Source organism: Malania oleifera, chromosome 6, assembly GCF_029873635.1.
Source record: "Malania oleifera isolate guangnan ecotype guangnan chromosome 6, ASM2987363v1, whole genome shotgun sequence".
Classification (NCBI taxonomy): domain Eukaryota; kingdom Viridiplantae; phylum Streptophyta; class Magnoliopsida; order Santalales; family Ximeniaceae; genus Malania; species Malania oleifera.
Window position 1 is genome coordinate 97,176,086 of NC_080422.1, and position 72,089 is coordinate 97,248,174.

Genomic DNA, 72,089 nt, shown 5'->3' on the forward strand with positions numbered 1-72,089 from the left:
AGAAGAGGAAAGGACCCTAGGAGAGAGAAAAGGGAATATTTTCGTTGATTTTTTTGCGATTAAGCAAAGTTTAGAGCTATTTATACTGCGGCCTTCATCGACGAGCCACGTCATCTCGTCGACGAATCTAATAGAAAATTTATCGACGAGCTCTACCCTTCATCGACGAAATTCAGAATAGCCTAAAACATTCTCTCGGTATCTTCTCGTCAACGAAGCATGCCTTCTTCGATGAGACCCTCTTGTACCCTCGTCGACGAATCCACTGTGTTCGTCGACGAGGCCATTAGAAAATTCCTTAGATTTTTATATCCAAAATGCAATGTCGTCGACGAAGTCTGCTGCCTCCTTCTATTCCTGTTTCCATTTCCCTCTCTCTTTATTATTTAAATATCATTATTCTTCGGGTCGTTATAGTATATCATCCACATAAAGTAATAATGCCACGAATGAAGTTCCTTCCCTTTAGGTAAACAATGAATAATCTGCTTTTGACTGTGAGAAGCCAATATCCAATAGGACAGATTTGAATTTAGAATTCCATTTTCTATATGCTTGTTTCAAGCCATAAAGGGATCTTTGCAATTTACATACCCTTATGTCCCCCTTAGGAAGATAACCAAGAGGTGCTGTCATGAATGCTTCTTCATCTAAGTCTCCATATAAAAAGGCATTATTGATATCTAAGTGAAAAAGATGCCAATTATGTATAGCAGCCAGTGATAGAACACATCGAACAGTTACCATTTTTGCAACAAGTGAGAAAGTTTTAAAAAAATCTAGGCCTTCTTTTTTAGTATACCCTTTGGCTACAAGCCTTGCTTTAGGTCTCTCAATAGAACCATCTGAATTGTATTTTATTTTATACACCCACTTACAACCTATAGGCTTTTTATCGGGAGGAAGTGATGTTAAGACCCAAGTATTGTTTGATTATAATGCAGATAATTCCACAGACATGACATCTCTCCAATGAGAATGCCTGATAGCTTGATGATAAAAACTTGGTTCTATTTCGGAGGAAATTGCAACAGAAAAGGTTTTATGTGATTTAGACAATTTTGAGTATGACAAAACATTAGAAATGCTATATTTGTTACCTGAGTTAATTGCAGGAGCTATAGGAGATGATTAAGAAGCGGAAGCACCTAAGTTGCAGTGATAATTTTGCAGATATTTAGGTGCTTTGTGCAGTCTGGTTGATCTTATAAGAGAAGGAAAATGATTTTGATCACTCAGAGATGGAATATTTGTGGTCTGTGTGTTGATAGGATTTGCTGATCGATGTGGTGTATTAACAAATGAGGAAGATATAGGATTTTCAATGGAATCAGGAATTGATTTTGGAAGAACAATATTATCTTATTTTGAATGAAAAATCTAAGAAGTAATATCCAGATTTGAATTAGTAGTTGATGAGTCATTTTGTAAAAGAAATGGGAATATTGATTCATGAAAAACTACATCTCTAGAAACAAACAAAAAATTTAAGTTCCAAGTCATACAACTTATATCCTTTTATGCCAAAAGGATAGCCTATAAAAATACTTTTTCTAGCCCTTGGTGAAAATTTGTTTATGTTGTGAGTAATGGTTGATGCATAGCATAAACAACCAAAAACTCTCAAATGACTATATGATGGAACTAAATTATAAAGAACTTCATGTGAAGATTTTTGTTTAGAACTAAAGTTGGAATTCTGTTTATAAGATAACATGCAGTTAGTATACATTGGGCGCCCCCCCCCCCCCCCCCCCAAAAAAAACTAAAGGAATATTTGATTGAAATCTTAAAGCTCTTGCTACATTTAACAAATGTTGATGTTTTCTCTTAACTATAGAATTCTGTTGAGGTGTTTCTATGCATGACATTTGATGTATAATTCCTTTTGAAGCAAAAAAAATCTGTCATTTTAAATTCTAGACCATTGTCACTCATGCATTTTATTTTTCTTCCAAATTGTGTTTCAATTAAATTGTAAAAAGTAATCAATATGTTTCTAACTTCATATTTGTTTTTCATCAAATAAACCCATGTAAATTTTGAATGATCATCAACTATAGTAAGAAAAAATATGGATCCATTATGGGTTGAAACCGAGAATGGTCCCCATATATGTATGAACTTGGAAAGGAAGTCTCTTTTGTTTTGCCAATGGACAAACAGTACAACGATCAGAAATTTTATCTATAAAATTGATATCGTATACATTTTTGGAAAGAAAGAACAATCTAGACATGGAAGGATGTCCTAATCTGCTATGCCAAACTTTAGAGTTTGTTACAGAATTGATAAGACTCGATTTAGGTTGAATCTCATCATTACTAGCACCTGATTTCTACAATATGTATAAACCAGCTTTTCTTCTAGCTATCCCAATCATCTTCCATGGGGTATGCTCCTGAATGAAACAATAATCAGATGAAAAAATGAATGAGCATTTCTTTGTTGAATTAAGTTTACTTGCAGAAAGTAAATTGTATAAGAAAGATGGTACACAAAGTACATCTTTAAGAATTAAAGTTTCTGATATTCGAACTACACCAATATGGGTAATAGGTATGTTATCACCATTTGGTAATGTTATGGAGATGTTTAGAATCTTTGGAATGGAAGTAAACATATCAATGGAATGAATAATATGATATGTGGCTCCGATGTCTACAATCCAAGTATTATGGGATATTAAAGTGTAAATTGATGCACTTAAGGAAATACTTGGATTAGATGATATACCTTGAGTGGAATGATCAGCAAATTTAGAAACAATATTTACTGCTTTATGATTGGTATTATCATCAGGTTGTGAGTGAATTAAACATAACAATTTTTTATAATCTTCTTGAGAGAAGGCAATTGTTTAAAGTTCTCAAAGGGATTATTCAAAAGTTGACATGAAACTTGATTTGCAGATGCCCGAAACTTTCCTTTCTGTCGACCATAATTTTGCTTGAATCTAGGAGGATAACCATGAATCCTATAGCATTTATTTACCGTATGATTATTCATGCCACAATGAGTGCAATAAATTTTTCTCTTCTTGTTTGCTGTTTTCTAGAATTGAATTTCTTCATATCTAAGTTTGTATCTTGCCTTTTGCTCATGAATGCAACAGTATCAACCATATTGTTCTTACTAATTTCCCTTTGTTTTTCTTTTTGCATCATCAAATAAAAAACTTTATTTATGTCTAGCAATGGATCTAGCATTAGAATTTGTCCTCTTATATGAGAAAAACAATCATTTAAACCCATCAAAAACTGTATTACATGTTGTCAATCTTGATAACTCAGAAAAACCTTTATTGCACTGCAATTGCACTTTTGTAAAGCTCCACATGAACATGTAGGAATCTGATTATAATCCGACAATTCATCCCACAAAGACTTGAATCTTGTATAGTAATCTCGCATAGACAAATCTGCTTGAACCAAATCTGATAAATCTTTTTGCAATTGATAGATTCTTGAACCATTACCTTGAGTAAATCAATTCTTTAAATCCAGCCACATATCTCTCATTGTTTTTGCACATATTATGTTGCACCCAATCTCCTTTGAAACAGAGTTGATCAACCAAGAAGACACCATATTGTTGCATCTTTCCCAGAATTCATACGATTCATCTGTGAAGCTCGGTTGAGAAATCGATCCATCCACGAAACCAATTTTGTTCTTTTCTTTGAACGCCATAATCATGGACCTGCTCCATGTATAATAATTGTCCCCAGTGAGGATATTTGACACCAAAACTGTTCCTGGCGAATCACCATTTTGAAGGTGATAGCAGCTTGGAATATTATCCATGCTGGATGTAGAAACGGAAGCATGAAACAGAGTATCAAGAATTTGCTCTGATACCATGAAACAGAAAGCAGACTAAAGAAAAGAATTAAAACTGCATTCTTCAATATTACAATTACAAATGAATGCTCTATATTTATACAGAGTTGAATGTAACTAACACTAACTAACTCTATTATAAACCAATGAAAAATATCCACATATTTAATATATATTATATCAATCTATAATACACACCATTGATTTCTCGAGGGCATGCAAAAACATAACCCCTAAGTTTAGAGGGAGATTTATTATGAAATCTTTATTTCAATTCAAAACACATGCATGCAATTAATAAAACAAGTATTTATTCAAAACATCTAAATGACAAAGCATGCAAAAGGAATATGCACATAAATCAAGGAGTCTAATGGAATCTATATCGTGCCAGCTTGAGGGATTCTACTAGACTCCTCGCCCCTCAGGTGATAACCGAGGATTATCTAAACCCAATTCATCATGCTCCTCCTAATGGGGGTGTGCACACACATAGAATCATGTAGACGCACACATAGAAACAAAGACGAAACACACATACATGTGGAAAACAAGGCAAATCACATTAGGGAAATCACTAAAAGTGATCAAAATTGAGCAAAAAAGGGTTTAATTTTTTCTTCCAAATTTTTTTTTCTATTTTTTTTATTTTTTAAACAATTTTTCAATATTTTAAAGAATTTTATCCTTTTTATTTTATTTTTGGACTTCATTTTTTTTTTTTTTTTGGTCCTTCAAGTAAAAAATGGCTCTCATCATTTTTTGATTATTGTTCTTGTAAAGACCCAGAAAATATAATAATAATAATAATAATAATAATAATAATAATAATAATAATAATAATAATAATAATAATAATAAAACCAACAACAACAATAACAACAACAACAACAACAAAAATAATAATAATAATAATAAAGAAAAGAGGAAAATTAGTTTGGTATAGATCAAACCGTCGACGGTTTGGTGGAGTTCAGGAAAAACTGTTGACAATTTCGAGTTACTAAGGCTTGGTAAAGGTAAAATTGCAAAAAACGGCTTGGTTAAAAACCAAATCGTCGATGGTTTTAGGAAAACCGTCGACGATTTTGTCTAGAACAATGGCTTATAAATTGGGCAGCAACTCATTTGTTTAGAAATTTATACACTCTCTCTCCTCTCTCCTCTCTCCTAGGGCTACGAAAATACTCCCTCTCTCTCTCTCTCTCCTCAATTTCTCTCAAATCTTCAGTCAAATCGACGATCAGACACCACCACGGGGTCCTAACTTCGATATTTGTCATTTTAATCAAAGCAGATTCATGGTTTGGGGATCGTAGACACCACTCTAAGGATAAGGTAAGGGGAATAAATTATGTCCGCTGATTTAGAAGATTCAACGGGTTAAAATATAGTATATGATTACTGGAATACTATTTGTGGTTATCTGAATAATTCAGGGTATGCAAATTATGGTTTATTTATTTTATATATATATATATATATATATATATGTATTTGAGAAAAACCTAGTATTATGAGTTTGAGAAAACCCTAGAAAAGGTTATATCTTATTTTTTAGCAAAATCTATATTTTTCCTAGGCAATTATTATATTATGAATTATCACTCAAATTGTGTGGCATGAGTGAAGAAAGACTATGAGTATTGAGTAAGGAAATATAGATTTTTTAACGACCTGATTTTTCATGCAATTTTTTTTTATATATAGATCATAAAATTATACTACTCTGATACCCTGAATAAAATCTATAATGTCATCCCGATCCAAGTGGGGATCGAAAAACCTAGACATCCATAAAATTTCCTATGCTGCAGTAAACAAAAAGGCATACATCCACATTTACAATACCAAAGTTTCAGTATTCCCAAAATATACATACAACATGAACATTCCTAAAAATATTCCATCTAATCACCTAGGGATCATTCAAAAATGCATCTTTTCCAAAAATACTCACCCTACAAACAAGGCAGTACTGTAGTTTCCCTACCTCCGAGCCTGATTAGCTCGTCTATCTGGTTCACCTGAAAAGTGGTAAATTACTGGGATGAGACAACTCTTAGTAAGACGAAATATGTTATTACCAGTGTGTGGCAGATGAGTTTGTATAACTGTAATATCTTATTTAAAAGTACTATATGTTGTAAACAACTGAGTCTGAGAAAACACATATAAATAATACACTATATTAACTCACACCTATGTTGTCTAACATTAATTATTTCTGAATATTCTATTCAAACATACTTTTAATATCTATAGCTGTCACGCCCCGAACCCGAAAATGGGACCCAAGGGTGAAAATGTTATCTAAGTTGTCCCTGTATCATACAAATCATCCAAGATACAGTACAATGAATGAGAGTCTGACCCCGTGGGGTTACCAGGCACCTTATACACATCCAAAGATACACAGCAGAAATAAGGTCTTTCTATACAAGCATGGTACCATACCAGAGTCTATACAAGAGCAAAAACAAGACTCTATCATACAACATACAACCGGGTGCCCAACATATCTCAAAACGAAAACCCACAAAACACAAATCCTAGCACTTACCCCAAGTGCTACCCGCAGTACATCGGCCACTACGCTCCCGACACAAGGACACTAGTTCCGGTTACTCGAAAGACTTGAAAAAAATATGTACGTACAGCAGGGGTGAGACACCTCTTAGTAAGGAAGAATGTAGGTTATATCAGTGTATGGCATTTAAGTGTTATCATGACGCAACACATATACACTTAAATGCAGTTCCAATACAAATTTCACAATAGCGCATACATGCACACACACATGACCAAGCAATCCCGGTGTCATCATACCCTTCGGCCCGAAGCTGGCCTATGACATATGGCGTTGGCCAGTAGCCAACCCGTGAAACATGGCGCCACCAGCACATGGCTGGTCCCAAACTCCCATGGCATAGTACCAGCACTAACTGGTGGATCCACATCCTTCGATAGTCAGCCGGTAAGGCTCACACCCTTGGATATAGAGTTGACCACTCTTGCCAAACATGGCCAGCGATTTCATACGCTCTCGGATATAGAGTCGAACACTTCGAGTACCTGGAACAAATTCAGAACCTCGTTTCTACTCTCATTTCAACCAAACACAACATAAACATGTATGCTCATATAACCAAACAAAGCACACCTATTTGGTAATCTAAAATCATGGTTTTCCAAACATATACTATTTAAACAAGTCAGGAACGGCCATCCCTATGACACAATATAAATTAACATATACATTCGATTTTCAATAAAACCAGGAATGCAGCCCGTCGCCCCCTTTTTCCCAAAACTGTAATCATGAAAAACCCATAGTGTTCCCCCGTTAGATCCCCCTAAATGAGTAGCCAAAACACACACAGGATCGTGAACCACAGTTCTACCAAGTTTGATTTCAAAAATAACCGACATAATTAGATTCTCCTTACCTTTCCCCCAAATGGAAAATCTCAAACTCTAAGGCCCCTAAATAGCGAATCAAGTTCCAAAACCTACAACCAACATTACAGAAAATACTCACGACTCCGTTCTCTACAAAACTATTAGAACAGAAATGAAAACTGAGCCTTACCTCGATTTTATGTCGAAACCCAAAATCTCTGAAACGAGTTTTCGATCTGCAGAACTTGTAGAGAATCCTTCACTGATCCTCGTGGTAACTTCAGATTGTCGAATCAGACAATAAACGGCGAAGAAATCTAGAGAGAGAGAGAGAGAGAGTAGGATGAGTTTTAGAGAGAGAGAAAAGATATTTGAGATTTCTTAGTGATTAAGCAAAGGAAACTGATATTTATAGCCCTTGACTCAGCCGCCTTCGTTGACAAAATGGTGTCCTCATCTACGAGGTCATATAGACAACTCGTCGAAGAGACGGGGACCTCGTCGACGAGCCTGAGATTCCCGATTTCCCAAAATCTCACGGCTTCTCCTCGTCTACGACCCTCTGAACTTCATCGACGAGAAATACAAGGCCTTCGTCGATGAGATCCGGCTTCGTCGACAAAGCATGCTCCAATTTTACCCCTCTCTTAATTATTTAAACCCATATATCACGGTTCGGGTTCTTACAACCTCCCCTCCTTACAAAAATTTCGTCCTCGAAATTCTCAATCTCTCATTCATGAACTCATACATATAATCAAACACTCACACATACACTCAATTCTAGAGAAAAACTGGTAACTACTACAGCGCAGCCCCATCATAACACATACATACATACCCTCACTTATGACGGAGGTATACCGTGGTTATAACATAAACTGTCTCACGAGTTCACAATACACACTCCCAATGACTAACCACCTATCCCAACCCAAAGCAGGATGGCGTACTCGTACTCAAAACAACTATAGATACTTCTGGCGTATTTCCATTTCTAGTTCCCAAGAAGCTTCTTCAACCTCGTGGTTTCGCCACAATACCTTCACTAACGGTATCTCTTTAGTACGAAGCTTCTGAACTTTACGATCCAGAACCTAAACAGGTATCTCCTCATACGCTAAAGTATCCCCAATTTCCAAATCATCATAACTGATAACATGTGATGGATCCAACACGTACCTCCTCAACATGGATACGTTAAACACATCGATACGTGAAAAACATCGTGGACCCTCAAGAGTGCTGGGGGTAGTACAATCATGTAGGCTACCAAACCCACTCACTCAAGAACTTCGAATGGTCCAATATACCTCGGGCTCAACTTGCCCTTCCTCTCAAATCTCATCACCCCTTTCATCGGAGCAATTCTTAGAAATACCTTACCCCCCACCTCGAACTCTAACTCACGGCGGTGAACATCTGCATAACTTTTCTACCAACTCTGAGCTGATTTAATCTTTTCCCAGATCAAACCCACCTTCTCAAACGTCTGCTGCACAAGTTCAAGTCCTAACACCTAACGTTCACCAACCTCACTCCAATACAGAGGAGAACGACACCTCCGACCATACAAAGCCTCAAACAGTGCTATCCCGATACTAGCTGGAAGCTATTATTATAAGCGAACTTCACTAGTGGCATAAACTGTATCCAGCTACCACCAAAGTCTAACACACAAGCTCGCAACATATCTTCCAAGATCTATATCATCATCTTCGACTGTCCATCAGTCTGGGGGTGGAACGCTATACTAAAAGTAAGCTTCGTCCCTAGTACCTCCTGCAAACTCGTCCAGAATCGAGAAGTAAACCTTGGGTTTTGATCTGTTACAATGGACACCGATACCTCGTGCATTCTCACAATCTCATGCACGTACATATCTGCTAACCTACTCAAATGATAGCTAACCTTCATCGGTGTGAAATGAGTAGATTTTGTCAATCTGTTGACGATCACCTAAATAGCATTCTTCTCGTGAAGTGCTGGCAGCAATCCAGTCACAAAATCCATGGAAATATGCTCTCATTTCCACACCGGAATAGGCAAAGGCTGCAACAGCCCTACCGACCTCTAATGTTCAGCTTTCACCTGCTGACACGTCAAACACTGCTCCACGAACTGAGCAATCTGCCTCTTCATACCAAACCACCAAAAGGTATCGCGCAAGTCTTTATACATCTTTGTACTACCAGGATGTACTGTATATAATGAACGATGCGCTTCCTCTAGAATTGTCTTTCTGATCTCATCGTCATTCGGAACACATAGTCTGGTCCCAAACCTCAACACACCCCCCTTAGAGATGTTGAAATCCATAGCCAATCCCTGCTATACCTTTTCCATAACCTCCACCAACTCTACATCACTAGCCTGCGCGGCTTTTATATGTTTAAATAAAGTCGGCTAGACCACCAGACTGGCAAAGAAATCCTGATGATGTCCATGCACCAACTCTATACCTGAGCTCTCTAGATCTTGTCTAATATAATGCTGAGCTACAACTACAAATACGGCTGTAGGTTCCGACTTCCGACTCAATGCATCAGCCACCATATTAGTTTTCCCCGGGTGATAACTGATGGTGCAATCGTAGTCCTTGATCAACTCGAACCACCACCTATGGCTCATATTTAACTCCTTCTGTATAAAGAAATACCTGAGGCTTTTATGATCAATAAAGATCTCGTATTGTACACCATACAAGTAGTGTCTCCAGATCTTCAGTGCGTATACTACAATAGCTAATTCCAGATCATGCGTAGGGTAATTCTTCTCATATTCCTTCAATTTTCGAGAAGCATATGCTACTACTTTGCCCTACTGCATGAGCACACATCCTAGACCCTTTAGAGATGCGTCGTTATAAATCACAAACCCACCATTCCCGAATGAATGGTCAAAATTGGAGCAGTAACCAGCTGGTGCTTCAACTCCTGAAAGCACTGCTCGCAATCACTGGTTCATTCAAACTTCACCCCCTTCCTGGTTAATCGAGTTAGAGGCCTAGACATTTTATAAAAACCTTCCATGAACCAACAATAATAACCCGTCAGTCCTAGAAAACTTTGAACCTCCTACACATTCGTCGGCCTCACCCAGTCAACCACAGTTGCAATCTTGCTAGGATCAACTGATATACCATCACCAGTTACCACATGGCCTAAGAATGCCACCTGATTCAACCAGAATTTACACTTTTTCAGTTTAGCATACAACTTCTTCTCCCATAGAATCTTTAATATTAACCTCATATGACCCTCATGCTCTTCCGAACTCCTCGAGTATACTAGAATATTGTCAATGAATACCACTACGAATCGGTCCAGGTACTTATGGAAAACCCTATTCATCAAATTCATAAATACTTTCGGAGCATTCGTCAACCCAAAAGGCATGACTAAGAACTTGTAGTGGGCATATTTGGTTCGAAAAGTCGTCTTTGCAACATCCCCAAATGTGATCCTCACCTGATGATACCCTGACTGCAGGTTAATTTTTGAAAAGACCCGCATCCCCTACAACTGGTCAAAGAGATCATCTATACGAGGTAATGGATAGCGATTCTTCACAATCACTTTATTGATCTCACGGTAATCAATGAACATCTGCATCAACCCGTCCTTCTTAATCACAAACAGTACTGGCGCTCCTCAGGGCGAAACACTAAGTCGAATGAAACCCATGTCTAGTAATTCTTGCAACTACTCCTTTAACTCTCAAAGTTCTACTGGAGCCATCCCATACGGAGCTTTAGAGATCGGTGCCTTACTTGGCAGCAACTCTATTGTGAACTCCACCTCTCGATCCGGAGGTAAACCGGGTAAATCATCTGGAAACACATCCGGGAACTCGCTAACTACTCTAATATCCTTGAGCCTCAATTTATCCCGTGGCGGTTCTTCACACAAGCTAGGTACCCCTGACGTCCGTCCAAGAGTAACCTCCTCGCCTGTAACGCCGATAGAACTTGTGGCGTCAAATGTGGCGTCAAACACACACACAATCCCATGAATTCATACTCCTGCTCCCTAGAAGGTCTGAAAACTATTACCTTCCTACGACAGTCGATCACAGCATAACTGGAGAACAACCAATCCATCCCCAGAATGATATTGAACCCCGACATATCATACACCATAAAATTCATCTGTAGTAGCCTTCCCTAAATTACCACTGGGCAATCTTCCAACATCCACCTACAGAATGATATACTCCCAAATGGTGTAGTAACAGATAACACCTCGCTTATGGCTTGGATCTCAACCCCACACAGTTTACAAAAATTCACAGATACAAAAGAATGGGTTGCACCCGAATCAAACAAAACAGAAACCTTATTTGAAAGCAATAATAAGGTACCTGTCACTGCATTCCCTACATGTTCAGCATTCGTTTGAGTAAGAGAGTATACTCTGGCCAGAGTTGTATTAGCCTGAATGGTTCCCCGAGGTATCTGATTGCTCCCTCGGTTCATATTGGATGCAGGCACGTCTCGCTTTGGTGCATTGAAAATCGCAAAACATGTGACCTAACTGACCACAGTTGTAGCAGTTGCCCCCAAATGACCAGCACTCACCCTCGTGCCATCTGTGGCATCTAGTACAATGACCACTAGTCTGGCTCCTCTGAGAACCTCGGCGCTCGGTATTTTGACGGTAACTGGAGCCTTTGTTTCTCTTCTTCTACGATCCCTGACGAGATCCTGACTGAGAACTAGAAAGTACTTTCCTCTTCCTCGATTCCTGATCCACCTCATCCTCTCAGATACCAGTCTCAATCACCGTGGCTTTATCCACCAACATCGAGAACTCGCAAATCTGAAGCATACCCACTAGTCTGCGAATATCCTTCCTCAAGCCCTTCTCAAATCTCCGAGTCTTCTCATACTCACTCGAGATCAAACAAGGCGCAAATCAAGATAGCTCTATATATTGAGCCGCATACCCCTGCACCGTCATAATTCCTTGAGTCAAAGCAGAAAACTCATCCTCCTTCACATCACGTACAGAATTCGGGAAGTATCTATCAAAGAACACCTCCTTAAAACGGCTCCACATCATCTCCACTGAACCGGCTCTCTGCTTCTCCAACAAATTCACTGCAGTCCACCATTGAACCACCTCCCCAGATAACTAGAAGGTAGCATAAAGGACTTGCTGCCTATCCGTGCAGTGCAGGACCTCTAAGATCCTCTCGGTTTTATCCACTCAGTCTTCTGCTATCGTTGGATTATGTCACCCAGAGAACATTGGAGGATGCATGCGTGTGAACCTCTCAATGGTGCACCCCGCAGCAATAAGTTGAAGCACTTCGGTTGACTGAACAGATAACCTCAGGCTCCTACATGTACCTCACGCACCTGAGCTCTAAACCTCAGGTGACCGGACAGCTACTGCTTGTTGAATTTTTGCCCAGAAAATTCTTTAGGCGCCTTGTTAGCTTTAACATGATCCCAAGAGGGGGGGTGAATTGGTATTTTTAAAATCTATACCCTAGGTATTCCTCCTAACAGTAGTATGTTCACAATCCTATGGTCAATCTAGTGCAAGTAATATCAGAAATTAAATAAAGTAGTGTAATCAATTTCACAAGCACCAGAAAGCAGTAAAGAGAAGGGTGACACACAGATATGTTATCGAGGTTCGGCCAACTGCCTACGTCCTCGCCTTGGCTAACCAGCACAAGGATTATCATAATAATTTGCTCACTTAAATGGGTGGAGCAGCACCTATACAAACCAAGTCAAATTAACACAGGTCTGACCTCAACCTTTACACCAATCCTTACCAGGCTGGATTACCGCCCCCTCAGGCCATGCCTGGAATCTCTCAGATGTACAAACACAAGGTACAGTATAAGGGTGCTTTCACGTAAAGCAAATTTGTACCACAAATGCGCATAATCACAAACACCACAGATGATTTAAAATGTAAGCTCAGTGTGATCTAGATAGTTTAACTCTCAAAGGTCTTTTCTATTAGTGTAGTACGTACGTGAGAGTGTCAACAAGAAATCTTTGTATTTCAAGATGTTCTCAATCAAGGTGCTCAAACAAAAATATAATGCAAGATTCAAATATCCCAAATAGCAGAATATGTCAATCACGTTAATAGTGTATGTGCTTGGTTTGCAAGATATATGTAATCTTTGTATTTCAGCAAATGATATATTCTTGAATGAATATTGCCACAAAGATTAATATAACACACACAAATATCTTTTCACAAATATATCAATATGAATGCCACAAGATATTTGAGTACGTTTGAAAATATTTTTGCAAGCCAAAAACAAATACAAACTTCCTAAGTTATTACAATGAGAGTGCAACACTCGAAAGTTTAACAAGTCTTCTTAGGATAGGCTTATCAGAAAAGCCTCCCAAGAATACTTAGGTTATGCTCTCGTTAGAAAAATTGATTCAAAACACTTCAAACAATAAGAGCAAAACCTTTTTGAATATACACTCAAAGCTTTTACAAATGATTTTCAACTTGAGAAGGAAAGCTGAAGTGTTTGTAAGGAAAGTATAAGAAATAGGAATCAAAAGAGAGTACTTTTGCTTGAGAGAGAAATTTTTAGTCCTTTTTGCTAATCAATTCTTAATTCTCCCAAATGAAGGAGTATATATAGACATACCATAATTTTTGACCATTGGAGACCTATTAGGGATTGTTAGAAAAGTTTAATGATGTTTAAAACATTTTAACCCTGTTTAGAAATTTTAAATGCGGTAAAAAATTAGGTGCAACCTTAGAGGTCCGGTCGACCAAGACTCATATGGTTCGGTTGACTAGGGAAATTTTGAACTGAGAGGTCGGTCGACCGAAAGGCCTTTTCCAAAGGTGATTTTCCATTTCTCCGAGGTTCGGTCGACCAGGCCATTTTGAACTAGCTGGTTCGGTCGACCAGACCATTGGGAATTTTCCCGAGGACCCTCGGTCGACCAGGTAGTTGGTGTACAAACCTGGCTCGATCGACCAGATGGTCAAAATGTTGACTAGAGAGGGTTTCGATCGACCGGGGCTTTTTGAACTATTCTAGCTCGATCGACCAGGTGGTCAAAAAGTTGACCCAGAGAGGTTTCGGTCGACCGGGGCTTTTAAAACTACCTGGTTCGATCAGCCAGGGACTTGGTCAACTGTTGACCCAGGCCCGGTTCGGTCGACCAGGGCAGAATGAACTGCCTGGTTCGGTCGATCGAAAGTGCACCAAGTGTGCATTTTGGTCCCGTTTTGATACATACAAACCCTATTCAGGTGCCTAACAAATATATGTGTAAATGTGTGTGTCTAAGGTCACTTTTAGTTTGCATCTGGTTTGAGCTTACAAAATAAATCATACATGTGATGTGTGTGAGCTTATTACAAACCAAATGTCCTAATTACTATTACAGGCCACATAGATATGAAATGCATTACAAAAGGAGATTTGGTCTTCAACTTCACTTTCTCTTCGTGCCGTCAATGTATCTGCTAATGTAGACCTGCACAAGAACTAGATATTCATCAAATACAAGAGTATTTGTCATTATCAAAATCGGGCATGACCTATAAGGTCAACATGCTTGTACTTATTCTTCAGGCGCCTGAAGTCCGGAGTCCTCATATTTTAAACTCGCAAAACCCTATTTCTTCTAAACTCTAAGCTCTTGAACCAAGACCTATCACTCACCTGAAGTTCCAAACACCAAACCACCTTCAATTCCCAGTGCTAAAACCTTAGATTTCAAGCTCCTAAGTTTGATCATACATACTCTAGGGTTTGAAAGAAACCATCTGCTGCTCAAAGAAACCTCACAATGCCTCGAACTAAGCAAATGGCAAATCATGGCTCATCTTCTGGTAGAGATGATCCTAATATCGATCAATGGCTGGTTTCCTCTCATGCAAAGCATGTTTATCGAACCCGTCTTCAGTCCATAGATCCCATATTCGGTAAAGTCCTTGATGTTCAATTCTTCAACTCAGAATTTCTGGATATTCTACCGTTGTTTCAAAACATAGGATGGAAGAACTTCATAGTTTACCAAGTTAAAGGATTTTTTCCAAATCTTGTCAAAATATTTTATGCTAATTTAGTTCAAGGAGAGGATAGCTTATCAACTGAAGTCAAGGGTAGGAAAATAATTCTCACTCCTCAATCATTGGCTCCCATTCTTCAAATTGCTCCAGGAGAGTTTGAATGTCCTGCATTTGCTCAATCTTGGATTCTTCAACAAGAGTTTACACCAGAAGAGTTTTTGCCACTAATTATGGAAAATGAACCTATTTACTTTGGACATCCGCCACTTTATAAGCAGCTAAATTTGAAAGCCCAAATCCTTCAAAAGATCATCACAAATAATATTTTGCCACAAGCTGGATCTTATGATCATCTCTCATATATCAATTGTTTTGTGTTATGGTGTCTATTAAAAGGGAAGAAGCTTGATTCGGATAGTCTCATTATGAAGTGGATGTGGGCAAAGATGGACGCAAAACGAGTAACTCTTCCATATGGGGGAGTGCTTGATATGATCTTTGCAAATATGAATATCACATATTCATCAGACTTTTTCATAAAAAGGACCAGATATGAACTCTTCACCTCAACCACTCTCAAACAAATGGGATATGAGAAATGAAATAATGAGTGGTTCTTAAAAGGAGGTAGACAACTAAGAGCAGCTGTTGCACCTCCTCTTTCACCTCAGGATCAGCCAGAAGGTTCGATCTCTGAAGCCCCCTCATGGTTCATACCGTTCTATAATGAATTCACCTCTTTTAACCGAGATATGCACGAGGGTCTTAAAACTCTACAGGATAATTATTCCTCATTAGATCAGCATATTATACGCATTGAGCAGACTCGAGGTAGTTTCTCACACGGTGATCCTATGGACACTAGCTCCATTCCTTGTAGTGATGATTCATCAGCTGAAGAAACTGAAGAAGAGGAAGCTGAGGAAGAGGAAGATGATGAAGAAGAAGAAAAAGGAGGCTCACAGCAATCCAAAGGAAAAGTAATTGCTAATGATAGTGACACTGACTCTGATATATTGACTTTTTATGGTGTTTTTGCTACTTAGTATGCTACACATGCTTAAATTCTGAATGTACTTTGTTTTTTGTGGATATAAAAAGGGGAAGTATGTGTAAGCAAAGACTATAAGTCTCTATATGTATTTGTTTCTAGCTCTGAAACTTTGAACCTATGAAATGTTTTGTTATAAGTTTAATGTGCTATAAGTACTAATGTTCATGTTAATTATGAACTTATGACTTAAAAGAAATGCTTGAGTATGCAAATTGTTAGGGGGTGTGTTATGATTTATCACTTGTGTAGAATCATTTGTCTATTAATCAATTGATATCATGCATTATATTTTAAAATTGGAAGGACATTATATTAACATTTCTTAGCTTTTAAGACAAACTCAAAAACAGCTCTTTTTATGATGCATTGTACTACTATAGGTCACATCTTAGTGATGTTTTTTTGAAGTTGTACTACTTATGGTTCTCTAGATGCATATCTATATAGTTCTTTGCTCTTTGTATTAAAATTGTGTACCCTTTTTGTATGATGTCAAAGGGGGAGAGATAGTTTAGAGAGAGCAAAAATATTTGAGCTAAATTGAATACTTGAGCTAAATGAAATATTGAATATGAATTGAATATTTGAGTTGAATGAAATATTGAGCTAAATGTTAAAAAATGTAATATGAAAATTGACTATATAAATAAACTATGCAAATACAAGTTGGGATATATTACTTGAATCTATGCTTATTGTAAGGGGGAGCGTTTTACAAGTTTTTATAAATTTTTGCTCCTTATTTGTCATCATCAAAAAGGGGGAGATTGTTAGCCTAATAAGGCTTTCCACCTCTTGTTTTTATGATAACAAATGAAGAAAAGGTTAATGACATTATGTGTTCAAATAATGATGTTTTCAGGAATCTAAAAAAGCCAAACTCAACAAAGCTTCAAAAGATCACTATCAAGCTTAAAGGTGCATGGTGTGTCAAGAAGTGATCAAACCGGGAAGCATGAAGACATCTAAAGATGAAATGAACCTAAAGCTTCAAGATGATCGTGACGTTTCAAAGAACAAGAAATGTTCATATTGTTAGGAAATCTTCATGTAAGTACTTCAAAGTTAAAAATGTCATTGTGAATGAAATGAAACTCATTAGGAGATAAATATGGACTTAGAGACTTTATTTTAATACCCCAGAAAATGTTTTCCAAAAGTAAGAAAGCAAAGAAACCAAATGTCTTTGTAAAAGAAAGAAGGAAAGTGGTTTTGTACTGCACAGGCGACTGAGGTTAAATCCTCAGGCAACCGAAGATTTTTGTTGAAGAAAATCAAACAGGCAGTGTACCTTTAGGCGCCTAACCCTGTGTCTTCAGGCTGTTGAAGGTACCTCAGGCTACTGAGGTTGCACTTCAGGCAACCGAAGTATGGCAACGGGTAGATTTTTCAAACTTCTCTTTTTCAAATCTAATTGACTTGCACCCTAATATTTTTGGAAACTTTGGGGGCACTACAAGTAAACTTGGGGAGCACGAATGAATGTGTTTTTGAAACCTATATATACATGGTTTATGAGAATCAAAATATACCAAGCATTGAAAATTCCTTCAAGATATCTTTCACTCAAAGACTCTTGCTATTTGTTTTAAAAGCCCTGAATTGCTGCAAAAATTCTGAGAAATCTCTGAGCTTTTACAACTTCTCTGAAGAATCTGATTTAATTTCTTGATCCTCATCAAAGAGAAGTAATCTGGTGATATTTTTATAGAGTTTCTTACTTCATTCTTTTGATATTTTGAATTTGAAGTATATTAGGTGTGCTGTAATTGTTGTATTAACCAGCTATTTGAGGAGCAAGTTCTTTGTACACATCTATTTGATTTGTATCTTGTAGATTAACGATTCCAAGGGTCGTTTGGATCATTGGCTAAGCAAGTGGATATTGCTTAGAGAAGGCGGGCTCTAGCCTAGTTAAGGAGTGACCGGACGAGGAGATATCGTTTGGAGAAGGCGGGCTCTAGCCTTAACCAAGGAGTGTTGTAAAGGTATTGATCCGCCCGTTAAAGGAACAAAATTTAGTAATCCTTTGGTGGTTTGCCAAAGGCAAGGACGTAGGCTGGGTATAAGCCGAACCTCGTAAAAATCGCAATCTCACTCTCTCTTTCCTTATTCTTTATTTTCAGTGCTTATTTAAATTGCATGGATGATTTGAATTTGAAAATCATATAAACTACGTATATTCAAAAATCAAGTAAACCTTAAAGTTTGATTTTGATTTGGGTTGCGAAAACCGAACGGGAGTACGTTGGTTGAACCATTCTTTGCGGAAACCATACGGGAGTACATTACTTGGCTAAACACCCCAAAGATAAATTAACTTAAAAGTTTATTTGAATTCTGAAGTTTAGAAAGAGTAATTGGATTTTATATTGAAGAAGAAATTTCATGTATACAGGGCTTTGTTCAAACTTATATTTACTACAGGGCTGAACACAATATAAAAGCTGAAAGTTACATATACTAATCTTGAATGCTTCCATCAATCTTATAGTGCTGAAGTAAATTTATATTTGGCAATCAAATTGGGAGTTAAGGATTTTAAAAGAACTAAAGATAAAGTTTTAAAAAGCCAATTCACCCTCCCTCTTGGGAAGCTATTCCTAATTTCATGTTCTTTGATCGGTATTTTCCAGCCTCTGTCAGAAAAGCAAAGGCAAAAGAGTTCTTGAACCTAACTCAGGGACAGCTGACTGTTCAGCAGCATGCCGCCCGATTTGTGGAACTATCACGGTTTGCTCCTTACATGGTACCTAACGAGTCTGCGAAGGCTTGGTAGTTCGAGAGGGGTTTGAAGCAGGAGATAAAAAGCAGGTGGCTGTACTGCAGGTGCAAAAGTTCGTTGCACTAGTGGATAAGGCTAACGTAGTATAGACAGGCTTACAAGGGGATGTAGAGGCTCATAACCCGAAGAAGAGACCAATACCTTCTAGTTCTCATACGGGTTCCAGGAAGGGCCCTTGGAGGAGATACGGTAATGGCAGAGGCCAACGACAGGATATAGGTGTTAGGGCATTTCAGGGTACCTCATCAGGCTCTGTTTGCCCTACGTGTGGCAAGATACATTTGGGAGAGTGAAGGGCAAGAACAGGTGGTTGCTTTCGGTGTGGCAAGCCCGAACATTTGGCGCGTGATTTTCATGCGGCGTGGAACAACGCACCTCCACAATAGCCATATCAGGGAGGTAACCAGGCACCACGTGGAAACTATCTGAGGGGTACAACCCAGGCACAAGTGTATTCCTTAACTAATGGCGATGTTGAGAACGCCGGTGACATGGTGACATGTACAATTTCCATTTTGTCAAATTGTGTCATTGTATTGTTTGACTCAGGTGCGACGCATTCTTTTATTTCTTGGGGTTTCATTAAATTGTGCGTGGTAGAAACACAACCGTTAGATGCCGAGTTAGAAGTGGTCACACCAACAGGGTCAGTGGTAGTGTGTAGTAAAGTGATTCGAGAATGCCCAATGGAAATTCAGGGGAGAATGATACCTTCTAATTTGATTATATTTGATATACATGACTTTGATTTTATTCTGGGAATGGATTGGTTGGCAGCCAGCTATGTAAGTATCGACTGCCACAGGAAGGAGGTAGTGTTCCGACCTCCTGGGGAGCAGGAGTTTATACTTTTCGGGTCGTGTGTACGCTCTACACCACAGATCCTTTCAGCCATTCAGGCAAGGAGGCTACTTCTGGAGGGATGCTAGGGGTACTTATCATCCGTGAAAGAAGCATCAAGGGAAGAACATAAACTAGAGGATATTTACGTGGTAAGGAAGTTCACAAATGTTTTCTCAAAGGATTTACCGGGATTGCCTCCTGATCGCGAGGTGGAATTTTCTATTGATTTGTTTCCAGGGACAGCATATATTTCTAAGGCTCTATAGAGAATGGCTCCAGCGAAATTAAATGAGTTAAAGGAGCAGCTACATGAACTTCTTGATAAGGGGTTTATCAGACTGAGTATTTCACCTTGGGGAGCACCAGTGTTGTTTGTGAAGAATAATGATGGGTTGATGAGGATATGCATTGACTACAGAGAGAATAATAGGGTGACAGTAAAGAATAAGTACCTGTTACCTCGAATTTATGATCTGTTTGACTAGTTACAGGGCACACAGTTCTTTTCCAAGATCGATCTGCGATCCGGGTATCACCAGTTGAAGGTTAAATCAGAGGATGTACCAAAGACAGCCTTCTGTACTAGGTATGGCCACTAATAATTTCTGGTTATGCTATTCGAATTGACCAATGCTCCTACAACATTCAAGGACTTGATGAACAGGGTATTCCACAAGTATTTAAATCGGTTCGTAGTGGTATTCATCAATGACATCATCATTTATTCAAGGAGTCCTAAGGAGCATGCAATTCATTTGAGGCTGGTACTCCAGGTACTTAAAGAAAAGAAATTTTTTGCAAAGTTCAAGAAATGTGAATTTTGGTTAGAGCATGAGGCATTTCTGGGACATGTGGTGTCCAGGGAAGGTGTTTTAATGGACCCAAGTAAGATAGAAGCAGTAGTTTATTGGATGAGACCGAAGAATGTGTATGAGGTTAGAAGTTTCTTGAGTCTAACAGGATATTACCGCCGATTTGTTGCAGGTTTTTCTATACTATTAGGTTTGCTGACACGACTCACGAGGAAGAATATGAAGTTCGAGTGGAAGATGAGTGCGAGCAGAGTTTTCAAGAACTAAAGCAGCGTCTAGTTACTGCCTCAGTATTGACCATTCCATCAGGAGAGGGTGGATTTGTGATCTACAGTAATGCATCTAAAAAGGGACTCAGGTGTGTCTTAATGCAGCAGGGAAAGGTTATCACGTATGCTTCTCGCCAACTCAAAGAGTATGAGAAGAATTTTCCGACACATGACATGGAATTGGCAGCAGTAGTCTATGCATTGAAAATCTAGAGACACTACCTGTACGGTGAAAAGCGCGAGATTTTTACCAACCACAAGAGTCTTAAGTACTTTTTCACTCGGAAAAAGTTAAACATGAGGCTACCTGTACGGTGAAAGGTGCGAGATTTTTACCGACCACAAGAGTTTTAAGTACTTTTTTCACTCAGAAAGAGTTAAACATAAGGCAATGGAGGTGTCTTGAGTTGATAAAGGACTACAACTGTACCATTAGTTACCACCAAGGAAAAGCTAATACGGTAGCTGATGCTTTGAGTCGAAAGTAAGTGACTACGTCAGTCTCAGCATTTGAAGTTTAGCATCAGATCAGAATGGACCTGGAAAGGTTTGGTGTAGAATTTGTGGAAGGAAATCACCAGGCATTCATTGCTAGCCTGGTAGTGCAACCGACCTTACGGGAAAGGATCAGAATAGCTTAGATGAAGGATGCAGAGCTGGTAGAGATTGTGAATGGAATATAGGATGGGTTGAATGCAGATTTCAATGTCTCAAATGACGGGGTATTGAGATTTCACACCAGGGTATGTGTACCAAATGATCTTGAAATTAAATGAACCATCCTAGAATAGGCACATCACTCTCTATATACAGTGCATCCAGGGAGCACAAAGATGTACAGAGATTTGCGAGAATCCTTCTAGTGGTCTAACATGAAAAGAGAGATCACCTGTTTTATTAGGCAGTGTCTAACATGCCAGCAGGTGAAGGCTGAGCACCAGAGGTCAGCAGGACCGTTGCAACCACTTCTCATTCCTAAGTGGAAGTGGGAGCATATTTCCATGGACTTCTTCACGAGACTGCCATCGGCACTTCAAGGACAGAATGTTATTTACGTAGTTGTTGACAAGCTGATGAAGACTGTGCATTTCATTCCGGTTAAAGTCAGTTACTCTATGAATAGGATGGCAGAGTTTTATGTGCAGGAGATTAGGGATGAGCATAATTCGGGGAAACCCAAATTAACTGATTTAACCGACGGAAATCGGTCGGTTCGATTCAGGTAAAAAAATCAGTTCGGTCGGTTCGGTTAAGCTTCACCAAAATTCGATGAATCCGTTTTCGATTTTGTGAATAGGAAAAATAAATTCGATTAACCGATTAACTGATTTAATAAGTAATTAAATTTAAAATATAAATTAATATATGTTAAATAATTAAGCTTCACCAAAATTCTGTTTTTAATAATTAGTTTTAAATAATTTCAGTTAAATTCAATTAACCGAATTACCCAAACACGTAATTCGGTCGGACAAGGTTCGGTTAATACCCCTTATTCGGTTGGTTCGGTTAATGGAAATGATTAACCAAAATTTTTCGTTAATTCGGTTAATTAACCGAATTTCACCGAACCGACCGTTTGCTTACCCCTATAGGAGATAGTCAGACTGCATGGGGTGCCTGTGTCTATCATTTCAGATAGGGACTCGTGATTTACTTCCCGATTTTGAAAAAGTCTATAGGAAGTGTCGCGACATCCCGGAGCGCATGTACCCCGGAGTGGCGCAATTAAAAATCAATTTTAATATTTTCAGAAAAAAAAAAAAAAAAATATTGGAGTCGCCACTAACCTTTAAGTGTGGTTAGAACACATGATTACTACCCCGTTAGGGGTAGAATGAGTCTACGTTACCAGAGCTGGGGTCGGGAGTTCGGTTACGCAAGGGGAAGGTAAGAGCACCTCCTACGCGCCCGTTCTTACGAACGGTACCTAATTAATTTGGAATTATCCCTAAGTTAATCTAAAAAGTCTTTAAAATTACTCCTCTAGTGAATTTACTAATACACATGCAAAATAAACAAATAAATAAATAAATAAATAATTCAAAAATATACATAATATATAAATATTTACATATTCCCTCAGAGCTAAAGGTACGTGAAGCCCAAAGGCTCATACCCTGCATTAAAATCATAGGGAAAAAATCAAAAATAATTTACAAAATACACTCCCAAATTTTGTAAATCTCCTAGGGTTTTTCTAAGTATTAAAATACTAGTTGGGAGGTTTTTGGAACTAAAAAAAAAATGATTTTTAAGTTTCAAAATATTTTTCTTGACTTTTTCTACTTTTTTTATTTTTATATTCTTTTCATATTTTTGCTGAATTTTGAAATAACAACAAATCGAAAATATTTTTAGATATTTCTCCTAATTTTCTACTTTTTATAATTTTTGTATTTTACCGAAATTTCAAAGAACTAAATAAAAAAAGGAAAAATATACTACTAATACTATAAATTATAACATGTAGAAATTATATATCATAATAGTCGAAAGCTTAATGTAAACCCATAAGTGTTAATAATCAATCTAACTTTAATAATATAATCTAGTATAGAAATAATCAAACCCTAGAAATACGTACTAAATATTATGTACAACCTACACCTTATAAAATGAATATTAATATTTTAATAAATACAATCACAACCGTAATATTAGGTATACGACTTGAATATTATATACTCAAATAACTACATCTGATATTACTGCGTTTAAACACTAAAACATACACCGTAACTTTTAAAACTCCTATATCAATATTATTAATACAACGAGAATTCAAACTTTAACTATTAAAATGAATTTCTACAATGAAGTTTCCACAACCATATTTAATATCTAGAGATAAATAAAAAACAAATAAGCATGAACAAATATCATAAACGGACTATTTAATATATACAATCAAGAGCTTAATCCTGCATATTAAAAAAAACACAACTAATAAAAATCAGTTAATCATTTAATTTATACACATACATAATAAAGAATTAAACTTTAAATGTTAAAACAGAAGCAAACAAAACCAACTATAAAAACAATATACAACACAGTAAACTTACAAAAGAAATAAAATACAGATGATTACAGGCAAGTGGGTGTGTGTGTATGCAGGAGTGTGTGCGTGCTTACCAGGGGCTTACCGTTATGGGTGATGCTGGAGGTCGCCGAAATTGCAGCGGGTGGAGACTGATGGCTGTGGCCGTGGGGGAGCAGGCCTGAGTTGGCGTTGGTGCAGGGGGTCGCCGGACTTGAGGTGGACGAATGGGTTGGCCGGCAATCCTGGAAAGCGGCGATGGTGGCTCGCCTCGGAGATGGTTGTGGCTACGGACTGTACCGCGGCTCGTCTTAGCACGAACTCCGGCGACAATGAGGATGGTGCAACGGCTGCAATGGTGGAGAAGAGGCCGAGTCGCTTGGCCTGGCGTGGCTTCTTGTGGCCATTCGTGGTGATGCAATGGCCTGGAGTGGGCCACACCTGGCAGCTGCCTAGTGTTCTAGTGGTCTAAAACAGGATATGCAGGGAGCAGGGGTGTTGCCGTGGTGCTGGTGCGGCCGTGGGAGGCTGAGCGCTTGCCGGAGATTGATGTGTGGTGGTCTGCGATGTTGGCTGCTCTGTGGTAACTGGAGATGATGGTCTGGCCTGGTGGTGGCTCGTCGGAGTTGTAGCAGAGGGGGGCCTCGGCTGGGAATCTTGTGAGGCTGTGGTCATGAGAGAAGAGGGATGGCTGGCTAGAAGTGGGCTGCTGTGAGGGGGTAGGGAGATCAACTGCGCAGAGGCAGAGGGTGAGGTTGAAGGAGCTGATGGAAGAGAGACTAGGGAGATGAAGAAAAAGGGAGCTAAAGGTCATAGGGCGGCTGCCTGCGCGAGAGAAAGCCAGGGTTTTCTTTTCTTCTTTTTTGAATGGATCTCCGCCCCTAAGAGTGTTCTTTTCCTTCTTATTTATAAAAAAAAAAATCAAAACCCTAAAGCTCCCTTTTTATTTTCTTTTTCTTTTTTTTTATACTTTTATAGTAATAATAAATATGGCAACTAATAATAATTCTTAATAATAATAATAATAATAATAATAATAATAATAATAATAATAATAATAATAATAATGTAATAATGACAAGATTTGCAAATAATAATAATATAATAATAGTACGATAATAATAATAATAAAGTAATATTTAAATAATAATAATAATAATAATAATAATAATGCAAAATAAAAACCATGATAATAAGGTCAATGATGATAATAATAATAGTAGTATAATAATAAAATAATAATAATGAAAATAAAAATAATAACAATAATAATTATTATAATAATAATAATAAATAAATAAATAAAAATAAGAATAAGAATAATGATAGCAAAGTAATAATAATAATAATACTAATATCCCAATAAAATAATATTTAAAATAATGACAATGATCATAATAAAATAATAATAGAAACAGTAAAATAATAATAATAAAATAATATCTAAAAGTAATAATAATAATAATAAAGAAATAACGATATTAATGCTTTTGTTATATTGGCCCCAGGTAAAAATTGGGTATCTACAGGAAGTTTTGGGATCTCAACTCACTTTTACTACTACTTTTCACTCGCAGACTGATAGTCAATGAGAGAAGACTATTTAGATTCTAGAAGATATGTTGCGAGCGTGCGTACTGGATTTCAGGGGTAGTTGGATTAAATATCTGCTGTTAGTTGAGTTCGCATATAATAATAGTTATCAGGCCAGTATCGGGATAGCACCGTATGAGGCACTGTATGGTCGAAGGTGCCAATCTTCGTTGTATTGGGACGAGGTCGGTGAGCGACAGATTTTAGGGCCGGAGCTTATTCAGCAAACCTCTGATAAGGTTCTGTTTATCAGGGAAAGAATAAAGATAGTTCAGAGTCGGCAGAAGAGCTATGGGAATACATGCCGGTGAGAGCTGGAGTTCGAAGTAGGTGATGCCATATTTTTTAGGATTGCTCCGATGATAGGGATAATGAGATTTGGGAAAAAGGGGAAGCTAAGCCCCAGACACATCGGGTCATTCAAGATTTCTAAGAAAGTCAGTCTGGTGGCGCACAAAATAGCATTATCTCCAGCATTGCCTAGGATTCATGACGTATTCCACGTGTCCATGCTAAGGAAGTACAATCTGGATCCTTCACATGTGATCAATTACGAGTCTTTGGAGCTCGGGAATACATTGGTATACGAAGAGATACCGGTTCAGATTCTAGACTAGGAGGAACAGGAGCTACGTACTAAAAGGATTTTGCTTGTAAAGGTACTTTGGTGTAATCATGCAGCGGAGGAAGCATCATAGGAATTAGAGACAGAGATACGTCAAAAGTATCCATAGCTGTTCAGAGAGGCTTAGCGTTAAACCGGTAAGTAGAGTTGTAGGTAAGTGTTAGTTTTGTATCTAGATTTCTTAGAGCAGGTCTATTTAGTTTTACTATTTGTCCGTGGTTTATGTATGGTCTTTGGGAGAGTTTTTGTATGGATATTGTAATCTCCCAAGATGTATGTGTAACCATGGTATTCCTCCACCATATGTGAGGGTAATTAATAAATTTGGGACGGGGCTGCTATGTGGGTGGCTGCCGGCTCTTCTTAGAGTTGAATCAGCAGATCTGCGATAATTCAGGGGATGTAATGGAAATCAATTAGAAAATTTCGAGGATAAAATTTTTATAAGAGAGGAGATTGTAGAAACCTGAACCCGAAAAATAAAGAAATAAATAAGAAAAAAAAGAAAAGAAAATTTAAAAAGGGCAAACAGCATTCCTCGTTGACAAATCCCCTATTTTCGTCAACGAGTGGTCTTCGGTGCTTTGTCGATGAAATTCAGGCGTCATTGACGAAGAGATCCCAAGCAATAGGAAAATATCATACTTAAGGTTCGTTGACGAACCCCTCCTTCGTCAATGAATGTCCTTCTACGGTTCATCAACGAAAGTCCCATTTTGTCGACGAATAGTGCTGATTCAAAGGGCTATAAATAGAAATTTTGTTTTCTTCTTCATTAAGAAATCAATCTCTCTCTCTCTCTCTCTCTCTCTCTCTCTCTCTCTCTCTCTCTCTCTCTCTCTCTCTAACACGCGCCCTACACTCTCTTTTTTATTTTCTCGCCATTTGTCGCCTGATTCGACGATCAGAAGCCACTACGAGGATCTAGGAGAAATTCTCTACAAGTCTAGCGAAGTGGATTTTTGATCGGGGCTTTCCAGGCACCACTCCCAAACTAAGGTAAGTAGGTTATTTTAGGGTTTTATTGTTGATTTGGAGTATATGAGGCCTAGGAAATGCTTAACGAGAAATATTCTATGAGTTGAGTTGATTAATTTGGGAAAAATGTCATTTCAGGGTTTTGATCTTCAAACGCCGCAGGACATGGATTTAGGGTTCCCAGTAAGCCAGGTGAGGGGATTATATTATGTTAGTTAATTTTGAATTATGGACCGATTAAATTGCATATATGATTTTATGAACGAATCGGGTATATGAAAAGGATGGTTTTGACTGTTATATGTTTTAGGGAAAATTTACGTGGTTGGTTCAAAATCTCCTATTTTCTATAAAATGAATAGTTTAAGTTAAATAAACCCCCGGAGATGTTTAGACTATTTTCAGCAATTTATGTTTTTCCCCGTCAGTTTATTTATTTATGATCTATCAGATAAAAATTGTGTGGCATGAGAACAATTTCTAAATGGTATATATGAGTAGAATATTTTTACTGATAATACAGGATATGATATGAAGGCCGGGGGCCGAGATTTGATATGATGGCTAAGGGCCGAGATTTAATATGATGGCCGAGGGTCGAGATTTAATATGATCGACGGGGGCCAAGAGTTAATAAATGACAGGTTTTCTATGAAATGAGAATAAAACAGTTTTTATTATGTAAATTGCCATATATGATTCTAGAACCCTGTGAATATGAAATATGATGTTATGAGCACAGTACCGTAGCTATATGTTGGCAGGGAGTGCAATCACACTGGGATGATAGTGTGATGATGGATAGACGATTTGGTGACCTAGGCCACAGTACTACTCCGAGGTTTCTATCGGGGGGGCCATTCGAGGTAGTTCCGGATGACCATAGGTAGGCGCGATCATACTTACTACCTTTTCTGACTCAATTATGGTCGGCCAGCCAGGAGCTAAGTCCAGCCTTCGGGCCACACAACTCGTCATGAGGGGAAACATGTCGTATGATATTATGATTGCGTGATGATGCAAATACAGTAGTCCAAGTTGTATCTTTTATGCATATATGGGCAAATTTGCTATAAAATGGCTATATTGAGCCGACAGTTTATTATTTAAAAATTATGTATTTTCAGATATACAGTGTAGTACAGTTTTAAATGTCATTTCATATTCGGTTAAATAATGAAAATTTTATATTCACGCGAGAACTCATACTAGCCACACACTGATAGTAATATAATTCATCTTACTGAGAAGTGTCTTACCCCATTATACAAATTATTTTTCAGGTTTTTCAGGGAACCATACCTAGCTTACCTCGGGGCTGATATTAGACTTCTGGGAGTGGTTATCAAAGCTGGTGAGATACCAAATATCTTATTTTTTTATTTTTGGATTGTAATATGTAGATAGACAGTGGTGTATATATATTTGGGAACAGATAGAACTCTGGTAAATAGTTTGGATGTTTTAGAAATATTTCGATGTATGGTTTAATTTCAGTAATGGCAGGTGCACCCGGGTTTCCCTAGTTAGGGCGGGTCGCATTTATATATGCTACAGTTGGTATCAGAGAGAGAGTTTATATGTTACACCAACACCCCAGGCCCGCGTGGCGGGTCGAGGCGCTATAAGAATTATTCTCTTACCCCTTTCAAACTGTTGGAAGAACAAGGTATGATCAAATTGCCCTTGTCGATATCTTTGGTTCTTTATTACTTTTGCAAAACTGTCGAACCATGCTATAGGAGATTGCTTGAGTCCATACGAGGACTTCTTGAGTTAAAACACTCTGTTTTCTTCACCTTTCTTACTGAAGCCTAATGGTATTGTCATGTAGACTTCTTCTTTTAACTCGCCATTTAGAAATGCATTCGTAATGTCAAGTTGTTGTAGTGGCCAATCTAAGTTGGCTGCCAAGGACAAGAGGACCTGAACTGTATTCAAGTTTGCCACTAATGCAAATGTCTCTGTATAGTCAATGTCATAAGTCTGTGTAAATCCTTTTGCAACAAGTCAAGCTTTATATAGTTCAACTGTCCCATCAGATTTATATTTCATTGTGAAGACCCATTTACAACCAACTGGCTTTTTCCCTCTTGACAAATTCATTACATCCCAAGTTCCAATTTTCACCAAGGCCCACATTTCCTCCATGACAGCCTCCCTCCATTTAGGCATTTCCATAGCTTCCTGAATATTCTTTGCAATTCTCATCATGTCAAGGTTAGAGGCAAAAGCACGATATCCTGTAGACAAGCTTTTATAAGACATGTATTTAGACTAGGGATATTGAGTACATGACTTGGTTTGTTTTCCGACTGCAATGGGTAAATTGATGTCATCGGGTACAGGATTATCAGAAGAGAGCTCATGACTATCTATTACCAAATCGAGATTGGTTGTGGACTCATGGTTGTTCAGAGCCATCACTGGATCCAACGCTCTTGGTGCCTCAGGTATGAGATTCTCCCCGTTCTTTATGTTTGGCTTTCTTGAGTAAAAAAGTATGTTTGTGTTGTTTTGCTTTCCTGCATCTCTTCCTGAGGTTAAGTGTTTTTTTTTGTTTGACAGGTCAGGAAGTGATACAATGGGAGGCTCAGTAGATGGGCCAATTAATGAAGCAATGGGAGACTCAATAGATGGCACAAATTCAGTAGTAAAGACGTCAAAGAACCAAACTTCACTCCATTTCTCCCCCTGAAAAGAAGTCTTTGGGAAATAAGGAGTGGTTTTAAAGAATGTGACATCAAGGCTAACAAACATCCTTTTTGAGATAGGGTCATAGCATTTGTAGCCTTTCTGGGTAGGGGAGTAACCAATGAAGACACATTTAACGACACGATGATCCAATTTATCCCGATGGTGAGCATGAACATGAACAAATGTAGTACAGCCAAATATTTTCAACGGAAGACTAAAGGGGAGTCGAGAGGTAGAAAATGTTCCTGGAATTTCTAGATAGGAGTGGCAAAGGAAAGTACTCGACTTGGCATCCAATTAATGAGATGTGTAGCTGTTAAGATGGCATCTCCCCAAAAATAGTTTTTCATGTTTGCAATGAACATCAATGTCCGAGCTACTTCAAGTATATGTCTGTTTTTTCGTTCAGCAACCCCATTTTGTTGAGGGGTATCCACACAGGAACTCTGATGAACAATCCTATTTTCTTGAAGATAAGTTCCCAGAATATCATTAAAATATTTTGTACCATTATGAGTATGTAAAATTTGAATGTGAGTCTGGAATTGTATTTGAATCATGGAATGAAAACTAACAAAAATGGAACGGACTTCAGTTTTATCTTTTAACAAGTAAACCCAATAAAGACAAGTATGGTCATCAATAAAAGTAACAAACAATTTCGTATGGGTGCGTTTGAGGGATCTTGAGGGTCCCCACAAATCACTATGAATCATAGTAAATGGACGGGATGGTTTGTATATGGATGTTAGGAAAGAAGCGCGTCGGTGTATTGCAAGCTCACACACTTCACATTGAAACTTAGAAGACATTTTATGTGAATAAATAGACGGAAACAAACGTTTTAAATATTGAAAATTTGGGTGACCCATTCTAGAATGCCATAACAAAAGTTTATTATCTCTAGAAATAAATGCAGAATCACAAATTGCAGTATTACATTGTTCACTCAAGCTTGCCTCCTCAAAGTAGCAAAGTCTCTCATATGCCTTAGCAGTGCCAATCATCTTCCCCGATGATAGGTCATGAAAACACAATGAGATGAAACAAATTTAGCAGAGCAATTATAGTCTTTTGTTAACTGGCTGATGGATAACAAGTTGTTAGATAACTTGGGAATATGTAGGACAGATTTTAAAATTACAAAGTCAGATATGCGAATACTTCCTTTACTGGCAACTGGTGAGAGAGAACCATTTACAATTTTGACTCTCAGATTTCCAACATATAGTGAATAGGATGAAAACAATTGATAAGAACCAGTCATATGATCAGATGCACCCGAGTCAATTATCTATGGTGATTTGTAATAGGATATAGTATTTAATGCTAACAAATAATTACCTCGGTGAGCCAAAGAACCAGTGGAAGACTGACCTGATGTTTGAATTGAGGTAATCATTTTATATAGTTGGTCCAACTGCTCAGGGCTGAATGCATTACTTACAGTGGTATTATTGGTTTTTTTGCCTTGTGATTTTTCAGTTGAACTGTCAGTGGTAGCCTGATACCCACGATTTTTTTTATATTGTCTCAGCTTCCAATCTACAGGCTTTCCATGAATCTCCCAACAGGTATCTTTTGAATGACCTGGCTTTCAACGTTGCTCGCACCATAATTTACCTTTTTGTGATCTTTTCCCGGATCCCGCCAGGCTTTTCGAAGTTAGAGCCAAGACGTCTGGCCCATTCGGATTTAGGGTTGGTATTTCAGGCCCAAAACGATCTGCCTATGACCTCAGCATCATGCGTCGTCGACTCTCCTCCCTCCTTGCTTCGGCGAACACCTCTTGAGTTGATGGCAGAGGTCGTTGGTCAAGAATTCTTCCCCAAGGACTCGAAGACCCATTCGTTTTCGAGTCATTTTTTGTATCATGCGCTGTCCCATTCTTCTTCAATGCTCAGATCGAGCTCCTTCCAGAGATGAGTCATCTCCATGAAATACTTAGTAACGCCTCTCTCACCTTGCCTCATCTGCCACAATCGGCTCTTGATCTCGAAGATTTGAGAGTAACTCTAGACGTCAGAATATGTCTCACAAACGGCGTCCTAGACATCCTTCGCCATTGGCAAGAACAAGTAGATTTTCCCGATTGACGGCTGCATCAAGTTGATGAGCCAAGCGGTGACCATGGAGTTTTCGGACCTCCATTTTTGCAAGGCTACATTGGTAGAGTCTAGTTTCCTCCGTTTGCCGATAAGATAACCTAGCCTCCCTTTTCGTTCAATTACCAATTTTATGGATTGAGCCCACTCACAAAAATTTTTTCCGTTTAATTTCTCCACTAAGAGTGGAAAGGTTGTATTGTTGAGCCCATTCGAACCCCCAACAGATGTGGCCTCTGAGTCATCGTCACTATTTTCAGAAGAGGTTGACCCTCTATTGTTGACAATGCCGCTAGCCACAGTTAGCTAAGGTTGAGAAACCCTTACTCTAATACCATGTGAGCGGAATTCAATTCAATACTTCTTGTTATTATGTGCACCCCAATCTTATATTATATAATACAATCAACTATTCTAAACAATGAAATAATCCCTCTACAAAATAATATATAATCTTCTACATTTACCCACTTTCCTAATTTGAGATTTTAACATGTACAGTATTAAATAACTGCCCTGGTTTAAAGCTTCAGTCTTCATCAAACAAGAAATAATCAAGTAATAGATATCAGTAATCTATAACAAGCTATTCGTGTTTTAGAGAAGCGGGCCATGAAGCAGTACCATTTGCTCAGTACAATGCAAGAAGAACAAAGAAAAAATTGTCAATCTAATTGAATTGAACATAAAATCATAAAGAATTCCCCCCTGAATACTGAAGGCTTATACTATATGTTGAAAATGGCGCCTAAGAAACGACGTTGCTGGAAATTTACAAGCTAGCATTTTAAAATAGTTACATCCGAAGAGGACAGACTTACTATAATTAAATTACACTGCCACAGAGCTATACAAATAACTGGCAATATTTTCTTCTGTAACTCAAAAATGTCACAGCAGCAATTGAGTAAAACAGCAACAATAAATTCACTCCACCACACTCACCCTCCATAGAAATCATCACCCCGAGAAAAAATAATGCAACCAAGCATGAAATCTTGTGAGATACAAAATACATCACACCCCCGCCCCCCAAATGCAGCGTGCTTTTCACGAAGTTCCCTCTATAACTGATCTCTTCCACCAGACGCAGTGGAATAAGAGATTAATCATTAGAAGAAGAAACGAAGACACTATGCTCCCTTAACCGCCTCTGAAAGTGAGCCAAGCGGGTTTGCAGTCGTAAAATTCCTTCAGCCTTTTGAGACAGAATAGCGTTCAATCTAGAGATGTAATCGTCCAAATGATTGCCTGGTTTGTCAGCTTCGGCCAAGAGATTCATCTCCTGCAGAAACAAATAAATCAATATGGAAGTGTTATTGTGGCAGACAGATAGGGCAGACCAAACAGAGATGATCACTGACCTCCCTAACTATATCTATCGTCTCCTCCACTTGTTTTTGGTGAGCAGATACAAGATCTTCCTCTTCCTAAGATCAAGCAAAGCAAGTTTTTACTCCAAGATTTTATTGCTTATGGAAAGGAAATCAATTTTGGAAACATTTACAAGGCTGCTACCTTCAATAAGGCATTCAGATCATCATCTGACTGACAGTCAAAGTCTGGCATATCCTTTTGACTTGTCCAAGCCTCGGTTCTCCTCAACCTGCCATCAATAGCTGATATGTGGTGGGATTCAACCTTTTTGTTCTTCATCCATGATAATATATCTTGTTCATGGGCCTGCTCTGAGTAGTCAAGATCATCTTCAGGTACATCATTCTGACTGCCTCCCTGACCCTTGCAATAATCTGAGTACGAAGATGCAGTCAAATTGCCCTCCGCCCTTCCACTTGGAACTCGATCCACATTAAAAGGCAGAGAGTTTTCTCTAACAGCCTGTTTGGGCCATCCAAAGATTTCTTCGGTGGAAAAATCAGTTATGTTATCCTCAAGGTTTGGCACAATTGGTAAGACTGAAGATAAGGGCAATGCAGTTGAATCTCTAAGGTTTAAGGGCGAAGACAACATGTCCTTCCTGGAGCTGTTCCCTTTTGAAAGACTCTTGACCCTGGATTGCAAATATTCGTCAGCCATTCAAGCAAAAAGAGCATCCATTTCCTGCATCAATTTTGTTGAAAACACATTTACCTGTCAGCGTATCTTAGAGTGTTAATAGTATGCTCACATGATCCTGAGCTTGGTGAAATGCAGGAGATCATAACGGTACGTGATTCGCCCACAAATGAATCTCTAAGAACTTCTGTAAGCTTACTCCCTCTGAAAGGAATATGACCCTGGTCACTGTCAAGAGCTCTAATGCACTCTTTCAAAGCAAGCAAGCTTTTATTAATTTCAGCCCCTTCCATTCTGCAACAAAAATTTAACAATCAATCTCATGGTTCCTAGGCCCCGTCAAGGAAATCTGGTATGCTATTGCTTTGAAAATATATTAATACAAGACTACACCCAGAGGGCTGAGTTTCCCAGGAGACAAACTAAATCCAAACAAGAATAACCTTGTCTGTCTATCATTGTCAGTGGTATCTGCACCGCGTTCACTACCAGCCAGATCTATAAATGAAAGCTTCCCAACAAGTCGAGGAGGCTTCAACTCACTGCCATCAACAGATCTCTTTATTGCAAGCTGAAGTATAGCATGTGACCGGGAGGATTCCTCATTTGCACCAGTTGTACCAGTACTTCTCGAAGCATTGCCTTTCTCAATCAACTCCTTGATTGTCTCAACAGTAGAAACTCTGTGTTCTTGCACACCCACAATGCAGACCTGCTGTTTCCCATCCTCCCTCATGCAAAGCTTTCTGGAGCAGTATATTCCAAATTTAAGGATTTGGCATATTTGCAGACTTTTCTAACATGATTGCAGATTTTTTAATCTAAGACAACATACCTCCGATCATTAAGGAGATCAAAAAGTTTTCCCCCATATATCTCAAAGAAACTGACAAACAGTTGGAAGCCTTGGTTGTGGTATGTGTGGTGCATTAATCTTAAAATATCTTGGGATGCTTTGAGGGGCAATGGCTGCATAGTATAAGTCTTTCCGCTCCCTGACCAAGAAAAAACAATCAGTAAAAGCTTACCTGCAACTATTATAAGTAAAAGAACAAGAAGCAGGATTTAAGATCCAATTGAAAACCTAAAAAGAAAATAAAAGCTACTTAAGGTGCGAGCAAAAAATTCAGACAAAGATGTGCTCATCTTACAAGCCATGTCCAAACACCAAATACTATCAAACATGTGAATTGGATTATATATAAAATGTCCTGTCAATCTGTGTGTTCATACAAGCAAAGGCATGGGGCAAACAGTTGGTAGGATGCAACATTACAGTGAATGGAAAAAGGAAACACAAATTTGATGTAATTTGGTTAATATATAAGAAGATAGGGCCTGGGCATAACTTATAGGAATATTGGACAGATGCAAACAAAAGATTGTTCAAAAAAGAGATTATGAACACCATTAAAAGGGGAACAACCCAAGGCATTCCAGTATTCAAGGATTAACAAATACCATTCTCTATGTTAACAGGAGACAATAATTTGTGACTACCAGTTCTACTTCTTTTTCTTCTTATTTGTTACACTTAACTCTTCACTTCAAATGATATCCAGTTTAATGTGCAAAATCACACCACTTTGGAGTAGTGTGTATCTGTCTGTTGGTTTTAAGTATTCTTCCATTTAATCAACAGAAGATCAAGAAAGTGAATGCGCCATTCATATGCATAGTATGTGTAACAATTCCAGAAACAACTAATGTTCCAATCCTGCCAAATTTTATAGAACAGCCAATTCAAAACTTTTATAGCAGAGAGGACCCAAATTATTTGCCTGTCTGTCCATAAGCAAAGCAAGTTGCTTTTGTTCGATGAAAAAGTATTGGAACTATGGGCTCCACTGTCTCAGAGTAGACCTACAGAACAAAGAAAAAAAAAACAGAAAATGAAGGAAATAAATAGGAGAAAATTAAATCAATTCAGATATAATTGTAAGAAGTAACCAAGCTTCGGCAGTCTCTCATGTTCTCACCTCTTCGTTCGAAACATCTTCATTCAGTACAGCATCAAACAAAAATTCATGTTTCTCAACATATTCTGTCAGGTCAACCTGCAGAAGGTCATGAATTATACACTGGAGAAATAACATTTCACGATCACATGCAACGAACACACAGCACAAACAAAGAGAAAGTACATAAACATGAAGCTGTACTTGTTGAAGATGAAGTCAAAATTGCATCTTCTAACATGACTAAGGCAGAAAACAAAACTAACTCAGGTCTTTGCTTGAGGACACCACTATCAGTGATGGTGAAGCATCAATACATCTTAGCAATATAACAAGTATGGCTAGTTGGGGACAAAAAATTCCTACTAATCATTCACAAAACATTGTATTTCTACAATATTAACAAAGGGACCTCATCCACACAATATATGCCAAAAATATTGATTACCAATCTTGATATCATCCATATGCTGTGCAGGGAAGAAAACTTAACAACGTTAGGCATGCTTAAAGTGCAGATGCAGACCAGAAGCAAAATAAATTAAAATCCCATAGATCTGGGATTTCCTACAAGCAGGGATGGAAGGAAAACTAAATTTTGTGAATCAAGTGATGAAGACAGCCAGAGGCCTCACAAGACTTTTTAATGGTCCCCAAACTCCAAAAAAATTAAACACCTTTCCAGAAACCCCATAAAATCCTGGAAAAAATGAAATTAATCTTAAAATTACAAAGTAGAATCATCAAACTTTACAAAATTCTGACACCATTTTGACAGAAAACAAAAATCACACAAAAGAATGAGAAGCTACTGAAAATAAACACAAATCTTCAAGTAAGCTAACAACTGGTCAGATTTCAGGCCAAAAAAATAATCTGAGTCTTCTAAACAAGACTCTGTGTTTGTTTCGACGACTAGTTTTTTTAAGGAACTAGATTGGACTAGCTATGATAGCTATCCTATTCCATGTTTGCATTGTCATGTACAAAGGACGGGCTAATCATTACCCTCCAAATGATTGATATAACAAAAATAAAAAAATAAAGTGCAGTCGAATCCTTTAATTGCTTAGCTACTCTTGGCCCAACGTGGGACCGGCCAACCTTATACATTATGAATGGGCCAAGCGCCCCCCCCCCCCCCCGGCTCCTCTCTCTTGGTGGTCCTACCCCACACATTTGTTACACCAATCATAGGCTAAAGGTGCTTGGCCAAGTGTCTTTCTAGATGTACATTCTTGTAACTGAGACACATGCCAAATGTCTTCTTGGGCAACCTTGGACAGTTACAATGTTCTTTCTAAATGTGTTATGGAATGAACTTCGATTAACATTGATTTGATTATGAAGATGTCATAGGACTTACTATGAATATCACTGTGATGTTGTGGTGGAAGTAGATAGTTCCCATGGTGGTGTTCTCGAGATATGATGTATGATCATTAGACCCTTGGTTGGTTTCTCGTATGTGAACAAGAATGTTTTAGAGAAATTACTTTTATGGGAATGCCAAGTGAGTGGCCTACCTCCCTTGGTATCCTCGTGTACTAAGTGAGCACCCTGAGAAGAGCTTGGGGGTGAACTCTTAACATCCTTGAGGGGTGTGATGTAGGACAAGAAGGAAGACCTTGGGAAGATCCTTGATGTAGAATAATCGAGAAGAGTAGGGTGAAGGAGTTGTCGGGTTAAGTTAGTAGTTTATTATGTGTTTAGTTTAATTAGTAGAGTATTATATGTATTTGGGGGCTTGTTTGAAGTATTTATGTGTAGTATGGATTTGTTTGTAATTCATGTAGTTTTAGGGGTATGTGTGTAATTTTGTGTTTAGGCTTTCTTGTGTGAAAGCCATGTTGTAAGTTAGTTGATGAATTTGAATTGAATTGAACATGAGTTTCCCCATTGTATCCCCTCTCTCCTCCCTTCCCCTTGCTTCTAATTTCTCCACAGCTGCAGAACCTTGATGCTGGCCCTGCATCATTTGGTATCAGAGCCCAAACACGATTTCCATTCTTCCATTTCAGTCCACCCATTCTCCCTCATTCTTCTCCTCTTCTCTTCTTCTTCTTCTTCTTCCTTTCTCTTTTTCTTCTTCCTTTTCTCTGTTTTGATCTCCTGATCTGTCCATAATCCCCTGCCGCCCAGCAGCATTCTGCCCTCTTCTTCTTCTCTGTTTCTCTTCTCCTTCTCTTAATTCTCTCCCATAATTCTCTCAACTCTCTGATTTCTAAATTCTGTAGCTGTCTCCTCTACTTGCAGCAGTCTCTGTCCAGCATTTCCTCCAATCTTCCATCTTCTTTCTTCTTCTTCATTCTTCCTTCTTGTCTTCTTCTCTCTCTGCTTCCCTTCCATCATTCTCTCTCTGATTTTTCTCTGTTCTGAAATTTCTGTTAAAAAAAAAATGTACTGCAGTTTCTGCACTTCTTCAGAAATTCCAGCCGTGCCCCCATTTGTTCGAACACCATTCTCCAGCAATCATCCTGCAACACCACCCACACCATCAAACACAGTACACCCCAACGCCCCTTCCCCTACAATTTTATCGCCTTCCTATCACCTGAGCATCCTCACGCACCGGCCAAAGGAATTCCAGCCGTCGGCCGGTGATTTTCTTAACACAGTGCCACCACTACTAAACTCCTCATCCCTTGATCTTCCCTCAATGAAAGTTTCATCGCCAGTGGTGCCTCACCGGTGGCACACACACACCACACACCGGCAACCTGTGACTGGGAAACTTCCATAGTGTTCTGCTATTTCCAGTCTCGAGAAAAATTGCTTCAGCCACAAGATTTTGGGTTTTAACCACAATATTTTGACCTGCAAGGAGATATTTGATTGTGGACATAATATATTGCAAGTAAGCGCTATAAATTGCTACAAGGAGCAAGAAATTGCAGCTGCCAGCATCAAAAATCAGGTTTATTGCTAAATTTGTGGTTTCTGCTAGTGAATTTGTTTCATTTCTGCGTGATACTCAAGATTAGAGGTGACTTGAAGATTGTTCTTAAATAATTGAGGGTGAAGTTTGTGGTTTGCATGATTAGATTGAGAATTGTGGATTGTGTAAAGGGCTCTTGGTGATTAATAGTTAAAAGTATATTTAAGTATAAATCCAGCAATATGGTGACAAATTATTGGACAAAGGAATGTCATTTATCATACTTTGGGCACAATTTCAAGCTTTTCAACACCTTTCTCAAGTGTGGAGAAAAGTTTTGCAAAATTATCATTAATGGAAAATGTCCAATGAATGTGGTTTCCATAAGTGGAGTCACTCAAATGCAGCTTCATCTGGAACCTCACCCAGAGCCTTATGTGATATCTTGGGTTGATTAGTATACATGTTTGCGAGAGATGTTTGATCCCTATCCAAATAGGTGAATATTTTGCTAATGTTCGGTGTGATACCTACCTATGAAGATTGGCCATGTACGCCTTCGTTATCCTTGGTTTGATGATTTGGGTGTGACTCACGGACATGAGGGCACACGTCTTCCACTATAATGGAAAAAAAAATCATCTTGAAGCCTGCTCTACCAACCAACCAGGACAAAGAATCTGAAATTATTGATCATGTCAAAGTTACTCAACTTCAAGACACTACAAAGAAGGCAATCAATGTGTATGAGGACATCCAAAGTCCTTCAAACATTCCTATTGTTGAGTTTGCCAGCCCCGATGAGTTCATTGATGCTAATTCTCAAGTCAAGTCTATGGTGCTGCCAATGGAACGTGGTTTCTTGTCTCATTCAAGTTCTAACTTCCGAAGAGTCCAAGTTTGCTTCTCGCTTTTGATCCTCCAACATTTCAAAATCCGAGGCCGAATTTTTTCTAACAAGGGGAGAGTTGATGTAGGACAAGAAGCAAGACCTTGGAAAGATCCTTGCTAAAGAATAATTAAAAAGAGTATGGTTAAGGAATTGTTGGGTTAAGTTAGTAGATCATTATGTGTTTAGCATAATTAGTAGAGTATTATATGTATCTAGGGGCTTGTTTGTTGTATTTGTCTAAATTACAGGTTTTTTTGTAATTCATGTAATTTTTGGGTTATGTGTGTAGTTCTAAGTGTTTATGCTTTCTTATAAATAGTGTGTGAAATCCATGTTGTAAGTTAATCGTCGGAGAATAAAGTCACACAATCCCCCCCAGTTTCTCCTCTATCCTCCTTTCCCCTTCCTTTCTTCTAATTTCTCCATGGCTGCAGAACTTGCATCGGGATGTCTAAAACTTCCATGTGAGATTGGAAGCCAGTGGATGACTCATTGGGGAATGAAGTCGCACAGTAGTCTCAACCCGGAGGTTGTGAGGTACACTCATGTTGACTCAACTCAGCACCCTTGGGTATACTCTTGCAGTGTCGTCTCAACCCTATTTGGACTATCGAGGGTGTTGATCCTTTGTATGTCAAACTTGAGTTGTATAGTCACTTCCCTTAGCTTCGGCTAGTGGATTATAAGTGATTAGTACTATGGCACGATGACTGTGCTGCGAGGGGACAAGAATTGCTCATAGTGCTAGTCGGATGTGAGTTTAACACCCTTATTGTTTGAATCATGGTTCCTGTGGTAATTTTAATCAGGACAAGGTTGTCGTGTTGTAAGACTTGACCATTGACTAGTACATTGGAGTATCTCAATGGATGAGGATAAGTGTTGACTAGACAGGACTTGGTATAGTATTGTCACCACATAGGCGTGACTCCATCACATTTAAGGCAGATTAAGGCAAGGATGATTCCTTGTGGCCTTGAGAAACTACCGCCCCATGGCCTAACATAGCCAAGCCACCTAGCCACCAAAACAAATGCACCATTAAATTATAGAATCCTAAGTGCCACAGTTTACTATGACTTGACCCATACCTCAAGCCTTCATGTCAAGAGCCAAGCTTGTTCAAGGCATTATGTTTGCCTGTGACTGCTTGCCTTGTGTACTTGGGATGGATAACCATCATGTAAATAGTAGAATAAATTTTATGCTTTGAGTATGTTTATGCCTTAGTATAAAGTGGGAATATGACTCCTTAGTCAATTTAATGTTTCCTAGTGTGAGAGCTAAAATAGCATATAATGCTCCTTTAGGGAAGGGTGAGTGTTCATTAATCATTGTAAAACTCACAATCATTTATAAATGTGTTTAGCCTACTTGCTCCCTTGCTAAGTAGATATTGCCTATGAAGGTGTTGTTAATGAATATGTTGCTTCAATGTTCATCACGTGGTTCTCATTTGCTTAGATTATTGTTTATTGCTTCTGCTTACTTTGCATGTTGAGAATGTGTTTTGTGGTTAACCATGGTAAACTTTTGTTGACTTGTCAAACGAGAGTGTTTTAGCTAGTGTCTCACAGGCCTTCACAAGGTGTGAAATCTTCAATCCATGACATTGGTATTAGAGCTTGGTTAATTGTTTCATGAATTTGGTTGCCTTCGTTTTGTGGGATTGTGTTCAATAGCGGCAAAAGACCATGTCAACCAATACTGACAAAATTGAGGCGCTAAAGCCGCAGGCTAATAGGGCCAACAATGTGGCCACGGAGATGGACAAACTTTCTGACCATATTGAGTGGTTACGCTAAGTTGTGGTGGCGTACCATGTATGATGAGATACAAAATGATCTATGTACAGTTGATTGTTGAGCAAACTTGAAGAGAGAGCTCAAGACCAAATTCTTTGCTAAGAATGTTGAGTATAATGCTTGGTGTAAACTATGAGACCTTAAGCACAGTAGTGCAATTAGGGAGTATGTGAAACAATTCGCTACTTTGATGTTGGATATCTAGGATGTGTTAGAGAAAGATAAGTTGTTCCATTTTCTTAAGGGGTTGAAACAACCATGGCAAGGGCAAAACTTCATCAACAGAGAGTCCAACACTTGCCAATTGCACATGCTACAGTGGACTCTTGACTGACTACTCTGGAGAGAGTTCCATAGTGTCCAAAGAGAGTGTCATGGGTGAAAACAATGAAAAATATTTTAAGGAGAGCGAACCCAAAAGTGGGGAGGCAGACACCAAGGCATCAACTTCAAAAGAAACTCCATTGTCTTAGTCTTTCAATACATACAATGATGCTTCTTATGTTGAGGAGGTTGCCAATTGCCCTCACTGATCATCACTCAATGCCCTACAAGCTTTCATCGCAGAGTCACAAAAAGGTGATAAGGATGAGGAGAAACCTCGAGAATGGGTGCAATGCGATTACTCAACGCATTGGAGAGACAGTAGCAAGAACCAAAAGTCACCCAAGCCAAAGGGTTAATGTTTGTAGATCTAATGGGAAGAGCGCCAATGCTATAGTGGAAATCTAGACTACCCATAACTTTGTCATATAGGCAAAAGCATAAACTCAACTTGAACTTAGAGAAGGACTCGGGACGCATGAAAGCAGTTAAGTCCATAACTCAACTTGTCCTAAAAGTGGCCAAGCAAGCAACTGTGAAGCTTGGATAGTGGTGGGGCATGCGAATAAAGGCGATACTAATGTCATTTGCCGGTTCCCTTTGTCTAATGGGAGACTACCCTTGCATGGTGCAATCCATTGTGAAGAAAGGGAACGATGACAAGTTCCTTTTAGCCATGCAGCTTTAGAAGGATTTAACAAGGGGTGAATAGCTATATCTTGGCATGTTGGTGGTAAATGAAGAGGTAGGCCAAGAGCAAGTGCCTACTACCATCTTCAAGGTGTGTTGGATGAATATAAAGTTGTTATCACAAAAAGCTACCTCCCAACTCGCCTCTACAACGGGGTGTAGTGCATAAGATTGAGTTGTTACCATGAGTGAGGCCACCTACAAAAGGCCATACCAAATGATGCCTCCAGAGTAAGTAAAGTTGAGGAAGCAACTTGATAAGTTATTGGAAGCAGCTATATATGTCCTTCCAAAGTACCATTCGAAGCACTAGTGTTGTTTTAGAGAAAACATAATAGAAACATGCAGATGGGTGTGGTCTACCGCATGCACGACAGGGTGAATGTGTGCAACAAGTATCCTATTCCAGTGATTGTTGATTTGTTAGAGCAGCTAAGTCATGTCAAGTACTTCACCAAACTTGACTTGCTGTCAAGCTACTCTCAACTGAGAATAGCAGATGGTGATGAGTTGAAGACTACTCATGTGACACGATACAAGGCATATGAATTCTTGGTAATGCCCGTGGGTTGACAAATGGGTTAGTGACATTCTAAACATTGATGAACCAAGTATTTTCATGAGTACCTCGACAAGTTTGTCGTGGTATACTTGCATGACATTGTCTACAAATCCACTTTGGAGGAACATAAAGAGCATCTAAGAAAAGTGTTCAACAAGCTAAAGGAGGACAACTTTTATATGAAGAAAGAGAAGTGTTCTTTCGCTCAGAGGGGTATCAATTCCTTGGTCATTTGATCGAGCAAGATCGTATCTAGATGGATACAAAGAAGGTAAGATATATTCAAGATTAGAAGGTCCTAACAATTGTGAAGGAACTCCATTCCTTTCTTAGACTAACCAACTATTATCGCAAGCTTGTAGAGGGGTACTTAAGAAGTAACCCATTACCAAAACTTCTTAAAAAGGGTCATAGGTGGAATGGATGGCAAAGTGCCAAGGAATCTTTGACAGCTTGAAGGATGCTATGATGCAAGATCCAATACTTGCTATTCCAAACATTATGAAGCCCTTTGAGGTACAAACAGATGTATCAGACTATGCCCTTGGTGTAGTTTTGTTACAGGACAATCATCCTATTATGTGTGCTTAATGAAGCGAAGTGAAAGTACACAGCTCAAAAGAAGGAGATACTAGCAGTGATACATTGCCTTCACGTGTGGAGGCATTACCTACTTGGTTCAAAGTTTGTACTGAAAACAATTAACTTGGTTGTCAGTCACTTTTTTACACAACCAAAGTTATCAACCAAGTAGGTTCGTTGGCAAAAATTCCTAGCGAAGTTTGATTTCTTATTTGAGCACAAGGCTGGGCAAATGAACCAAGTCACGAATGCACTGAGCAGGAAGGCCGATCTTACAGTCTTTCAAATGGTAACACACTTGACAGTAAGTAAGGTTACCACGACAAGATGGAGCACAAAGTATGCCACTTCTAGTCAGTGCTAATGACATGGTAACAGGCTCTTCTTGGCTTAAGCTGGTGATCTGAGAAAGACATTCCTGAGAGTGTAATGACACCATGTCAAAAGGTTATCCAAGGTGGCATTAACCACACATGAGTGATGAGGTGGTCAAATATACCTAAACTTGTCTCACCTGCCAACAAGACAAGGTGGAACAAAAGACGATCACAAGGTTGTTAGAACCTCTACAAGTACCAAAAAGACTGTGGGAAAATGTATCACTTAACTTCATCACAAAACTACCCAAAGTGGGAGAAGTAGGGTCTATACTTGTGGTTATGGACAGATTTTTGAAGTATGATACTGTTAAATTACCACTTTATCTAAACGCTTAAGCTATTAGGTGATGAGTCAACAATATATATCAAGCTTTAACACTCCCCTACACGTGCAACCTGACAACCATGGAGAGATAAGCATATGATATATAACACCCATGACAGGGAATACAATAATTTTTTAAACACCACATAAAAAACACGGACAATGAGACTAGAACCCAAGATCCTCTGGTAACTAACTCTGATACCGTGTTGAATAATTAAGCAAAATGGAAGACCTAATCACAACGATAGGTCTCTCCCTCCATTTATAATATATGTGAAAGAAAGTACCAATGACCAAAATACCCTTACTAACTCACTTATCAACATAACATTAACACACTAATAATGCTAAATGACTAAGATAACCATCAACACTCCCCCTCAAGCTGAGGTATATATATTATATGCTCTTAACTTGTATTAATTTGACACGAGCACCTTGAAGTAAATAAATCAACAAGCTACATATCAAACTTCACAAGTAGTGGTAATAAGCTTGTGCACATGTTTCCCCCAAACAAAGTGGCAATCAACTTCAATGTGTTTTGTCTGCTCATAGAAGACCAAGTTGGAAGCAATATGAATGGCAACTTAATAATCACACATTAGCTCCACAGATTGAGAATGTGGAAAACATAATTCTTCTAACATGTTTTTCAACCAAACAAGTTCACATGTAGTGTAAGCCATGGCACTATGAGGGAAATGTCTAGAGATGGAATTTCAATTGGGTGGGGGGGGGGAATTGGCAGTGTTTGTGGGTGATTATGGTGTTGTTTATGAAAAATCAACTATAGATTTTGTGTTCCTAAACTAGTAGTGTCACCTAGGAAATTTTCGGAAACTACTCTGACTTCCGGCAACTATTGGCTGTTTTTTAGGGCTATATGTTGCTAGAAATTCTTTTATAATGGTAGACATGCGGTGGATTTAGGGTTTTAGGCTTGGCTCTTCATGGTGGTTGTGACAATTAGTGTTTAGGTCTCAGATCATGCTCTAATGCCATGTTAGATTAGCACTTTACCTAAAATATTAAGCTATTAGGTCATGGAGCAACAAATGTTTATCAAGCTTTAACAGATGCTTTCATACCGCACCAAAGTATTGAGGAGACAACACAATTGTTCTTCAAGCATATCATGAACTATTGGGGTGTTCCCCAAAACAATGTCAATGATCAAGACTCAAGATTCACAAGAAACTTCCGTAAAGAACATTTTAGATTCCTCGATTACAACTTGACACCTCTTCAAACTACCACCCATAGACAGTTGGATAGATAAAGAGATTCAACGGTCTACTATAGGAGTACTTGCACCATTTCGCCACCGCCAATTTGAAGAATTGGATGCAGACATGGCATAGTTATGTTTCAATGCCCAAAAGAGTTCAACAACTCACAAAAGTCCTTTTGAACTTGTTACAAGCCAACAACCATTGTTACCTCACATAGTAGAATCGTAGATGAGTTATACAGAGGAAAGAGTCTAAAAGCATACATCTTCATCAAAGAATGGATACAAAATACAGAGATTGCCTATGCTTACCTATAAAAAAATTCCAAACAGATAAAGAAGTGGAAGATGAGGGGGGAATGAAGACTGTTGCACTTAACATAGGTGACTTAGTGCTTGTTAAGCTCCATCTAGAAAAGATCAAGTCACTCCAAGCGACCTAGGAGACTACTTCATAAATATGAAGGACCAGCCCCCATCTTGGCTAAAACCGAGAAGACCTCTTACTAGGTTGATCCGCCGGCTTGGATGGAAGTGCATCTGGTGTTTCATGTCAGTTGCCTCAAGCCATCCAATGCCAACACTAAAGATCCAAGCAAAAGTTAGTCAACCAAAGCACCATTGAAGATAGCACAACCTGACAAAAGAGAAATTGAAGTAATCCTCGTAGGCAAAGAATTCAAATCATCAAGGAAGACGCAACACGAGTTCTTAGTGAGCTAGAAAGACCGTGGAGATGAAGAAATCAACTAGATGTCAGCAGAAGACGTAGACTATCATTTGTGGACAAAGTTGAAGAGTACTTAGTGTGAAGGCCTATGAAGATGTCAACCACGTAAGTGCAGGAGAATGTAACGATCCAAACATGTTTAGGGCATTATGCTTGGCTTGTGATCACTTGCTTTTGTGTATATGGGATTGGTAACCATCATGTAAATAGTAGTATAGTTTTATGCTTTGAGTATGTTTCCTTGGTCAATTTGATGTTTCCTAGAGTTAGAGCTAAAACAACATTTAAAGCTCTTTAGGGAAGGGTGAGTGTTCATCAATCATTGTAAAAGTCAATAGCATTTGTAAATGTGTTTAACCTACTTGTCTCCCTCACTAAACACACATTGCCTATGGAGGTGTTAATGAATTGGATTGCTTTGATGTTTACCTCGTGATTCTCATTTGCTTACTGCTTTCGCTTACTTTACATGTTAAAAATGTGTTCTTGTGTTTAACCGCAATATACTTTGGCTAACTAGTTAAGCAAGAGTGCTTTAACTAGTGTTGCATGACCCTTCACAAGGTGTGAAGTTTTCAGCCCATGACACTTTGCAATGCTAGCCAAGTGTTGTAGCTAAGGCCCTCCCTCTTGGCAAGTCCTACCCATACATTTGTTGCAGATGCTTAGCCTAGCCTAACATAGCCAAGCCACCAAAACAAGCTTAACCTAGCCTAGCCTAACCCAGTAACCAAAACAAATCTCATCCCACCCTCCCCCATGGGAATCCTAATTATAGGACCAATTTGACATCACTACTTTGGATTGTTGGACATCAATGCCCCCATAATATAGTATTATAATTATACTCAAAATAATGTATTACAAATAAAAATGAAAGCAATATTATTATGTCATAATAATATAATATAATGGTTAGGATTTGGAATCATATTGCTGCCAATTACTTTGGTGCATTGGATTATGAAATGTTGAATTTTATTAATTTATGATTTATTGAAAGTTTGAAGACATCGATTCAATTAGTTACATATCTACAAAAATTTTTTGTGTTGAAAATATAATTATTCTTCATATATTGTTTATACATATGTCAAAGGTAAACGTCATCTTCTTAAAATGCATGCCATGATTCCCACATCGAACCAAATGTTGACATGGACAACCTATGACCATTCCTAGAAATCTGACGGTGCAAACCAAACAAAGACATTCCTATTTGGCAAGTATCGCATACTTAGGAATGAGACTCCCAGAAATGTCATTCTGAATATATTTAATTCCACAATCCAAATGCCCCCTTATATTATAGCAGCCTAAGGGCCATGTTTGTATTGTAACTTGACCCATGCCTCAAGCCTTCACAATGCAAGCCGATTGCTGCCTCACCTTGGCCAACACAAATGTGTTGGGAAATGAGCAAACTACCATCAATCCATTGAAGGGGTACTTACCAGGGTCACTTATTTTCTTTATTTGCAACTCAACTTAGCGCTTACTATAGGAACATTTACCAAAGCCACAATCAATAGAAGTTGATAAAGCTTAGAAAAAAGAATATCTTCCACAAGACGCTGACACACATGTTTTGCCTCAACATAAATGGGAATGAGAAAAAAAAAATTATAATATTTCCATTAAATGATAACAAATTTTTATGATATTTCAATTGTAATGACAATGAGAACATGGAAACGACTAGAAGTAACAGCAAGGTTATAAACTCAATGGAAACAACTGAAACAAAAATACCATATGATATTGAGGGAAAAAATAAATTACTGAACATCTAGCTTTCCCTCTGATAAAAGCATGAAAACACAGAACATAAGGCTATATCCAAGCAGAATGTTAGCATCCATAGCAATCAATATTCAGAAAATTCCTCACCTTGAGTTTTGTTTCATGAACTGTGAGAGAATTAATATTTGGCTCTATGGTTATAATGTCTTCCTCTTTTTTAGCTATTTCCCTTTTGTTTAGTGGTCTCTTACGCACCTGCATTAAAATAATTGCTTGCGCAGTTGCGCTTTATTAGTATGTGAAAGTGACAAACCCTTTCATAGGAAACAGAGCACAATTTTTTTCTAGGCTTTGCCACTAGAAGTTTCATAAACCACTTCCAGCCATGTTTGATTGATGTCATAATTTGTCCAAGGAAATAAAATCCAGAATAATGCAGTAAAAAAACAAAAATTATTCCAGCAGTGAGGAGACATACCACAACTTTGATCTTAGCAACATTACTAGCCTTCTCTTTATCTGCTGAAAAACTTTTAAGAAGGATATTCTCTGGCAAACCGCGGGCTTTGTTGGTTAGTTTGTTGGTAAAGAGATGTGGATCAGAGTCATCAAAGCTTTTACCACGACCAGGCTGATGAAATGACAACACACGATATGCACCAGAAACAGGCATCTGACAACAGTTCACAAACAAAATCAGCGGAACAAGTTATGCAACACTAAAGACAAGCAAGGCTCTTAAAATTTTCCCTTCGTAGTATGAGAATATCAATTTTTTTCAAGGCTGAATAAAGGTACGCAAGTTTGAGTTACAAATTTCTAGGGCAGAGGCTGAGGTAGGTTGTTTCGATTCTCTTAGATTATTTTAAAATTGATGAAATATATCACACATTATAAATTGAAATGTATGGTGAGGAAAGCTAGAAACGCTGACCATTTCTAATCTCCTAAGGATTGTCAACAAGGATCCTAGATTATGGAGCAGAATTTGCCATTTTTGTACATAACCTGAATCGGCAAAAAGCTCTTAAGCTGTATAATTTAAATTAATGGTACCCTTCACCACTTAAAAAAGATAAATAAATAGTTGAGAGTACAAAAGGCCTAGAGAATAAATCGGCATCTTTGACTCGGGGAACATTCAAAGATCTACGTGATAGGATTTGAACTTAGGAATGCAAGATCATTGAGCAGCCTCTGACTGCACAGAATTGAATGATCAGAATTGTGATTGTTTGGCCTCTAGTTTCCTATGATATTGCCTTTTGTGAAGTTGGGATCATTGGATTCTGGAATTAAATTCCATTTCAAAATGTATGGATGTATACATCAACCATATTTTGGATTGGGTACTTAGGCCTCAATTTTTCAATTATGATTTGAAAGCTCAAATTCCAAGCACCCAAACACATGAAAGTAATTGAGTAAAGAAACAAAACCTCCAGAACCAGTGAAACAGGATGTTGACGTTGCAAAACAGAGTCTATCAAAATCAAATTTTTTTTTATACTCTTTCTTGTGTACTTGTGTCTATTTCTGTTTTCTAAAGTCTATCATATATTTTTTAAAAATTAAAAATCAAAAAAGCAAAAACAAAAACAAAAAAACAAAAACAGAAATATGAGCTAAGTTATCAGAAAGCGTATCTAAATTTAGATGTGTTGGCTTATTTCCTTCCATGTGGAGGAAAGCCCAAGTGGGCTTTATTAAAAGCCCAAAGCTCAACACTTTAGTGTGATAACCTAAAGGAAGTTATAAAAAGGGAGAGGAGAAGAGAGGAGCCATCACTTCTCAAAAGAAAGAAAGAAAAACGTGATTTTTCTCATGCTACCCAGGTTTCATCAAGACTCCGATCCCACTTCGTCTGTGATTCGATCAAGCTGAAATTTGGAGAAGAGGTTCACGACTCAAGGAGTTACAATCTGAATGGTGGAGATCAAATTTTGAGCTCGGGAGTTGGGACTTTTGCCCGTGAACAATAACCGCGATTTTGGTATACTCTCAAATTCTCTTTGTATTTGCCAAAATTATTGATATCTTGATGAGATATATTTGTAACCTCTAATTGCGATTAGAGAAGACTTGGTGTACCCATTATTTGGTTGATAGTGGAGGTTTTAACTGGATTAGGTCCCGTGGTTTTTCTTCCTCACACTGGGGAAGTTTTCCACATAAAAAATTGCTTGTGTTCTTGTAACTTGGTGTGATTGATTATTTTTCCTATTACTTTCAGCACGTATAAAAGTAAAGAAACACTATATTTGCTTGCATATAGGGAGAAGAATTATTCCGCTGTGGTTGTTTGTTGGTATCTCTCCCAACAAAGTGGTATCAAAGCCCAGTTGACAAATTGTCAGATTAGCAGTTTGAGTTATGGAAGCAAATACAAGTAGAATGATTAATCTCAATGGTTCAAATTATCACATATGGAAAGAAAAAATGGAGGATCTTCTTTACGTGAAAGATTATTACCTATCGGTGTTTAGTGCTGAAAAATCAGTAAAAAAGTCAAATGTGGAATGGACTTTGTTACATCGACAGGTATGTGGGTATATCAGGCAGTGAATAGATGATAATGTTTTGAACCATTTTAGTGGAGAGACAAATGCGCGTTCTCTATGGAGTAAGCTTGAACAGTTATATGCTAGAAAGACTGAAAATAATAAGTTGTTTCTGATTAAACAAATGATGGCTTTGAGGTACCGGGATGAGACTCAAGGAATTATTAATCAGTTGGCTAGGATGAGTATTAAGTTTGATGATGAGATACAAGGGTTATGGTTGCTTGGTTCATTACCGAACTCGTGGGAAACGCTCAGAACTTCACTGACTAACTCCGCTCCATAAGGTGTAATCACAATGGATATGGCCAAGAGCTATTTGCTAAATGAAGAGATGAGAAGAAAAACACAGAGATCTTCTTCATAATCAGAGATCTTGGTTACAGAAAAGAGGAGAAGAAGTAAGAGCAGAGGTCCGAAGAACAGAGATAACAGCACAAGCAAGTCCAACAAGCTTGCAAATGTTGAGTGTCATCATTGCGAGAAAATGGGACACATCAAGAAATATTGCAGTCAATTGAAGAAAGAAAACAAGAATGAGAAAGGGAAGGGAACGAAGAATGGAGATGACAAAGATGGTGATGATAGAGTTGCTACCACCACTCCTGCAGAATTCCTCATTGTTTATGATGATGAGATGATAAATGTTACATACCATGAGACCAGTTGGGTGATTGACAGCGGTGCCTCCATTCATGCTACATCTCGGAAGAATTTCTTTACATCCTATAGATCTGGTGACTTTGGAACAGTAAAGATGGGAAATGATGGCTTGGTTAAAGTCATTAGAATTGGGGATGTGTATCTGAAGACAAATAATGGCACGAGTTTAGTTCTTAGAGATGTGAAGCATATTCCTGACATTCATTTAAATTTGATTTCAACAGGTAAACTTGATGACAAAGGGTACTGCAGCACTTTCAATGATGGCCAGTGGAAGCTCATCAAGGGTGCTATGGTTGTGGCTCGAGGCATGAAGCACTCTGCATTGTACGTTCAGCAAGCAAAGATCTCCAATGACATAGTTAATGCGATGGAGGATAATGGTACAATAGAATTGTGGCACAAGAGACTGGCTCACATGAGTGAGAAAAGATTAGCTCTACTGGGGAAGAAAAGTCTACTATGTGGACTAAAAAGTACACTTCTGAAAAGGTGTACTCATTGTTTGTCAGGGAAACAAAGCATAGTTTCCTTCAAGAATTCCCCTCATTCGAGAAAGTCAGAGATACTGGATTTGGTACATTCGGATGTGTGTGGCCCTATGAAGACGAGAACACTTGGTGGCTCCAGATACTTTGTGACCTTCATAGGTGATCATTCAAGGAAGTTGTGGGTATATACCTTGAAGTCAAAAGACCAAGTGTTGGCTGAGTTCAAGCAATTTCAAGCCCTAGTTGAGAGACAGACTGGGAAGAAGTTGAAGTGCATTCGGACTGATAACGGTAGAGAGTATTTTGGTCCATTTGATGAGTATTGCAGACAACAGGGCATTCGGCATCAAAAGACTCCTCCAAAAACTCCTCAATTGAATGGCATAGCGGAAAGGACGAACAGAACACTGGTTAAGAGAGTGAGATGTTTGCTTTCACAAGCCCGGTTGCCAAAATCCTTTTGGGGGGAGGCATTGAGCACTGTTGTTCATGTATTGAATCTTACACCCTGTGTTCCTCTACAGTTTGATGTGCCAAACCGAGTTTGGACAGGTAAGGATGTTTCCTATAACACTTGTGTGTTTTTTGGTGCAAAGCATTTGTGCATATTTCAAAAGATGAAAGGTCCAAACTTGATGAGAAAACATGACAGTGTATATTCCTTGGCTATGGTCAAGATGAGTTTGGATACAAGCTTTATGATTCAGTTGAGAAGAAAATTGTGAAAAGCAGAGATGTCGTGTTTGTAGAAGACCAGACGATTCAGGATATTGAGAAGGCAGAGAAATCTATGTCTCAGCAGGGTGACAGTTTGACAAATGTGGATCCAATTCCTTTGAATAATTTCCCATCTCAGGTTGAGAATGATGTTCAGGATGACCACCAGGGTAGAGGTGATGTGGACGTTCCCTTACAAGTTCTGGAAGATGTTGAGACTAATGAGCAGTTGACAGTGCCAGAGATTCCACCAGGGATTCCATCCAGGAGGTCAGCCAGAGACCGACATCCTTCCACTCGGTATTCAGTAGAATAGTGTGTGTTATTGACTGACGAGGGAGAACCCCAGTGTTTTGTAGAAGCCATGGAAGATGAACACAAGACAGAGTGGGTTGAGGCCATGCAAGATAAGATGCAGTCATCGGATGATAACCACACCTTTGAGTTAGTGAAACTACCTAAAGGAAAAAGAGCTTTGGAGAACAAGTGGATTTACAAGAAGAAGCCAAATAAGTTCTCTTCACAGCCACGGTACAAATCTAGACTGGTTGTAAAAGGGTTCAGTCAAAGAAAAGGTATGGACTTTGATGAGATCTTCTCTCCAATTGTAAAGATGTCATCGATCCGTACAGTACTCGGCTTAGCAACTAGTCTTTACTTGGAAGTTGAGTTTATGGATGTGAAAACTGCCTTCCTTCATGGTGATTTGGAGGAAAAGATTTATATGAAGCAGCCAGAGGGTTTCAGAGTGAAAGGGAAAGGGGATTATGTGTGCAAGTTGAAGAAAAGCCTATATGGTTTGAAACAAGCGCCGAGACGGTGATATAAAAAGTTTGAGTCTGTTATGGGAGAGCAAGGCTACAAGAAGACAACTTCAGATCACTGCGTACTTGTTTAGAAATTCTCTGATGATGATTTTATTTTCTTACTGCTTCATGTGGATGACCAGCTGATTGTTGGCAAGAATGCTTCAAGAATTGACCAGTTGAAGAAGAAATTGAGTAAGTCATTTGCTATGAAGGATTGGGGGTCAGCAAGGAAAATTCTTGGCATAAGAATCAGTCGTGACAGTAGTGCCAAGAACTCAAATTTGTCACATGAGGAATACATTGAGAGAGTGCTTTAGAGGTTCAATATGGACAAAGCTAAAGTAGTTAGCTCTCCTCTTGCTACCCACTTCAGACTAAGTACAAAAGAATGTCCTTCTACAAATAAGGAAAAGGAAGACATGGAAAGAGCTCCTTACGCCTCAGCAGTAGGAAGTATGATGTATGCAATGGTTTGCACAAGACCAGATATAGTCTATGCAGTTGGTGTAGTTAGCCGATTATTGTCAAATCCGAGAAGAGAGCACTAGAATGCAGTGAAGTGGATCATGAGGTATTTTCGAGACACTTCTAGTTTGAGACTTGGTTTGGGAAACGGACAATCATTGTTAGTTGGTTACACAGATGTAGATATGACTAGGGATGTGGATACTCATAAGTTTACTTCGGGCTATTTGATAACTTTTGCAGGTGGGGCTATAGTTTGGCGATCGAGACTTCAGAAGTGTATTACTCTTTCTACAACAAAGGCAGAGTTCATTGCAGCAATAGAAGCGACTAAAGAGTTGCTATGGGCAAAGAAGTTCTTGAGAGAACTTGGTTTCAAGCAGCAGAGGTATGTGTTGCTTTGTGATAACCAGAGTGCTATTCATCTTACTAAAAATTTCAGTTTCCATGCAAGATCGAAGCACATTGATGTACAATACCATTGGATCAGAGATGCATTGAACGATAAGTTACTTGAACTTGAGAAGGTTCACACTGATGATAATGGTTCTGATATGTTAACAAAGACACTACCAAAGGAGAAGCTTAAAGTTTGTTGTTCGATCGCCGGGATGGCGATTCCCTCCACATAGTTGGAAAAGGGGAGATTTGTTAGATTAATTCCTTCCATGTGGAGGAAAGCCCAAGTGGGCTTTATTAAAAGCCCAAAGCTCAGCTCTTAAGTGTGATAACCTAAAGGAAGTTATAAAAAGAGACGGGAGAAGGGAGGAGCTGTCACTTCTCAAAAGAAAGAGAGAAAAATGTGATTTTTCTCATGCTGCACAGATTTCATCAAGACTCCAATCCCACTTCGTCTGTGGTTTGATCGATCTAAAATTTGGAGGAGAGGTTCACGACTCAAGGAGCTACAATCTGAACGGTGGAAATCAGATTTTGAGCTCAAGAGTTAGGATTTTTGTCCATGAACAGTAACCGCAATTTTGGTATATTCTCTCCAATTCTCTTTGTATTTGTCAAGATCGTTGATATCTTGATGAGATATATTTTTAGCCTCTAATTGCGATTAAAGAAGACTTGGTGTACCCATTATTTGGTTGATAGTGAAGATTTTAACTGAATTAGGTTCCATGGTTTTTCTTCCTCACGCTGGGGAAGTTTTCCACGTAAAAAACTATTTGTGTTCTTTTGACTTGATGTGATTGATTATTTTTCCTATTATTTTCAGCATGTAACATTATATTTGCTTGCATATAGGGGGAATAATTATTCCGCTTGTGGTTGTTTGTTGATATCTCTCCTAACAAGATAAAACTATGAAACTCGATAATAGATGTGATTATGTGAATTATCATTTTAAATTTGAAGATGTCTGCCGACAAAAATAAATAAACTACAAGAAATCCATTGAAACTTCAAAACAAAAAAAATTGCTTCTACTTCGACTAACAAAAATGAGAACTGACCTCTGAAAGTAGCTCGGTATCCAGAGAATGCAGATCCAGCAGCCCAGGGCTGAATTCTTTGGGCGACACATCGTCGTCGATCTTCCTCGTACTCGACGACCGAGAACAAACCGGCAGCGTCGAAGAATCCGACGACAGCTCATTACCGCTCCTCTGCCCATTCCTGCCCAATCTCGATCCCTGAACTCCTCCGCCATAGAACCCAAAATCCTGCCAATGATTCAACCAACACAACGCACCCGCAGATACACACTCACACATTAGCAACGTAAGTACGAAATGCGCTCAACATACGGATTAAAGAAACGCCGAAAATAGAGAGAGAGAGAGAGAGAGAGAGAGAGAGAGAGAGAGAGAGAGAGAGAGAGAGAGAGTATCTATGCGTGATCGACACCTGCAGAGCAGGAATTGCGGCACTAGAAGACTGGAGGTGATGAAGACCAGCTGATTGAAGCCACCGGCTATTGGAAGACACTTCCAGAAAATTGTCGGAGTACTGACGCTGGTGGTGCGCCGTCGCGCCAGATCTCCCAGCCTGCCTCCCCACCACATTCATCTTCCTCTGTCTCTCGCTCTCTCTCGTTCTCTACACAAGTTTCAGAAGCAAATGACAATGGCGTCCGTCCGTACAGAGAGCAGTAAATGGGATTGCGAGAGCTGTAGACAGAGAGAGAAACTCGGTAAATGGAGGTCGTTGCGATTGTTCTCCGAAAGCAAAAGCTTTTTCGTTTTCAAAAAACAGTATTGTTTTGAGACTTTGAAAATTGAAAGTTTGCCCGGGGGCATCCCTCGAGGTTGTTCTTGTTCTAAACTTCTAAGCTCTGCTTCACAGAGGACTGCGACGCGAGCGTGGCAGGAAACCGAACCGCGGCGCGTGTCTCACTGAGCCCCAGGAAGAGAAGACGACAATTGAGTAGACGCAACCCTGAATAATTAACATTTATATCAAAGTTAACTGTAGATTAATCTCTGCTACTAATTGAGATTAGACTGGACAGTTTTTAATCAATCTTTATTTTAAAATTATTTTCAAAAACAAATATCCCACACTTGCTTTTTATATATATTATTTTTTTTATTTATCCACTATTTTGTACATATTATAATATCACATGTACGGTAAATAAAAATATATAAAGTAACCAGCTAAGTAGAGGCATTTGGTAAAGTTATGTGTTAAGCGCTATAAAATGAAATCAAATCTGATTTTGTTAACTAGTTTTGAATAAAATTTGAATAGGCCAAAGAGTCTAAAATTTGAATTATTTTAACTCTTTGATATTTAATTTATAAATATGTGATGAAATTAATGAATAATTGTAAAAGCTCAAGTTTTTAATTAACATAAATAATATTTCCTTATTATATACTTAATTAATAATTATAAATAAATATATATATACATTTTATTGTTGTATTAAAAAAATTATTATTTTAATTTTAATCACTTGGGTATTGAGTTTTTTGTCATTTTTATTTTTTATAAGAAATATAATTGGAAAAAGATACCTCTAAATCTGAATCAAACATGTTTCAATGTTTTATTCTGTCAAAAGAATTTTAAAAAAATTCAGAATTGTCACCAAAGATTTTAATGTCTAACTAATTCACTTATTTAGTGAACCAATTCAAATACAATCACAAGCGTCCCCTAAAAGACACATATTACTATTGAGATTTCAAAACGAACCTCTAAATAAAGGTTGTGTCTAAATTGGTTCATTGAATAAATAAACTAGTTAGACATCAAAGTCTTTGATGATAACTTTGAATTTTCTTAAAATTCCTTCAATATTCGTGTTCAAAGTTCTCTTTCTCAGTTTTGTCCCTCATCTAAAATAGGAAAGACAAAAAACTCATTACCCAAGTGATTAAAATAATGAATTTTATTTTTGTACAACCATAAATTATATAATTTGTATTTGTAATTATTAATTATATGACAATAAAATATTACTTTTTGTTAAATTAAATATTTATGCTCCTAAGTTTTAAGTATGTTAAATTTGAAAAATAACACATATTTAGATACTAGATACCAAATGATTAAAATAATTCAAATTTTTTATTCAGTGATCGATTCAATTTTAATTCAAACTAATTCACAAAATCATATTTGTAAGAACTTAATACCCCCTTACACCCCTCCTTACGATTGTCTTTTGTCAAATATCAAGAGAGGCTTATATTTGTTATCGTTAAAACTCATTGAAATGATCTGAAATCACGATTTTTGAAAAGAAATGTTAAAGATCTTGGAAGATTCAGTGTATGCTTTGAGAAATCTCTCGAATGTTTTATCAAAGATCAAAGAAATAAGAGTGAATATGACAACAGTATATAAAATGTGTCATACCCTTTACCTTTCATAAAAATTCTTTATAAGTAAGACACCTTTTTTGGCATTCAATGTTAAGAGCTTTTAATTATTTACAAAGTTACATAACTTTTAAGGGGTTATGTCCCTCAACGTTATTATGTGTAGACCTCAACGTTGTTATGACGACTTTTCACATAACAACATTCGATGATCCCCATAATTGCATTTAGAGCATTTTGAACGTATCTAGATGATCTACTAGATTTGAGGTATTGTCTTACTTACCAATATTTGGCATCTTGAACTTTAAAGTTAAGGGAACCTCCATCACCTACTTAGTGAATGGAGGGTCTATAAGCCTAAAGAATTACTAGCCCATTGACGATTGATCATGTACTTCTTTCATTATCTATTTGCATTGATCATCAATTTTTTGAACTTTCTTAATTCTTCTTCGTATGCCAAGGAATGATGTTCATTAACATCCATGTTATTAACATGCATCTTTTAGACTTCTCATCTTGTCTTGAAGCGATTTTCAAGCTTCAATCTTGTTGTAGAAGTGTTTGAATTTCTTTTCTCTTTCGATGATGTGGCAAAAGGAGGTGATGCTTGATTTCTTATGCTAAAAAATTCTCCTTCTGCTACAAAACGTCTCCAAACATTGTCTTCCCTTTCTTTTGAAAAGTTAAAAATTATTATATTAGAACCATTATTTCATGCAATGAGTCACTAAGTTGTCACAATTGAATTGACAAGAGGAAATTGTTCTTCTCATAGTAAAATTGGAACTATACAAGATTGTTATGATCTTGTGTCAACAAGACTTCTTTTTGTCTCACTGTGGGCGTGAAATTATTGCTGCCAAAACTAGTTTTTTTTTTTTTTTTTTAAATAATAAGAAGGGCGACACCTCCATCTATTTATTGATAACCTCTCACTTTTGGCGGAGGAATACCGTGGTTACAAGACAATCAATGGGAGATAACGAAAGACAACACGTTAAAAACCTCCCAAAGAACAACACCCACATCCAGCCAAAAATCGGGTTACAAGTCCAATCAAAACAAAACAAAACAGGACCTACAAAACAAACCTCACGCAACAAAACAAAACAAAAGATAAACAACAAAAAGTATAAGTTAAAACCAAAAAGAAATTAGTTAAACATACCTCATATAAGCCGTACTCATTTTCTCCAATTTATACAAACCATTATTAACTCTAGGGAGTTGACTACTATTTGTAAACAAATTATTCCTCCCCATAGCACCTTGTCGAGCCAAGGCATCTGCCACTTTGTTCCCTTCTCTACACCAATGATTTATCGAGAAATCTACTCCCTCCAATAAACCAATAAACTGCTCCCAAAAATCCCACAAATATCACAAGGAGCACTTCTTCGCTCTTATCCAATTAACTACAATATTCGAATCACATTCAATATCGATACAGGTATGTCCCAAATATTTGCAAATCTTTATTCCCTCCAACACAGCTCTCAATTCAGCTTCATTATTTGAACAAGAACCAAAATATTTTGAAAAACCAATCACAAAAGAACCTGTATGGTCTCTAAGGATACCACCACCACCCGCCGGCCCTGGATTCCCCAAGCTACTCCCATCCAAATTTAGTTTCAACCTTCCTTACCTCGGTTTTAGCCATCTCACATTTTACATAGTTTTAATTCTTCATAGTTTTAATTCTTTTATTCACAAGTTGCACTTCCAGATTCTGCAATACCCAAAAATCAGCATCCTTTAACTGAACCATTTCTGTCATGTTCCTACTCAAAACCCCCACCCATTACTTAATGGAAAGCCACACATCAGTACTACTCTCTAATTTTCCTCCCATTCTAACCACACATCTCCTTCTTCATAGCCTCCAAACTACTAAACAAGGAATCAAACCCATCAATGAACCCAGTTAAGAGAACCTAGAAGTCCTATTAAACCATATTTGGACTCTTTCTTTCCAACTTTGTTGCCTAAGGAAAGGAATACCTACCTCCACCGAAACCTTTCTCCAAACTTCAGAAGCAAGGTCTCCCTTATTTAACACATGCTCCAAATCTTCTGATTGTCTCATCTCACAACAATTACACGCTGAAGCAAGTGAAACCCCCACCCTTCTCACCTTTTCATCAACACTTAGGCACTCAAAAGTAGCCTTCCACATACACATAGAAATTTTCTTCGGTAACCATTTGTTCCAAACCCATTTAGCCCAATCAAATTTTGGAGCTCTAACTCTAATAACATCCCATGCGGATTTTTTATTAAAGCAACCATCCTTTTCCGGAAGCCATAATAGAATGTCCGAAGAATTTCTAATATTTCCCACCTTTTCCATCACTTCATCCGCTTTACTAAACCCCAGGATCTTCTGCAAATTTTCCACATCCTACGCATTATTGATAACCAATTTTTTTAATTTGATATGAGATTGTGCACCATTTGGACAATCTACAAACAAAGGTCCCAAATCTAGAAACTTATCATACCACAATTTTACATCTCCTTCTCTAACCTTTCACTTAGAATTACTTAACAGTTCAGGCATACCCTACAGAACTTTCCTCCAAAAGGAAGAATCCGAACCGTGCGATCTACAAAGAGCAATATGTCCTCCTTTCACATATTTAGCTTTAAAAAATCTAACTCATAAAGAATTTTGCGTTAATAAATGCTAACCAAACTTCATGAACAAAGACCGTTGTACTTCCGAAATGTCCCTCACTCCAATGCCCCCCTCCTCCACAGGAATGCTGCCAAAACTAGTTATGATCCCCAACCTTGATTTTCTAAAAGGAAAGTAAAAAGAGCTCAGAGGACTCAAGATGTACTTTAGGGAATCTCTCAAATGCTTAAGTCAAGAATCAAACAAGTAAAAGTGAATATAGTAACAATATAGAAAGTGTTTCCTCCCCTTTACCTTCCACAAGATTCCCTTTGATAAGTGAAACACCCTTCATGACATTTAATGCTAGAAGCTTTTAACTTTTCAAGAGTTACATGCATGAACTTGAGGAGTTATTTCTCCTTCTCCTCCTTAATTGGATATTAGGTTAATTCTTTACCCCCTCCCTCCGTTTGGTTTGCGCAATGAAATTGAAGCACGAAAGGAATCAAGTAAGGAATGGAATCAAGGTAGAAATAGAATTCTTTTTGAAATGTGATTACGGCGTTTGGTTAGTCACATGGAATGATTGGAGGAATCCAATTTCAATTTTGTTCCAACATTTGGTATTTTCAATAGCTTCTAATGGAATGAAAAATGTCATTTTTTTTATTAAAAATCCCTAATACATATTAATTTTATTGTTGTTATTATATTTTTTTTTATTTTTATACTAATTATCATTTGAAAATAATTGTTATTATTTCCTTTCTCTATTATTATTGTTCTTTTTGTTACTATTATTTTATAGCAATAATTACTATTGGCATTGTAACTATCATTAGTTTTTTTTTATTAGTTTTGCAATAATTATTGTCCTTAAAATAGTAATAATTATTATTAATTTTTCATTTTGTATTATTATTGTCTTTGTTGTTATTGTTATTTTAATATACAGTTATTATTAGTTGTTATTATTTTTATAATAATTATAACAATTAGTATTATTATTTGTTTTCGTTTTTGTTTGATTGTGATTTTTTTTTTATAATAGTGATTATTATTAGTGTAATTATTATTTAATTTTTTTTATTGATTATTGTTTTTTATTATTTTGTAATAATTATTATCCTTAAAATAATAACTATTATTTTCATTTTTTTTTTAATTATTGGTCTTGTTGTTATTATTATTTTACAATAATAAATATTATTTTTATTGTAGTTATTATTAGTTGTTATTATTTTTATTATTTTTCTAATAATTATTTTAATAGCAATAAATATTATTATCAGTTGTTATTATTATTATTATTAGTTGTTATTATTTTTATAATACTAATAGCATTAGTATTATTATTATTATTATTATTTGTTGTTGTCGTTGTTTGATTATTATTATTATTTACTATTTTCATAATAATGATTATTATTAGTGTAATTATTATTTCTTCTTATTGTTGTTAGCCTTAGAAACAACGTGAGCTTAATTGTCTTGTTTTAATAATAACAACTTATTAATGGTTCTAGGTAAACTTATCTTTGCATATCAGGTCATGATTAGTATAAATACAAATGCAAAGATTAAGTAGATTCTTAATAGGTTAGACATCATCGAAAAGGGGGAGAATGTTAGTCTTGTTAGCTACACTATCATGTTTAATATGTTTTGATAATATTAACCTATTTGTGATTTCTAGTATTTCTTATCTCTGCAGATCATGTTTAGTACAAGTATTCATACATGAAATACCAGATTAAAGGCAAAGATTGGACCGAGTTGACGTCAAGTAGGAAAGATGTTGGAATTGGTGTGATCCCAAGAGGCGGGTGAATTGGGTTTTAAAAACTTTTTGACTAATTTAAATATTTCACCGATTCACCACAAATCATATCTCATTCAATGTACAAGCGTGTATGTAAAATAATTAAGCTATGAATTCAGGCATACACGTGTGCAATATATCTCATTTAATTTAAATGTGTGCATGCAAATAATTGTAACTGTGAATAAACAAACATATACATACAAAAATTTAAGTGCTAAAATATAAATGACATAGAGAGAGGGTGACACACAGATTTGTTATTGAGGTTCAGCCAAACCAGTCTACGTCCCTGCCTTGGTCATACCCCCCAAGGATTTCACTATTCCTACTCACTTAAATGGGCGAAATAGAAGTCGTTACAATATTTCTTTACCGGGCGAGGTAAACCCCAACTCAATTACTAGGTTGAACCCAACTGGTCTCCCTTACGGGGCGGAGACACCCTAGTTTAATTTACCGGGCTGAACCGAACCGGTCTCACTTACGGGGCTGAGACTCTCCAGTTCAATTTACGGGCTGAACCCAACTGGTGTATGAAAATATTTTTGTACATAAAATGCTTCTAAAACATACAAGTAGAAATGTAGACATTTAAGCTCAATATATGCACATTCTAATGATATGAGTTATGTTTAGTAGGGAAAGGGTGTTTTTCTCAAAATAATATTTTTAATCTTTGAAGAGAAATGTATATAATGAATACTTCAAATATTTGGATCCTAATAAAAATATTCTCCCAAAAATAATTTTCAGAGAATAATTGGAGAACTTAGGGTTTTTGCTTTCAAATAGTTTTTTTTTTTTTTTTTTTAAATGAAGATTTAACAGTGAAAGCACCAATGCAACAAAGCTTTTCTAAGCACAAGGAAATATGAATGATAAGAATGTGCTCAAGTCTTTCAAAGATAACCCATAAAAATTTTCTCCTAATAATATTTATCAACAAAAATATATGGGAGAATCAAGAAGCTTACTCTAAAAGAAAATGATTTTAAACTAATGAAGAATAAATGAGAGTAAGTGCTTTGAATATTAAATGTCCAAAATGAAAATACTCTCTTTCAATAAAGTATTTTTCAATAAACAATGAGTGAAAGAAATTTTGGAGAGAATATAAAAATTTGCCCCAAAGAAAGAAATTTTTCAATAAAACATTGTTTGGGGGAACCTTGATTAAGAAAAAATTTGAGAGAAAAAAATGGTTAATCAAAGTTGCTAATTAAACAAATGAAAGGGGTATTTATAGTTTTTCTAAAAAAGTGACCATTAGGGACACACTCAGTATTTTTAAAAATATTTAATTAAAAAATAAGCTTGTTTGGAGCTAAAAAAATGACCCAACCTGGGAGGTTTGGTCGTCCGGTCCTTAGGGCCAGTAGCCCGAACAGACATAAAGTTTGTATTGTGTTCGGGTGACTGTGGGTGAGTCCGGTTGGCTGAAGCCAAGGCAATTTCCCAAACCTTTGTAGGCTTGGGCATTCGGTTCATTGGTTTGGTTTGTTGTGCCTCACAATTCGGTCGCTCGAGGTGATTTTGAACTATAAGTTCGGGCGACCGAGGGCAGTGGAAAAGTCAATGACCAAGGTTCGGTTGACCGTGGATGATACGTTCATTTTTGTTCAGTCGTCTAAGGCTTAGTCAACATTTTTACTTTTTGATCAATAGAGCGTTCGATTAACCGAGGGCACATAAATCGGTCAGTCACCCGAGGCTTTTAATTAAGCCTAAAAACCCAATGTCGGTCGATCGAAGTCTGCCCTAAGGCCTTTTTGAGCATTAAGTCATATTATGTAGGATGTATGCATTTATTACAAACCAAAAAATAAAAATTAAATGCAATTATAATAATAAATAAAAGTCTTCTTCTTCTTTTTGCTCTTCTGACTTCATGGAATGCGCCTGACCATATAGGCTTTAAGTCTTGCAAGCTTCCATCGTCATTTCCTTATGTGTGTGTTAAATTAATGGACATGTTCATATGTTAAATACACACATAACAAACATGTGCTTTGTCAGTATCAAAATAGGGATCAGACTCAAAAAGTTAACAAAAGATCAAAATGACACTCACTCGAAAATGACTCAAGCACATCTATGAAAGCATAATGTAAAAATTATATGTAATAGGGATTGTGGTTGAGGTAGTAATTTCTATAACTCTTGTGTTTTGTTTCATGCATGATTTCTGAGTAAGAGTTGAGCAAACATATGCATACTATGATACATGAGTTTATAGGATTGCACTAAAATCACAAACTCATCTTTCATGGTTTTCAAAGTTAAACTTAAGAGTTTGTCAAATGAATCTTAAAACTCAAGTACGTTTTCTAAAGGGACAAGTTTTCAAACATTTTGGTTTTATAAACATCTTCATACTTAGTCCTAGTTTTATCAAAACAAGTCTTATGTCCTAAAGGTGCAAAGAAAGTAAAGTATATTTTCAATAAAGGACATACAAGTATATAAGATATCAAAATGGTTTTTCAAATGTATTTTTATTAACAAGATATCTTATATTTAAAGGGAAACTCTCTTTGACAGGTTTTAATCTTCATTAGACTTAATATATGTCATATACTTTTGTCCAAGAATGTTTTAAATCATTAAAAGCTTTTTTCAAAAAAAATAAATAAATAAAGCAATCGTCGATTAACGTAGTACAGCCTTGAGTCCTGGACACTTTTAGATATTTCAAGCATAACTTTTTTTCTAAAAGAGTCCAAAAAGGACGATCTTAGTGTTTAGAAAGTTATGAAAAAATCCCACAACTTTTACATTGATGACTTTTTCTGATTCAGGGCTCTAGTCGAACAAAACAGGGGAAAGGTCGACCAGAATAGGGGAATAGTCGACCAGCTTTTCCAGTAGCTATTTTTTTCTCGCAGACTAGGTGACCAGTTGACCAGTAAGGGTGTCTGGTTGACCATTGGCCACGAGCCCAGTGCTCCAACGGCTAAAACTCAAGCTAAACGTTTTAGACTTGCTCCCAATGGCTAGTTAACGACTCCTTTGGCTCTTGGTTATAAATACAGGCTATTAGACTTGAATTAATATGATTTTGGGGATTTATACAAGCTTATAGTGAAAAATATCATTTTATAAAAAACCTAGACACTTTGCATCTTGTTATTCATTCACTAGTGCTCAAACTCTCTTGTTCTTTAATCTTGTTTGAATCATTCATTGAGAGAGTAGTGTGAGCATCATTTTGTATTAGCTCAAATTAAAGGAGCATCATTTGTATATCATCTTTTTGGTTGTAAGGTTATTTGTGAACTGCTTGATGAAGGTTCTTGGTGAACCGAAGGCTCTTGGTGAGCACGGTAGGGATTTGTTCTCGAGTGTAGGGATTCGTTCCCGAGCTGTAAGGTTTCTCTACCGATGAAGGAGATCATAGTGGATTGTGGAATCCTTGGGTTGGTCCCAAGGTGTGGATGTAGGCTTGGTGCCAAACCACGTAAAAATATTGGTGTTGATTTTTTTTCCCTATACTTTTGATTGTTTGTCTTGTGCATGATTTATATTTCATATACTGTGATATAGTTGCTTGAATCTTATCAGAATTTTATTTTGTAGAGAAAATTTAAAATACGCAAAAAGAGTCCATTCACCCCCCCCTCTGACTCTATATACTCCCGAGAGGGACGTTTAACAATTGTTATTTCTATTTTTATTATTTTTATAATAATTATTATCCTTAAAATAATTATTATTTTTGCTTTTTTTTTATTATAATTTCTCTTGTTGTTATTATTATTGTACAATAATAAATATTAGTTTTACTATAGTTATTATTAGTCATTATTATTTCTTTATTATCTTTAAATAATTATTATCCTTAAATAATAATTAATATTTAGCCTTTTATTATTAATATTATGCTTCTTGTTATTATTATTATTATTATAAATATAATTTATTTTTATTGCAATTATCATTAGTTTTTATTATTTTTATTATAATAGTAATAATAATTTGTATTATTAGCATTTGTTGTTGTTTCTAAATTTTTTTTTTAATTATAAAATGAGTTTGATTCCATCAAATGAAAATCGATTTTAGCCTATCTAGACTGGAATCATGATTCCCCCATTCACAACCCTTGATTTCGCAAACCAAATGTGTGAATATGATTCCATTCCAGGTCTGATTCTGCAAATCAAATGGGGGTTAATGTTAAGGTGTCTCATGCCCTCCTTTATTCTAGATACTATATTATTCCCATTAACATCCTTTTACCACCGACGTTTGGAAATATGAATTTTAGATTTTGAATTTGAATTTAGATGGATTTTGACAAATTTCAATACAAATTTATATGCATCATATTAATCCAATACAAATCCATCCAAATCCAAAGTCTCTCCAAACATGGAATTAGAGTAATTTTTCGAGCCTCAAAGGAGCTATATCTTTTTACTTTGCCTCAAGGGAAGTCCATAAAACTTTTTTAAACTTCAAGGGAGGGTTTTTGCTGTGCCCAAGATATTTAACATTTATATCTTGATATTATTGTTAATTATATATTATTTTTAAAATTGAAGCTTATATATAAATAAAAAGTATCTTTTTACTTAACTGTGCTTTTTATATGAATCATGCAATGAACGAATCCTAAATTAGTGTGGGCACACACGTTGTATTTTTGGGCTTCTCATTTTCTTATAAACTTACAAAACTAATGTTGACCTTATGGGTCATATTCCATTTTGATTATGACAAATACTCTAATATTTAATGTTTATCAAGTTTGTGTGCAGGTTCATTTAGCAAGATCGTATGATGACACATGATGACTCAAAGGCAAAAGAAGACCCAGAAGATTCACTTGTTGTAATTGTATATTAAGTTTAATTCGGGTTTGTAATAGTAATATAGAAAATGTCTATAATAATGAATGCATATCATGCATGTAAGTTCTAATAAGCTCAAAAGACCTTAGAAAGACCTTAGATCCATGCACAAGCACATAAGATGTCCCCAAAATCACTTATAATATCAGGAGAATTAGTTGAAGTGAAAATGGACTTATAAGGCAAAATTGTAAGATTTCGAGCGACCAAACCCCAGGTGTTCAAAGCACCTCGGGCAACCGAACCATTTTGAACGTAACGTCCACGGGCGACCAAACCTTGTTTTTAACTTTTCCCACCAACTTGGCAACCCGAACTTCATGTTCAAATTTGCCTCAAGCTACCAAACACATGGGTTCGGTAGACCGAACTCAAGGCCGGGCACCTAAATCGCGGACAGTGTGGGAATCGCCTCTGGTCAGCCAACCAAACCTTGACTTGAGCACCCGAAATTCAAAAAATAGCTTTTCTCATTGAGTCTGTTTGGACGACCGAACCATGCCACCCAAAACTCTCGGGTTGTTTTACATTTTTACCGCAGTTAAGACGGTTAAACAAGGTTATTTTTGCTAAACCTTTTTAAAACAAATTTAAGAATATCCTATATGTCCTCAACGGCTATAATTTTCACCTCTTCTATATATAGGGGTTCATTTGCAAGGATTAGCATAAGATTAGCAAAATAGATTAAGCAAAATCCTCTCAAAAAGCCTAAGTCTTATTTTGCTATACAAACCTCATACACTCATACTACTACTTCCTTTGAGAAATCTAGCATTGTAAGTGTTTTATTGATTATTTTATATTGTTAGAAACCCTCATTTGCTCTTGTGCTTGTGATTTTTATTTGAGGGTTGAGCAAATGAGTTTTTCCCTTAATTTTATTTGATAAATCTTTTGTTGGGAAAATTCTTAGAGCTAAGTGGGTCTTTGCATTATTATTGCAAGACTCCTTAGGGCTTGTATTTTGTGTGTGCAAAATATTTTTACAAAATCATATTTGAATATCTTTTTGTGCTTTGATATTGAGAAATACTATTTTTGATATATTCTAAATTTCCATTGGCTTGAATCTTTGAAACCCCAAACTGAGATTGAGATTTTATCATTACTTAGTTTCAAAGACTTACTTGTAGATACACTCTTTGTGCTAGATTGAATATAGACATTATCTTGAGTGTTGATTGCACACATATACCATTGAGCTTATAGTTCTTACATTATTGGTGTGTATTGATTATATTGTGCTGAATCAGTACATAGTCTGCTTTGTTAAGAAGCATATTTCCGTGTACACAAAAATTATATTGTTTATTGTATTCCAGGCATGAGCCTAAAGAGGGAGACTAGTCCTATTGAATAGTCTCGGATTGGCTTAGACTTGGTTAGGAAAGGTAGGTGCACCATCCTGGTAAGGTGTGGTTATAAGTTAAGGTTAGCCCCGTTAATTGACCTGGTTGTAACCGGTGCCGCTCCACCTGTTAAGTGAACATTAGAGGAATCATTGGGCTTGCGAGTTAGAGGTGGGGACGTAGACATAGTTGGCCGAACCCTGATAACATATCATGTGTGCATTGTTTATATTTCCACAATTTATATTCCTGCATGTGTATGTTATAGTGTGAATGCTGAGTATGATTTAATTTCCGTATCTTACATTTATCTGCGCATTTGGGTTTATGTGTATATAGACAGACCCTAGGTTGAGTATTACTGTTGTCGGATTAGTTGAACCTATGAAGAATTTTTTTTTAATACCCAATTCACCCCCCTTTTGGGAATACACCAATTCTTACAATTGGTATTAGAACTTCGTGGCATTGACTTAAACGTTTTTGCCAAAATATCAAGATGAATTTCATTGGTGTATCCCCATTTGGAGAGGGATAGTCACCTACTAGTCCTCCATTGTTTTGTGGTGTCAATTACACAACTTGAAAAATTAGAATGAGTGTATTTATAAAATCTATGAGTTGGAGGGTCTGGCAGGTAATTGTTAAAGGAATTTGTATGCTTGTAAACGAAAATGATATTACTTTGATGCATGCAAATTCATATGTCATGGAATTATTATATTGTACTTTAGATTCTAACATCTTTCTTGAGATCATGGCATGTAGAAGTGCACAGGAAATCTAGGATGAACTTGAAAGAAAATATGGAGAATCCTGGGAGAATGAAACCACCACTTAGGAAGTGGTAAATGATAGGGTAATTGCTTTATCAAACGTTGAGGTGAGGTATATGATTCTATCTCTGCCTTTATTGATGATTCTTGTGCCGAATACTGTGTGATATGTTAAATGCTGAATCATCTATTAATAATACTGTTAATGATGCATGCAATGATTCTGGTGAAAAACAGTGCAATATATTGTATGATGAATCATTTGATATTTCTTGTGATAAATATGTTGACAAAGCATGCGTTGATTCATATGTTAGTTATAGAGATAAATCTTATACTGAATCATGCAATACGTCTAATGATAAAAGCATGCCTTCGTGTGAAGAACTAGAATGTACTTTATCTAAACTGCATAAGCTTCTAGTTCAAATGTCTAAACAGAAAATAGTTTTGAAGAATAAAAATAATAAAGTGGCAAATCAATTAAAAGATCTAAGAAAATATCATGCCATCTTAGAGAAGAAAAATGTTAAGAAGATATTAAAAATTATCTGTTTAGAGGAGGAAATAGATGATTATTCTAAAACTATATTCAGAACTAAAAATAAAAAAAATAATCATAATAAACCCTTTGGAATAAAAAATAAAATTCTTTTCAAAAAAGGTAGGTTCAGGCTTGATTCATAAATCACATAATCATTCATCTGCCTCTTTTTATAAAAATATAACAAATAAGCAAAACCCTTCACGCATATACAAAGTTTGCTTATTTAGTAAATTGATGTGGCACATTCAATTCACTTATCTATCTTGAAGTGTCAAAGGCTTAGATAAAGAATGATGTGGGTTGTCATGATGGCGAATCTCGTAGAACCAAAAGAAGATCGAATCTCTATAGGAATTAAATAATTTTTTTTTAATTTCTTCCTTAGTTCTTGGGGTTAGGGTTAGTGATGATTAAAAGGCTTAGGAAGTGGTTCGGGTTTACAATGTAAAAACTTAGTATACGCATCCACTTCCAAATGGACACGACATCTTTGTTAGGTGAATAATTCTTAATGCTTAGCCAATATCTAAATAGGGATATCTTAAGTTAAGCACATTTTGCCTACACACAAGTTTGCAATTTAGGGGAACCATCTTTCACTATATATTATTTAATCCTAAACTCACTTGATTGTCATAAAAGCCTTGATCCAAATTCAGTCATCCCTCCAGGTTCAAGCACTAATGATCATAAAACCCTATTATACAAGTGCAAATTAAAAGACATCCTCCTAGTAATCAAAATTAGAGGCATCCACTAAGAGAATCAAACTCCTCATCAAAGTAAATCAAAATATTCACTGAGCTTAAAATATAGAAATCCTCTATTTTGGTTAACCATCCCATCCATAGGACTCTTTATCAAACCACGATCATATCTGGTAAAGATTATACCTATCCATCGGTTTGTATCCTTGCTACCAATCATGATCACATCTAAAGGATACCTTCCATCCTCCAAAGAGCATTGGTCAATATATTCACAAACTCCTTAATGCTCTTTGCCTAAGTGGTTTGGACATATTCACTATATTTTGAATCATGTCCACTCATAATAAATACTTTCTTGAACTAAATAATAATTTTATTTGTTAAGAATATTTAAATCATCTTCACTTGCTCTCAAATTTTATATAAAATCAATTAGAACTTCATCCTTATGAATTAAGTTAAATGGCTAATATAATTGGTGTAGGTTTCAACATATATGAAAATGCAAAGTTTCAAGAAACCTATGCATGAACCTTAAAGTTTAATACCATTTGAAATTGTGCCTCTCGCACATATTGAGATTCATAAGAAATGAGGCAGCTATAGGCTTTGTACATTGAAAGAATATTGATTGTGACTTTTTGGTCTGTTAAAGTCTATGCATTCAAAGGCAAGCTTAAATCATTGAAAATCTTATAACTCTTGGCTAAAAAACCCAAAAAAAAAAAAAAATGAAAAAGACATTAAATGAGTCGAGTGCATAACTCAGGGGAAGCATTTATCTTTCATGGTTATAAATTGAAATGCTCTCTTGATATCATATCTTTTATGCTCATATATCTTTCTAAACAGCATTGCAAATTATTATTCATAACATACTATTTGGTTAAATATCTTTGATGGATAGTTTTTTTTTTTTTTGAACTATTGATTACTATTGGATTGCATGCTTGTATTGAAAACCTCTTGCATGGCGGATGCAGTGAGCATGCTGGTAGTGGATATAAGTTCTCGTGTGCCTTAAACTAAATTATAAATTGTTTATTCAAATCTATCAGGTACAGATTTTATGGGAAAACATCCAATTTATAGATGACATGCTACCAAAATTTCGGTAGATTTTTCCCAAAGTGAAACCTTGTACAAAGATGATAATGATAAAATAAACGTTAAAATATTTTTGAAAGAATGAGTGAAAACTCAATAAAAATTAACTTTCATCCTTACATAATCATTGAGAATATTTAGATGAGCTCAGCTCCACTCCTATAGAAATAACATAAAAGACTCAAATGCATCACTTCGCTTTTTTAAATATTGAGACTCTTCTAAGAATCCTGAACATCATATCCAGCTTTTAAAGCTATATATTTAAATATGGATTGTTCTTGGTTATGAGCACAAAATCATGTCTAAATATATCTTTTCTAATGCATGTGTAACCCATATGGATAGCTATATTGGTTGCATAGAAGAGTAAATTAATCTTTACCCGTATATTTATTTTAAGAGATTTAAAATGAATGGCTTATACTCTTGACATACTTTATGAAATCAATCTTGATGAGTATAAGTAACTTATTTTATTTAAGTTATAATTCAAATTGAAAGGGGGAGCATCTAAACATAAATTCATATTTTGTTTTGCTCACAAATATTTTTAGCTTAGAACTAATGTGAATTCATTGTGATATAATGAAATGATCTTTGTG

At 37.0% G+C, this 72,089-nt stretch overlaps 1 protein-coding gene across 1 annotated transcript; it reads right to left on the reverse strand.

The window, feature by feature from the left end:
- Window positions 1–32,769: 32,769 nt before the first annotated feature.
- On the reverse strand, window positions 32,770–56,267 carry LOC131158342 (kinesin-like protein KIN-13B). The gene is made up of 12 exons (XM_058113143.1): window positions 55,761–56,267; window positions 55,367–55,576; window positions 48,676–48,870; window positions 48,345–48,452; window positions 36,071–36,148; window positions 35,873–35,954; window positions 34,927–35,086; window positions 34,535–34,837; window positions 34,167–34,385; window positions 33,594–34,086; window positions 33,440–33,505; window positions 32,770–33,360 (listed from the first exon to the last, which is right to left on the reverse strand). Exons 1-12 carry the CDS (start codon window positions 55,920–55,922, stop codon window positions 33,181–33,183), a joined length of 2,256 nt encoding a protein of 751 aa, XP_057969126.1. The 5' UTR covers window positions 55,923–56,267; the 3' UTR covers window positions 32,770–33,180.
- Between the last annotated feature and the right edge of the window lie 15,822 nt (window positions 56,268–72,089).

What these genes read in the sequence shown, in the direction of transcription:
- LOC131158342 (XM_058113143.1), bottom strand. Translation starts at nt 55,922, where the DNA reads ATGAATGTGGTGGGGAGGCAGGCTGGGAGATCTGGCGCGACGGCGCAC. An exon ending in CTTTGCTTATGGACAGACAG is followed by an intron (nt 35,087 to 35,872) that starts GCAAATAATTTG and finishes TTTCTTGGTCAG; the next exon opens with GGAGCGGAAAGACTTATACT. An exon ending in GATCTCCTTAATGATCGGAG is followed by an intron (nt 34,838 to 34,926) that starts GTATGTTGTCTT and finishes ATACTGCTCCAG; the next exon opens with AAAGCTTTGCATGAGGGAGG.